Here is a 71,882-nt window from a genome sequence, read left to right as displayed (position 1 = left end):
ATTCTTGAGCACCCTTACATCATCACTGCAGAGTGCAGTTGGAAGAGCCTCTGTGTTCACTTTAAAGATGGAAATCCAGTGTTTAAAACTTCTCTTATCCACACTCACAGATCTAAATGGAAAAGAAGCCCACTCAAAGTCCACTGAAATGCTCCTCAAACTTGTGCAAATGAACCAATGGACTACAATGGAGGCAGTCACTCTGCTTAAAGCACTATCACAGAAATATGCAGATGATGATTCTATAACTCAAATCCTTACCTTGGTACAAGTGTATGACATACCACCAGATTGGATAGATGACTGTGGGCACTCTCTAATCCAGCTCCTTGAATCTGCTGCCCCTGAGCGATTTTGTCAGGATTTCCAAAAGACTCTAAGAGGAAACGATGAGAACAGTGTAACTGCAGTTCTAGCAGAAGTAAAGATGTTGTGGAATTTGGATGACTCTGTCATTGATATGATAAAAAACATTAACACTGGTGTCCTGAAATATACAGAAAATGTACCAAAAGAAGAACCTTTTATAAAAGATTCAGTTAAATGTGAATCTTTGAATGCAGACAACATACAGAAGTGTCTGTGTCAGCTCTGCAAAGCAGTGTTCAACATAAAAGGCTGGTGGCCCACGGTGAGGCAGGTGGTGCGGTGGTGTGGACTGGTGCTGACTCAGCAGAGTGGAGTGGTACAACTGGTTGGTGTGGAAGAAGACCCATGTGTTACAGCCATGTTTGCAGCTGTGCAAGTCTGCATGGGAAACAAACTAGACATTGTGCTGAGCTCTGATGTTCACTCAGAGGAGCAAACAAAGGAGTGGTCTGACTTCTACAAGCACCTTAACATTTCACTTAACACAAACATGAAGAAGACTGATCCATCATTCCGGGATGTCTATGAAGCAGACATTGTTTATGGTACAATGGATGATTTTGTGTCAGATTATGTTCAACGTGGCATAGAGGCAATGGAAACAGGAAACCCACAGTTAAATCGTGGATTCATTATTGAAAAACAAAGTCTCAGTGCTCTGCATGCTCTGGAGCTTTCAAGACTCAAAGACAATGACTCCTTGGTGTTTGCTGCAGAGGTCCTGCAGAACCTCATGACTAAAATTTGCAGTGAAGATGTGGGACTGAGACATATGTTTATCAAGATCCTTTTTCAGGTCCTCCACAGTACCCTAAACAAAAATACAACCACTGACAGTAAAATCATTACAATCACAAAGAAAATCAGTAAAAAGGAATTTCTTTCTAATGAGGTCTTCATTCTGAACTTTCTTGAGAATCTCCTGAAAAGTTTTACAAAACAAACAGAAGCTGTTAAAAACATGACAGATCCTGCAGGGAAATGGTGTTTTGAGAATTTATTTGCCTGTGTGGAACAATTCCAAGACTTAGACAAAGAAACCAAAGAAGTCTTCAAGATGGTTTCAAATCTTGGGGAACAAACACTTTGGTCACCAGTAGAGGTCTTAAACCTTCTTGAAGCATTAACTGATAACCACAATGACGACGACTGTATTCCCATCATGAAGATTTTACATTTGATGGAAACATATCAGGTTTCCTCTAAGTGGAAAGATGAAAACAATAAATCTCTCCTTGAGCTCATAGATTCATGCACAACTCAGAATCTGATCCAGCATCTAGAAAAGAGCCTTAAAGATGAGAAAACTAAAAGCATTGACAACCTTTTTGATGAAATACGGCAGATGAAAGAAATTGACAAACAAACACTGAGTAAATCATACAACATAGTAACTCATGTAACAAACTTAATCAAAACTGGTGAAATTAAAAAACTGGCAGATATTCAGCGCGCTAGGACTCTCAGTCACAGCATGGAGACAGAGGACCTTCAGGAGATCCTTGCAATCTTATGCAATGCTGTACACCTCCACAAAGCAGAAAGGAAGTGGTTTCCCAGGACAACTCAGATGATAAGCTGGTGCCTGTTGGCCTTGTCTGACACTGGGAAGCTCCTGGAGATGGGAACTGGAGAAGGGAAGTCTTGTGTCATAGCAATGTTTGCAGTGCTGCGTGTGCTTAGAGGTGAAAAGGTGGATGTGGTGTCCAGCTCCTCTGTGTTATGCCAAAGAGATGCTGAAGAATGGGCAGAATTCTACCAGTCCTTTGGCATTACAGTCGACATAAACACAAATAAAAATGAGGATAAAGATCGGAAAGAATGCTATCAGAAGGACGTGGTCTATGGAACCATTGAAGCCTTTGCTGCTGATCACCTTCGCCAAATATTTGAGATGAAGGATGTGAGGCCTGATCGTAACTTTCAGTGCATCATTATCGATGAAGTGGACTCACTGCTGCTGGATCAGGGAGTGCAGCTGACATACCTGTCCAGCCCCATGGTGTCCATGCAGCACCTGAACATTATTCTCACCATGATCTGGAGCCACGTCAGTCAGTATGGCTTCCTATCTACAGGACATCAGACATTTGTACGAGGTCCTCCTGCTTCATTCTTCAAGGCCATCTATGACTCAATGAACACAGAAGGCAGTGAAATTAGTGATCCAATGGACATTTTAACTATTGCTGAAGAATCTAACATTGTGCCAAAAGGATTTTCAGAAGATATCTACAAGAGTGAAAACCATGAACTTCTCAGTAAACTGAAAACAGTGAGTCAGGATTCTATGGTTGACTTTTTCAAAGAAATTGAGGACTATGTCCCTTACGGCTTTACTGTTTACACGCTAGATGACAAAGGACTGCTCTGTCTTCAAAAGTGCAGTCCATACAATGACCTGGACATCCCAGAGCTTTCATTTCTTGTGCTGGAGGAAGGATTGTGTTGTCCTCTCTATGAGTCAGAAGAAGTTCTCATCAAGCCCATTGCAGAATTGATCTCTGAGAGGATTCAGTACACCCCATGTGAAAACAATACAGAAAAAATCAGCATTCCTGGTTTCTTGAAGAATCTGGTGGAGAAGAAAGTCTCAGTGTGGGTTCAGAATGCCTTTCTGGCAATGTTACTGAAAGAAGGACGTGAATATGTCGTAGAAAATGACAACGTCTGTCCAGTGGACTTCAGATCCACTGGTATTGTTGAACTGAATAAGAAATGGGGTGATGGTCTGCAGCAGTTTGTGGAGATTAAACACCAAGTCAAACTGAGCACAATTTCAACAGTGACAAATTATATTTCCAACGTTTCTTTTTTTGAGAAATACCAGGGAAAAATATACGGAACAACAGGAACACTGGGGAGCAAAGCAGACATTCAGTTTTTGCAGGACCTGTATCCAAAGCTCTCTGTGTGCAAAATACCAACATTCAACAGGAAAAAGTTATTTGAGGTCAAAGGTACTCTGAAAAAAACAGCTGAAGAATGGAAATCTGAAATAAAACATGTGGTCACAGCTCAGATTTCCCCAAATTCATACAGAGATGGAAGAGCAGCGTTGGTGATCTGTGAAACTATCAACAAAGCCAAAGAGATCTACGAAGAGCTGAAGAGCTGCATCCCAAATAAAAAATTGATTCTCTACTGCCGCAGTGACAGAGACAGTTTGAGTAAAATAGACAAGGAGCTGCTTCCTGGTGATGTCATTGTACCTGGTGATGTCATTGTACCTGGTGATGTCATTGTTGCCACAAACCTTGCCGGCCGTGGCACAGACATTAAAGTGTCCCCAGAGGTGAACAATAATGGAGGGTTATTTGTGATCCTCTCTTTCCTCTCTGAGAACACAAGAGTGGAACTCCAGGCTTTTGGACGAACTGCACGCAAAGGTAAACCTGGATCTGCTCAGATAATCATTTCCACTGAACACCTGCAGCCATCTTTCAGCACAGTGTCCTCTCTGGAGGAAGCCAAGAGCACAAGAGACCGACTTGCAGCAGAAAAGATAAATCATATAATGAACGATGTTGCTGAGATGAAACTGCGGGAGGACCTTTTTTCAGAATACTGTGAAACACTTCAAGATATTTATAACACCACTGATGGAGACGAGGAAAAAGCTGTTGTTGCCATCATGAATGAGTTCTGGGGGATTTGGCTGCAAACTAAATCAGAAGAAATTGATCAGTTGAAAAGAAATGAACTGCAAGAGAGTCTGAAAGCTGATTTGTCAAAGGCAAAAAGTCAGTGTCAATGTCAGACTTCACCAAGTTCCAGCATTTATCACTACATCAAGTTTGGAAATGTTGCACTGGGTGATGGAAAGTGGGATACCGCAGCCAGACTGTTTGAAAAAGCCATGACAGAGGATAAAAGCTGGGCAGCTGTAGCATTTTACAATCATGCATACTGCACTATACAACAAAAGAAAGCAGATTACCTCACTAAGGCCATAGATGAGCTAAAGGAAGCACAGAAGTCTGTGAAGTATCTCATTGAAGAACAAATAGTTTGCCTTCAGTTTGCAAAAATGTCCTCTGCAGACTCAACCGACAGTAATGCAACCAGCCTGGGAAAACAGTTATCAACCAGGTCCACAATGTATAGTTACTTTGACAACAACATTACTGAGGCCATCCAAAAGTTGGATGAAATAAAAAAGAAAGAAAGCAATGCAGCAGCCGAAGAAACAACGATTCGTGAACTGGTGTCAGATGCTGATGAAGATCTCCAGATAGAAGCTCACAATCTCTGCAGTCGAGGTCTGAACTTTGTATTTTCTGTGAAAGAAAAGCCTCGTTTCTCATGTGAAGGTCTGCTGGTGTTCTTTCTTGGAGTTTTACAGATTGTTGGAGGAGCACTGCTCACTGTATTTACAGTTGGTACATTTGCTCAAGTTGGAATGGGACTCATTACTGAGGGAATATCAGACTGCATCACTGGCATTGAGGCCATGGTGACAGGAGAATTCAGCTGGAAGTCATGGGCTATAGAAAAAGCCATTTCTATTGGAGTCTCTCTCATTGGGTTTGGAGTTGGAAAGCTGATTTCAAAGGCTTTCAAATGCTGTAAATCCTTACTTAAATTTGGCAAACAGCTTAAGTCAATGCCAAAATTTCTCTCTATACAAGCTAAAGATGGCCTCAGTGTTGCTTTGAAGGCAAATATGAATAATGCAGTAAAATACACAGCTAAAAAATTTGCAGAAGAACTAATCGCCTATGGACTGGGAAAGGCAGAAGAGGAAATCATTAAAACAATGTTAGAAGAAATCAAAAGCAAGGTGAAAGACAGAACTGATCACGAAGTGAAATTAAAAATGGAAAAAGAGCCTCCATCTTCATTAGTAGACCTGATTATTCTTTCACACCTTGAGGACAAAAAGCAACTTCACGACCTTCTGAATGACGAGAGAAGAAAGGAAGAGCTGCTGGCCGTTTTCAGAGAGTTAAGCAGAATTGCAATAGAGCCATTCTATGCAGACCTCAGCTGGCAAAACAAACTGAATGTATCCCTCTCCAAAGTGATTGAAAAAGCTAAATCAGATAGCAAAGGAAAAATAAAAGCAATTCTGACAGTTATACAAGGTGTCCACATTGGCACACTGACAACAGAAGCCATCAGTGAAGTAGCCACCCTGTCAGACAAGTTCTTTTCAAACTTTCATAAACAGCTGAAAATATTCAAAGAAACCCAAAATTATTCAGAGAATATAAAAGTAAGTGATCTGTCTGCAGAAGACATTAAACTGCTGAAGGATTTCAAGCAGGATTTAGGCAGCACCATCAGTACTTTATTGGCTGATGCTTTGGTAGAAGTTTTCCACCAGAAGGTCTCCAGTCACATTGTTTCTATTGTTAAAGACCAAGCAAATGGTTTTATTGGTAAATATGTGAGAAAGGGCTTAAAGACTGACAGAACAGAGGAAAAGCTCAGAGCTGGACAGGACAACAGATGCATTGCATACATGCCAAAAAAACCAAATTCTAACCTAAAAGTTGAAGGCGAGGCAGATCAACACTCACAATCACATGCTAAAAAGATCAAGAACTCCACGACTGCAGGCACCATCCTTGATATCAGAGTCCTGTCAGAAGCCGCTGGCACTAAAGTTGTCATCCTAACAGAGGACAGCAATGGAAGACTTACCAAAATGCAAGAGCTGAGCCCAGACACTAGACCTGCCAATCAAACTGTGACCCTGATCTACAGACCAAAGAGTGACCAATACCCCGATGGCCATTATGATGTGCATATCAACAACCAGACAGTGAGCATAGACAACAAAGGCAAGAGCTGTCTGTTTTATGCTTTGGCACGTGGAATGAAACCACAAGCCAGTGAAGAAGAGATCACTTTGGAAGCAAATCGTCTTCGATCTGTGGAGGCTGATGCTCTCCTCAGACACCCAGGCCAATGGGAGCCTTTCATCAAGCGGAAAGAATTAACTGAAACAATCAAGGGAGGGGACTGGTACATGTTAGGAGCAGCATTAAAAGAGATGATAAATGAAAGCAAAGAGGCACTTCAAAGAGAAGTTGGAAAGGTAGGCTCCTATAAAGAGTTGCGAAAAAATACAACTAAAAATCCAGGAATTGGGCAATTCATTAACGCAGCTCACCAGCCACCAGTCAGTAGCATATTGAAGGCCAAAAAATTGAACCAGAAGAGCAGATTAGTAGAGGCCATGCTTGACGTGGCAACAAACTCATCTCCACTAAATCCAAATCAAATTTCTAAAGTGGTAGGTTCTCATGGCCATAAACTCCTGACTGCTTATGTGCCTAAAGAATTACATGAAGAATTTGGCATCACGAAAGCGCCACCCTTCAAAGACCTCTTAGCTTCAGCAATAAGTAAAGACAATGTTGTGGGTACCTTTAAGCTGATGATCCTTGACTGGATATCACGATACAGTCTGGATAGTACCAAGAATTTTCAGAACACCCCAATAAGTAAAACCAGGCTTGAATCTTTTGAAAACAGTTTTCAGAAACACAGCACAGAGATGGTAGAGACATGGTTTCCTCTACTTCAAAGTAAGGGTGTTATGACAAATGCCCATCTAACTACTATCACTGACTGGATCAACAAACAGGGCTACAATGAAAAGGTAATGCTCCTTTTAACAGACTAATGAACATCAATGCTTCTCACCAAACTTTCCATAATGTTGAGAAACTGACAAAAGTGATTTTTCTTCCAGTGCTTTGCCAACTGGGAATGTGACTGGTGAACAAGTACAAGGATCTTTCCCCCGCCTGATCACCATCAAAGACCTCACTGTATTTTGAAGATTGTGTTCCTTCCTATTTTAGTTACTCAGAAAAAAAATCAGTCTGTTGTCACCCTTAAATGCGAAAGATAAGAAAAAGCCAATACTCAGCATTACTGAATTAAGTTTAATGTTTACTGTAGTTTTCTCACCACTTTGGGCACTGGGAGTTTGCCCCAAAAGTGTAACTCTTAACTTTCCTTTTCTAAAAATTCTGCTAATAATCTCATGATTCTATTGATGGGAGTGGCAAACCACTGGCAAACAGATTATTTTATATTATTAAATGTATTTGGTTTGGATTCAAAGATAATTTTAAATGAAAAGTCAAATCTTTTTATGTTTTTAAAAAAAAATCTATACCGCCATGCTTTTCTTTTTTCAAAGTTCTTCAATACTTGTGTCTATTTCAAATTTAGGGCCAGTTTGCCATATATTCATTACTTATAATTCTACACATTAGCTATTTTTGATTTTACAAATAATATATGCACTTTTACTGTGGGATAGAGAGTATAAGTATGATGTGTGGTGTTCAAAACTTTAATATAATAATAAAGCACCACATTAGATTTGGGGGTTTTGTTTTGTTTTGTTTTAATTCATACCAATTTTGACACAATTAAAAATAAGCAAAATTCAAACAGCAAGTGGTAAATTGCTACTCAAACTGGCAAAGGATGGAAGCCTAGCCTGTTTACATGTGCTTCTATTATTAATTTTAACATTATTTTATATGGATATCTTGTGTGGAGGTCTGCTTAATCAATTTGATTGCTTGTAAAATATAATCAAACAAATATATCAGTAAATGGTGCAAGCTGCTAACATTTGTCAGCTTTCAATTTAAATATATTTTATTAATCAAGAGAATTAAACTCATTGCAGAAGAAAATAATGCTGCAAAATAAAGTGAACTAATAAAGGGAAATTATGTGATGTAGAAAAATCAAGTAATAACAGAAAACTATGTAATATTCTCCATCTGCATTAGTCCTTAAAATGTTTAAAATTTTGTTAAAAACAAGAATTTAAATTAATTGCATTACTTAAAGTGCTATAGCTACGGATGTTAAAAACTACTGATTAAATATTAGCAAACTATACACTGTTATTTTGATGATGTTCTGGAATGTATGTAACCTTAGATCTATCATAAATAAAATGAGCTTAAATCAGCAGTGTCTTATTTTAATCAATGGATACACTACTGGTCAGAAGTTTTAGAACACCCCAGTTTGTCCAGTTATTTACTGCAATTCAAGCCCTTCATTATTTAGGGTTGAGACTTAAGAGACTTTCCAGCATGAGACTGTAAACTTTAACCATCTGTGTATTTTTTGCACATATTACATTTGAACTAACTAAAGTGCTTGAAAAATTCAACCCTATTACTGGAGGATACTATTATAATTATCATCGTCATGGGTCTTCGATCGCTTTTTTGCATCAGTTAATTATGTTCTAGTTCCTGAGCAGGTTACTTTTCAGTGCCCCCGAGTTTGTATTCCTACTTCTTGATTTCGGGTCTGTTCATGTCTGTCCTATTCTCAGCTCTTTGTTTTGTTAATCCAGTCATGTCTCCATGTCTGTTTATCCCCAGTCCCAGTGTCAAGCCCACGTCTTAGTCTGAGTGTGTTTGCAAGTGCGCGTTACTTCCTGTTTTATTTTGATAGTCTCCTGTATTTTCCTGCTTCCTTGTCTGTTCAGAAGGATTACGGAGGTATGCCCACTCTACGCTAAAACCCCTCCTGTGTCTGTGTCTCCCTCTGTTCTCTGTTGTGCTTGCCACTCAAGCTGTGTATTCCTCATGAGTTCTCGCTTCTGTGTTTAGCAGTTCCCTTGTTTCTATTTTTTTCCTTTGCTTGAGTTTTTGCATTTTTGTATAATAAATACGTCATATTTTGTATTTTAAATACGTAGCGCTATATAAATGCAATCCATTATTAATAAATAAAGAAATATTATTTAAAATTATTTTGAATGCAAAGCAAATCTAGTATTCTGAAATAAGTATATCAGACCCAGTTTTACATGCCTATTTATCTTCTGCATTGTCTCAGTCAATGAACTGTCACAGACATTAGACACTAAGATTGTGTAGATGTACTTACTGAACCAAGTAACAGAATTACAATGGCTTGAATCTGTTTTGGTTGTCAGAAGAAGTCATGTAACACTCAACACATCTGACACAATTTCAAACGAGTTTTAAAAAGTAAAGCACAGAATAAGTCAGAATTTAAAAGCGGCACTGATAAAATGATGATAAATAATCAGATTTCCTCCTCTAAACTGAAAGAAACGTAAAGTCTGTGGATTGTGCAGTATTATACACAAGTTACATAAATTCATGCATATTACCAAAGAGCGGCAGTAAAGACTTTTTAATATCACAGCTTGACTTGATCTAACACTTTGAGGCCTAAAACATGAAACATTTTCCAGAAAATTCAAATTAAAAAAAAAAACCTGGAGTGGGTATTGAACAATATTGAAAAACAAAAGTTTTTCAAAATGCAATTGCATATATGAGATTTATCTTGTATAACATTTGCTACATCTGGCACACTGATGATGTAGAAGTCTCAAAAACTAAACAAAAAAAACTAAAAAAAACCTCGTGATGTGATTTCTCTCACACAGATAACCTTTAATCTTGCAACCTAAAAACTAGCTTAAAGCCATGAACTAAGAAAATTTCTCTCTGAATACCTAAAAATTTGTTGGGGTTATTTCTTCGCGTGTTTTTAGTAGCATGCAGTCGTTGTTCATACCTTGGTAAAGAGAATACCTACTTCCTTCTGTTTTCCAGACTTTCTGACAAACTAAGCTAACACTGAATTAGTCATCAATCATATTTTTCACAGAGATGGAGAGAATTGAGCCAAAGGTTTACAATAGTTAGTACGTGACAAGTGATGGAAACTGTGGCTTTGACTGTGGGTTTGTGTGAGCATATATGAGCCAAGAGATGGCTGTTTGCTTTGTCTATTGCTGTTGCGTGAACTGCTATTTCCTCATTATTGTTCTGTAGACGTGGCTTATTGTGACACCAGTTTTATTCATCAACTATGGTTGAAAGCTTACATTCACATCACAGGAATAATTTCAGGGATTTTAATGATTTATTTGAAGTGTTCTTTCTCCCGGTTAGAATGATTGCACAGAGTACATCTTTAATTCTGTGCACTGCCACAGAGAACTGTTGATGTTGTAACAGCAAACTGTACTTTGGCAAATACATGAACAGGTTAAACAGTCAGTAAGTACTGAAAGTCATTACTGCAGGCAAATCACCAGCATCAGTCAGATCAGATCAAAGCTCTGCAAATATACATTTATTACTGCAAGTCAATAAGGAAAGGTCTGATGGATCTTCCAGGAATAGTGATGTTGCTTTTAAGATTACTGATTGGTTAGTAGGCGGCAATACCTTCATCTTCATAGTACAGAAACAGTTGCATACTTTGATCTCTTCAGTTTGTTTACTTGTAAGTTTGTGAAAGTAGATGTGAAAGGATTGTGGCTGCATATTCATAGGCTTTTTACATGTTATGATACTAATTTAAAGGCTTGTAAACAGATCTTGTGATTGTTGAGATAGCATGGATAGCTGTTACGTCCTGTCTTCAGTCTTTATGCTACATAATTAAGTTTGTAAGCTGTTTTTTTTTTTTTAAATATAGTCTTCCATCTATCATCTAGGAAGAATATAAAGAAGCATAATGAAATTAAACTCAACTCAATTTTTTTCTAAACCAAGATTAAAGGAGTGGTTTTCACTGTAGTAAAACCACAGCTGTCAATGTATTTGGGTCACACCTCTTATGCACTCTTATTAATGTAAGTAAGTTTCGTGTTGATAATGACTTGCATGTTGTGGACATGACTTGCAGTTTCCTGGCAGTCTGTTATTGCCACATCTTTGTCCACAGCAGTTCTAGTGAGCATCAGCTTTCTGTTCATTTCGTTTGTCAGCCATGGACAAAACTGTGCTGCTGTTGTGCCTGCAGGTTGTTCTGCTCATCACTGCCTTTCCTTCGGACGCAGCTGGTCAAGTCGTAGTGAAAGGTCCAGATCAGTTAAAAAGATCCGCAACAGCAATCAAAAAGGTAGGGATACATACCTTTAATTATCTGTCTGAAATTACTACAAATTCCATATTATATTTTGTAGAGAGAGGAACTTAATGCAAGAAGAGAAAGCTCGCTGTTTTAGCTTGTATCAACAGACCTGGATCACGTGGCTGGCAAATGTGTTTGATTTTGAGTGTATTTCTACTTTTCCATTACAAAATTGGAACGTAGCATCATAATAGGTGTTTGTGCAGTTTTATACTCCCTTAAGTTCATTCCTTGTGTTTGGAAAGATTCATCAAAACTTGAAATTTTTTGGAAAACATGCATGGCGTATCCTCCAAACAAAAGAGGAGGGACCATCGGGCTTGTTATCAGTGCTCAGCACCAATGGAATTGACACATGTCAACACATGCACATGTCTAAAGCTGCCATTACTGCATGAATTTATATACATAAATACATGCATAAGAGCAACAGATGCTCCCAGTCATATGACATATTTTGTCAGGGGGTCCTTTGGATATTTCAGCAAGACATTGCTAAGCCACATACTGCATCTTTGCAATAGCACGGTTACGTAAAAGCAAAGTCCGGGTACCTAACTGGCCTGTCTGCAGTCCAGACCTTTCACCAACTGAAAACTAAGTGCACTGTGAAACAAGAAATACAACTGTCACGTACAGCTGTGTGGCAGGCAGAGGTGGGACCCAAAAGCAGGACTCAAAAACAGAGTTGTAAGCTAAAAGAGAAAGGTTTATTGCTGCGTAAAAATATTCAAAAATAAAAGAACTAACAACTGAAAACTCTGAAACTAGTAACAAAACAAGAAATAAACAATTAGGGAATACCAATAGAAACTAACTGATCAAACTAGGAACACACGAGAGACTACACAGCTAGCAGAGACAATGTGACAATGAGCAGAGAGCGACTGAAGATTTAAATACACACAGGATAACAAGGGGATGGGCAACAGGTGGGAACACAGGAGGAACAAATCAGAGACAAAAAGACGGGGGAAGAAAAACTGAGCAAAGTGCACAAGAGACCAGGACTACCAAAATAAAACAGGAAACACAACACAGAGCCAGACAGTGAGACAGCGATGGAGACATGATGGGGTGGGAAGAACACAGATGAGACCAGGACACAAAAGGAAACAGACTAAATGAACAAGTAACTAAGAACTCGTTACTTGTACCAAAACAGTACATTTTCTCAGTTTAAACATTTGATCTGTTGTTTTATTAGATCAAATGTGGGATTGTGAGATTTGCAATTTATTGCCTTCTGTATTTATTTACTGTTTACACAGGATCACAATTTTTCAAAGTCATTGTGGACTCTGTATATTAATCTATAAATGTCATGACCATGATTTCTTTATACAGTAACAACGTGTCTATATTTTATGTTGATTTTAATTTATCATCATTACATAAAAATGCAATGTTCATGTCATTTCATTATAGGTGGCAAAAAGGACGGTCAACCCACCAAAGCAAAGACCACAGAAGAGAAGGTGTTCCCATAGACCTGGAGCATGCAGACCATTGGTAAATTGTTTTGTTATTCACATTTTCTTTATTTCCTGCTGTTGCAGAACAGCAACTTGATAAACACTGAATCATCTTGTGAATTATCCTTCTGTTTCCAAAGCTTTCTTATTACAGAAAACAATAATGGATTGCAAAGCCCATGCAAGAAAAAGCTGGTCCTGTTACTATGATCACTATTGAATTTTTTTTTTTTTAAATTTCAAGCACATAGATATTTAAAGCTAAAGCAGAGCAAAGACTGTTTTATCAGTTATTTATTCATTTCTCTCTCTGCAGGGCCAGTAATTTACCCATCACAGATTGCTGCGGCCAGAAACTCCTTCCTGCATTTTTCCATTGACCTGGGTGCTTCAATAATCTACGCATATAAACTATCACAACAACAGATTCTCTGCAAACATGTTGCAACATTGCAGTTGGTGCAGCAGTCACCTCGCATACATCACCGAAACAGACAGATGCTAAATTTGAACCAGCTCACTGGACTCCTCTGAGAAGTCAGAAATAAAACACAAATAACATTCAACCACTAAAACTAATTTTGGAAGTAAATATAAGGCGGAGTATTAGGGCCACATTAAGAAAATAAAATATTTTTGATTAATTTGAGAATGAAGTCAAAATTTCAAGATTAAAATCAAAAATCTATTTTGAGAAAAGCATCGAAATGTGGAGATTACTTTTGTTGTTTCAAGACACACTGCCACGTTTCTTATACCTTTGTGTAGATGAGTTAGCCATTTCACATTACGTGAATGCAGCTTTCTGCACCATCTTTTCAACATCCTTTTACATTTACCATAATATGTTTGTGTGCTAAAAAAGAAATAATTTCCTTCTTTGTTACTTAAGTCGATTCTGAAGTACGATTTCACTCAGAGGGTACAGCAACCATGGCTGATTGTCTTGAAACAAAACAGAATTACAATATTATTCTCAAAATGATGAATAGTATTGTTTTTCTTAATGCGGCCCTAATACTACGTCGTATAAATAACCTCGGCATCTTAATTTTAAAAAAAAAAATCCTAAAGCACTTAACTGTTTTAAGATTTTTTTTGTAAAACTATGAATTTGAAGAATCGTGGATAACAACAATAATTGTTTTGATATTAAATAAATAATTGCATGTTGGAGGATTAACCACAGGAACATAAAAAGTGTTTTTGGTAATTACCAGTATTGTGTATTTAGGGCAGCTGTGGGTACCTTGTGTGGAACCTTGCACTGGATAGTAATAATAATTTTGTTAAGTACTGCATGTGCTGAGTATAAACTGGACTAATAAAATATTTAAAGCACTGCACATTTGCGTGAATTAGACTGATATTCTGAAAAGAAGTTGTGTAGTTAATTGTAAGATTATCCAATGATGACAAATAAAGACATGATAACATGGTGTTAAACACAGCGCCAGAAAATCAGATGTATCAGATGTATATTTGCTTCTCCTTCAAGCCCCTGACTGCCTGACTTTGAACAACTGTAAAACTTGCACATGTTTTCTGCACATTTTATTCAGTAACTTACTGACTTACCTGTGTTTGGTTTTAAGACAGTGAAAGAAGAGTTTTCAAATTTTACTAAAAAAAAAAAGTTTGATCAGACAATCTGTTCTTGCACTGAGGATGCAACATCACACAGAAGAAGCTTTTCTATATGCAAAAAAATCCCTATTTTCTTTGTAACACTTACTGAAACTGTCAAACTTTTGAGCAGAGTCAGTCACATTACACAGTATATAACTGGTGGCCACAAGCAAACACTACAAAATAAGACTTCTGTTGCCCAGAACATAAACACTTAAAAGCACTTGAGTCTTAGTTTAGTAGTTTCAGTATCAAAAACAGCAATTGTCACACTGCCAGTGTACTTCAATGTAGTTCATTTACTGGAGGTAAAAACCACTGAATGTGAAATTCCTTTGTTTAAATCATCCTTTATACAAAAAACTTAAACCGCTACACTTTAATACCATCAGTAACACAAAAATATTAGAACTGCCAGCACTAATGTATTCAGGAGACCAATGCATGAGGAGTGAGGAGTGATCAGAGGCACTAAGCGTTCTGACTTATTAGTAGGTTGGCTCCAGCTCAAAGAGTGTAAGCCTGTTTGAGGTGCACAGTGTTTGAAATAAGACAAATTTAAGTACAACTTTATCCTACTATAAAATTAGCCTGTGCAGAGGGAAAATTTACAGCTCAGCAGCATTTTAAAGGGATCACCTGATGCCTCCACTTTGCCTCCAAAGATTCAAACATGAACAAAACTTAAACTGTAACTGAACAAAAATTGTAAATGACATCAAAAAAATCAAAACAAGTTTAATAGTTCAATGACTTTGTAGGTAAGTTTGAATAATGTCTATACCTGAAAGTATGTGGAAGATGCTGTCACCTCAGTTGCCCAAATAACTATTATTATCACTTGCATGCTGATAACAGCTTGCATGTTGTGGTCATGTCTAGTAGTTTAAAAAAAAACTTCTGTGCAATCAAATAAATGCTTTGTGTCTTATCAAGCTAAAAGACTTTGTACGTCCTTCAGCACCACTTATTAGGAGATTTGAGTGAGAGCATGTAAATGTTTGAGCTTGTACTGTTGACCCTGTGTGGATCAGAAAAACCCAAAATAACTTAATATTTTTTAAAGACATTAAAGATGTCGAATCATTCACCCTGAAAAAGAACTGTTCAAAAAATCCTTAAAAAATGATGAATGTTTGTAAGCTTATGAACTCAACTGTAGTTTGTACTTAGTTACCACTAGTATTGTAATGATGACTTTCTCATTATTGTTTTATAGAAGTGGCCAATTGTGCATAAACTTTCATTTATCCACAACATGTTTCCTGTTAAAACAACTGACACTTTCCAAGAATTAAGCGATTAAGAAGGAAGGAAATGTTACATACAAAATAAATATGTTAACTTTTTTAAAATTATAATTAGATTCTGTCTGATATAAGTCATTAACAAACATCAGTACCAGCACTTACCATAACATAGAATTATGACTGGAAACAGGACGAAATCTCAAGCTTAAATGCGAAAGGTTATATAATGAAATTGTTGGTAAAGTCACACACACATTGGCGTAATTAGAAACTCTTAATGGTTCTGGTGGATGGGTTATATTTCTAGTCAAGGCTAGCTGTGCTGTAGTAATGGCTGGTCCATTGAGATAAAGTAAGTTGCACTATTTTTTAAACATGAAAGAGATGAAGATATAATTAAACTTCCATTATTTAAATTCAATTGAAATGCCTTAACAGTGCTATTAATTTCATTTTAATAAAATTTTTAACATTCTTGAAAATGTTTTTTAACGATTTCTTTATCCTGAGCTGTTATTAGCCAAGTATAAAGTATAAATTGGGGGAAGTCCAGCCAAATTTGACGGGGGAGTTCATGTGTGATGATGTATCTCATGACACACATACTATGTCACGATGAATGTCCAACGTGAAACAAATGCAAAAGCAGAGCATAAGATCACCAGTGGTTGATAAATATGAAAATCAAAACAGTTGGGATTAATAAAAAAAAATTTTTTTTAAACGTACAGACGTCATTAGTCACCTTATGTGTTGCATTTCATTGAGACTGGCTCACTGGTTAAGGGGGAGATAGGATCCATACACACGTATACATAATAAACTACAATCTTAATAGTAAGTATATAGTAACCAAAAAATAGTCCAAAATGTATTTTTCCCATTGCATTCCTGCTTTGTTTTGTTTGTTTTTTGGGTTTTTTTTAAGTTAAGCAGTGTCAGTTGCCTTAGCCAATGCTAACACTGGCTACCTTGTTGTAACAGCACTGAAGGACTGTTAAGTGATTGAAGGACAGCCGTGGGGAAATGATGAGACCTGTGCGATGATGGCACAGCATCTTACCTCTCTGTCTCAGCTGCCTGGACAGGACAGGACTTACCTGTCACTGATCGGCAGACTGCTGCACAGGCTACAACATAAAAAAGTGTTTTTATATTACAGGTAGTAACCTTCACACATGCAAATTAACTCTCGCACAGGCAAAATTTAATTTGCTAGTACTAAAGTGAATTATCTCTCATCCTCATTTTTGTTATCATTCAATGTGTTCCATACTAGCTCTAGGAGCACATAAAGGTTGGCTTTGTGTTATTTTTAGTGGGTCGGTCATGGACAGAACTTTGATGCTGATCCTGTCAGGCCTGCAGGCTTTCCTGCTCATCATTGCCTTTACTTCTTCTGCTTCTGCAGCTGCTCTGGTCACAGTGGGTAGTTTCACAACAGCATTCAAACATGAAATGACAGTCAGTCGTATTTAAAATATATAGCTGATAATGCGCTAATAACATTAAAAAAATTATATCTGCTATGTGCAATTATATATTTGTGATGAAGAGGGAAGTTTAGAAAAGCTAGTGTAAGACTGATTAGAAAAGAAGAGACAGTTCTATAGTCTAGATTGAGAGCATGTGGCTGGTAAACATGTTTGGTTTTGACAGTTTTATCATATTTCAGTAAAGACCTGAATCTATTCTTGCAAGCGTTGATATGTAACATGTTAAACCTATCTACAAGAAAATCTGTTTGCTTTGTAACACCAACAGTCAGAGCATATCCACAATATGTTACTAGTGTTCAGTAAGACTGGGGGGGTCTTTGTCAAGCAAAGATCAAAGTCATCAATAAGAACAGGATGGACAAAAGTGGTACATGTACACTACAAGACTGATAAAGTGAGGGGAACTGCAGGGGAACTAATCAGCATGTGAATGATGGTGGAATGTGGAGTGAACAACTGAGGACCTCTGGTGGGTGAAATCGGTGTTGCAAGGAAACAGTCATAAATGACCAACAAGGGTATGACAGAAATATTCAGCACAGACCAAACTGGCTTACATAATTGATGAGGCTGTGCTCATGTCATATGTGCCACCCCTACATGTCATATGTAAAGATTAAAAACTGCACTCAAAATGTAATGCAATGTACATAAAATTTGAGTTTCATACTGTAATAATACATAAATTAATAGACAACCAGCTCCAAAACTACACTTTTGATTTCAAAATTAAGGAAGAAAATATGGCAGAAGAATTGGAAAACAAACATTTTTTGGTTAACATGATTTTTAAAAAATGGACATCGTGACGTGGGCGTCGTGTAATTTTCATCAAGATTCAGAAAACAGTCTGCAAGTGAGCACAAAAGCAGAGTCAGTCTGACTTATTTTTAGTTGGTCTGTCTTTATTTTTAACTATTGTATACAAAGTGAAGCATTTTGAGGTAACATCCTTTCACATATACACATATACATTCCTCGGAGTTGTTAAATTTGTTGATATTTACTTGTCTTGCATTAGCCTAAGTCAGGGGTAGGCAACTCCAGGCCTCTAGTGCCGGTGCCATTCAGGTTTTAAATCTCACCCTGGGTCAACACACCTGAATCAAATGCTTAGTTCATTACCAGGCCTCTGGTGAACTTCATGACATGTTGAGGAGGTCATTTAGAAATTTGAATGAGCAGTGCTGGATCAAGGACATATAAAACCTGCAGGACAGCGGCATTCAAGGCCTGGAGTTGCCTACCCCTGGCCTAAGTAGATGCTGTAGTGGTCTGTCTTAGTGTATCTATGTACTATGACGAAAAGATGGAGTCAGTCCACCTTTATTTTCATTCAGTATAGTTTGTTACATGCAAAATTAAGTATTTATTTGGAGACATTGACACAGATAACAATTTACCTAAAAACTGTCTTTAATAAACATCAAAACAAAGAAGAAGCCTTGTTTATTAATTTATTTATTATCAGCTAATGAAAAATGGAAAGGAAAAATGTGGTAAATACTCTAACTTTAGTCTCACTAAACTTACTGTAACTTTCCATCTTGTTTATAGTCATATCCAGGATGTGATATAAAACATATTATCCAATATTTCTTATGCAAAAGCTACTGGAAAATTACATGTTTACCATTTACAATTTTTCTTGTAAAAACCTAAATACACTCTTACTGCTTCCAGGTGTGTCTTACACAATGCCAAGGAGGAAAAACATCAGCAATAATCCTAGAGAAGCTGCGGTTGCTTCCTATCAATCTGGGAAGGATTAAACACCATTTCTAAATAATAAGTCCATCATTTTTCCAGACGTGGCTGTCTGAATAAGTTCACTGCAAGGCCAATCATGCAGACAAACTTCAGATAAAGAAAAAAGAGCCTCAGACTCTAGAGACAAAAGTTAACATTTTAAATGTATGCTAATAAGTACAGTTTGGTTTGTTTGGAGTGGTTTCTGTCACAGTTACGTCAAAAAGGGCCCAGATGCAGAAGCCACGGACAACAAGGAAACAAAACTAAGCTTTAATTAGGTCAGGTATAGAAACAAAATAAAACAAATAAAACAAAATCCAGAGTGAAAAAGGGACTGTGAACATCCTCATGAGACCCACAGAGGAACAAACCCAGCTTATCTGACGAAGATATAATGAATGACGCCACTATACATACACACAAGGTAATCAGAGGAAGTAAACACAACTGGGGGAAACAGGGCACAGGCGAACAGGATCTAGAGAACAACAAAGGGGAGTAAGACTAAATGCAAAACACAGGATAGTGACAGCTGCCAGGAGAGAGCCGCGTCTTTCTAAAAGGAACATGGCAGCACAGGGACAATGTCCTCTAGTGAGACAAGACCAAAGTGGAGACATTTGGACATCATGCACAGCCCTGTGTTTGGCAAAATCACACACAGAATATCAACACAAGGATCTCATACCAACGTTTAAGCATGTTGATGGTGGGGTGATGGTTTGGGCTTGTTTTGTAGCCGCAGGAGCTGGGCACCTATCAGTTACTGAGTTGATTAGAACTCAAATATATGAGAAAGTGTAGAGTCAAATGTGAGGCTAACTGCGGGACAGCTAAAGCTTGGCCAAAATTGCAAAAGGCCCAGACAAAGTCCAGACCTCAACCGAATTGAAATAATTTGTCAGGACTTTAGAGAGCTGTGCAAAAGCAAATGTTCACAAATAGCACTGTTCTGCTCAGTTAAGCCCTCAACCAGCTTTCTACTGGAAGCCTCATCCAAGCACTGACACTTGCATTTCTATGCCTATGCACTTTTTAACTCTAACTTCTAAGTAATAGTAGACTAGTGTTTGCACCACAGACACTCACCTAATGCATCAGATGGATGCATTGTGAACAACTCAGGGTTCAGTATCTTGTCCAGAGGTACTTTGTGACGCAGATAAGTGCGGCAAATTCTCCCACAAACATCTACTTCAAATTATTGTTTCTAAAGGGGACTCTACAAGTTAGTCAGTTGAGTTCTAGGAAAACATTCTTCTGTGGATAACTGCATGTGCTGAAAAGTCAGAAGAGAGTCAGCATTATGAAAATATGTGCATGTGTATGGACGAATTAAATGCCTCGATTCTGCCTCTATCAGATATCGGATTTCAGAATCTTTATTGTAAACTCCCTCCTCTCTGTCCACGTAGAAATGATTATTTAGCAGGGATTATATAAATACTGGAGTGTTTCACAACTGCATTACACTCCTCAGTTCACCATGGACAGAAAAGTGCTGCTGCTCCTCTTGAGTCTGCAGGTTTTCCTGCTCATCACAGCCTTCACTTCCACAGATGCAGCCACACTGCCAGACGATCAGAAACAATCTCTGGATGTGGTAAGAAGTCATAAACTTTGGGAACTGCTGGATACATATTAATGCATGTTTCATGTTGTTGCATTAGATGCTTTATTTATTTATTATTTTTTCCTAAATTTTCTAAGACCAATAGTGAATAAAGCATTCTCTTGTTGGTGAAGGGAATAACCAGGGATGACAGACGAAAGGGAAGAGAAAGAGTCAAACGACAGTCCTGTTCCTCGAGGCCTGGTGGATGTTCCCTCCTTGGCCAAGTAAGACCAGATTTCTTTATTTTTTCATTCACGGTAAAATTAATGGATCTAATAATAAACTCACCATTAAAGAGATTGTCTTGCATATAAATGACACAAATTAATTATTTGTTGTTGTTTTGCCACAGGCCAACCCTAATATTCCTGGTAATAAGGTAAACTTACCACAGATGTCTGCAAGTAGCATAAACAAGTGAAATGAGGTGTCTAATGGGAGGCACTGTGCATTGTATGTTTGTGTGCATGCTACAGATTAAAAAAAAAAAAAAACTGATTTAGAAGTTTAGATGTTGCCAAAAGAACATCTCACTCAGGCAGCGCTGCTTTCATGTCTAACACGTGCAGCCTGTGGAAGCAGGCTGTGTTGTAATCACACTCTGTTTCTCTCTCTGGTTTTACAGAATGGTAAAACAACATCAATGCCTCCCCGGGCCGTTCTGAAGAAAACCTGAAATGTTTTTTTCGATACACAAAACAAAAAAAAGTGAGCAAAAAAGAACTCATCTATGCACTCAGGAAAACTGCTATAGTAACTGATCTATTACAACCAGTCAAATGTTAAATACGTTTTTTTCTGTATGTGTCTCAGTGATCAGAAGAAAACCAGATGACCCACCGGAGAGCTGAAAACTGAGACCTTTACCGACTACATCTTCCTTCGTTACAAGAAATGTTTTTCGTTGTTTCCATGTACTATTATGAAGGCAATAACCAGTGATGCTTTGCATGATGTAAGAAATCCCTATATTCTTCACTGATATGTATCTGCATTAAAAGAATCAATAATCCCCAGTATACATTTGCACTTATCACACCTGACTGAAGGAAAGCATGAAGCATTCAAACTTGCAGAAAGGTTTTATGGCCTTACTCATGTTCTTCATTGAAATAATAAGCTTTCTCCAAGTGCTGTTGATTTCATAACAGTTCACTTTGTGTATTCTGTGCTGCAAAATAAAGCTGACTGAAGTAGAAATTGTCATCTTTGTGCATCATCTTTAACGGTAATAGAAAGCCATGAAGCATTAAACTTTAAAAAAACTGTCATCGTGTAAGCGCTCGGCTGGGTCAGTAAATCCTGTACAGTTCTGCGTAGTTTTAAAAGCAAAGCAGTGGAGGCACTTGAGGTCTGTATAATGTTTAACTACAGTGTTATTATTTCATTTTGATGCTGCCTCTCAACTTCCTCCTCCCTGTCCACATTGAAATTATAGCTAGCAGGGAGAATACAAATATTCAAGAGTTTCACAGCTGTATCACACTCCTCAGTTTATCAAATTCAAATTTTATTTGTCACACACACACACAACCATACACAGTATGACATGGGGGTGAAATGCTTGTAGCTGTACAATGCCCGACCATTAAATGACAGAAGAAAAGTTTTACAATATTTACAATTTACAGTTTACTACAAAATTTACAAATTAACTTAGGAATTTACAGTAAAGAATGTGCAAATAGCAGAAGAGATTATAAAGATAAGGATTATAAATTATAGGAATTATAGGATTATAGGAAATGTGTGGTGGTGCGTGTGGTGACGTGTGTGAGAGTCCAGTCTTATAGTGACGTGTTTGGGAGAGTCCAGTCCTACACCTGGTTCAGGCCCCGAATAGCCTGGGGGAAGAAGCTCCTCCTCATTCTCTCTGTTTTGGCCTTAAGGGAGCGGAAGCGCTTCCCAGACCTCAACAGTGAGAAGAGTCCGTTGTTGGGATGGGAGAGGTCCATCATAATCTTCCTAGCTTTGGACTTGCACCGCTTGGTGTAGATGGACAGCAGGTCAGGGAGCTCTGATTGAATGATGCGTTCTGCCGAGCGCACCACCCTTTGCAGATCTCGTCTGTCCTGCTTGGTGCTGTTCCCAAACCAGGTGCAGATGTTTGCCGTCAGGACGCTCTCGATGGTGCAGGAGTAGAAGTTCTTGAGCACCTTCAGTGGCAGATGGAAGTCTCTAAGTCTTCTGAGGAAGAAGAGACGCTGACGGGCTTTCTTAACCAGGGTGTTGATGTGGCAGGACCATGACAGGTCCTGAGTGATGTGGACACCCAGGTATCGGAAACTGTCCACTCTCTCCACTGGCGTGCCACTGATGATGAGGGGTTTGTAATTCCTCGCCTGCTTTGTAGTGAAGTCCACGATCAGCTCCTTAGTCTTGCTGATGTTTAGGAGGAGGTTATTCTCCTGGCACCAGGTCTCCAGGTTCCTAATCTCCTCCAGGTAGGCCGTCTCGATGTTGTCGGAGATCAGGCCCACATCAGCAGTGTCGTCAGCAAACTTGACAATGGAGGTGGTGTCTGATGTGGCTACACAGTCATAAGTGTACAGTGAGTACAGCAGGGGGCTTAAAACACAGCCCTGAGGCACTCCAGTCAGTGCTGAGTGAGATGGAGGGGGAGACTTGTTTTCCCACCCTCACTGATTGGGGTCTGTCTGTGAGGAAGTTGAGGATCCACTGACACAGTGATGAGCTGAGTCCTAGATCCGTCAACTTGGTGAAAAGCTTAGAGGGAATTATTGTGTTGAATGCTGAACTGTAGTCCACGAACAGCATCCTAACATAATTCCCTCTGCCAGTGTCCAGGTGACTCAGGGATGTGTGGAGCAGGTGAGATATGGCATCGTCTGTGGAACGATTAGTCCGGTAAGCAAACTGAAGTGAGTCGATGGTGGCAGGAAGTGAAGAAGTGATGTGATCTCTCATCAGTCTTTCAAAACACTTCATCACAATTGAAGTCAGTGCTACTGGACGGTAGTCATTGTGGCAAGCGGGCTGTTGTTTCTTTGGAACAGGGACAATAATGGACTGTTTGAAGCACGTGGGAACCACAGCTTGGGCCAGGGAGAGGTTGAAGATCTCCGTGAACACCGGTGCTAGTTGATCAGCGCAGGCTCTAAGGACCCGGCCAGGGATTGCATCTGGTCCTGCTGCCTTCCTGGTGTTCACCCTCCTGAAGGTGTTCCTCACGGCATGCTCTGTGATGACGAATGCATTTTCTTCACTGGTGCACTCCGAGCGCGCGCAGCCGTTTGTTGTTTTAATTGCTGCGGCGTCGAAGCGAGCATAAAACGTGTTCAGCTCATCAGCCAGTGAAGCATCTGCATTCATCATTGAAGAAGCTGGTCGTTTATAGTCCGTTATAGTCCGCAGTCCTTTCCACAGGCTCCTAGAGTCGCACAGCCTTGTATAGGTCCATATTACCGGAGACAAGCCCTTCATTGTAGGCAGCGGTGCGTGATCTCAGAGCGTCGCGGATGTTTTTATCCACCCACGGCTTCTGGTTGGGAAACGTTCGGATGATAGTTCTTTCTGCTGTGTCGTCCGCTAGTTTCCCGATAAATCCCACAACCGCTTCCGTAAACATGTTGATGTCATCAGAGCTGCGCCGAAACATGTCCCAGATGTCATGGACAGAACTGTGCTGCTGCTCGTGTTGAGGCCCCGTGCAGGCCCCTGCATGCTATGTACCACCGGTAGCTAAATAAAAATAAAAAGTTGCTGGCATCCAGAAATCCTACCAGTAGCTGGAAAAAGGTGGACTCAAAGACAACACAGAGGCACTAATCATGGCAGCACAGCAACAAGCCCTAAGTACAAGATCCATAGAGGCTGGAGCCTACCACACCAGGCAAGACCCCAGGTGCAGGCTGTGAAAAGATGCCCCTGAGTCAATCCAGCACATAACAGCAGGATGCAAGATGCAAGCAGGCAGGGCATACATAGAATGCCATAACCGAGTGGCGGCACAGTATACAGAAACATCTGTCCCGAGGACAGATGTTTCCAGGAAGGGCCGAGGTCAAAATCGGAGGCGCCCCTAAGGATGGTTGAAAATGACCCAGCTAAGACCCTCTGGGTTTTCTAGATACAGACGGACAAACTGGTGATAGCTAACCAACTGGACATAGTAGTGGTGGACAACCAGAGGAAGACAACCGTAGCGACTGACATAGCGATACAGAATGATAGCTGCATCTGGAAAAAGGAACATGAGAAGCTGGAGAAGTACCAAGGACTCAGAGAAGAGCTGAAGAAGATGTGGAGGGTGAAGGTAACAGTGGTTCCAGCAGGAATCAGAGCACTTGGTTCAGTGACTCTGAAACTAGGCGAGTGACTCCAGCAGATCTCAGGAACAACACCTGAGATCTCTGTCCAGAAGAGCTAAGATACTGTGCAGGACTGTCTTTTTGTGAAGGTAATTATGTATGAATGTAAACTCAGAAATCAAAATATTATCTTGCACTGAAATGAATTGTCATGTGTCACATGTGCAGTTATTACACCCTCAGAGTCATAAAGAACTTGACTTAAATTTATAACCACTTTATGCAGTAAGTAAGAAACAGAAACAAGTCAAATCAGGTGTGCAATATCAGGTCGTGTGTACTGCATAAAAAAGTTCTGATGTCTGCTAAAAGAAGATCCGAGCTGGATGATGCTGCCTTCATGTTGAACACCTGCACACAGGAAACAGTGCAGGCTGTGGAAAGATCTCTTTTTACAGTTTATGGCAACAACATAACCCTCAACAGGAAGCTCTGAAAAAACAGTGAAACACATTTTGATCAAATTTTGATCACATCTGTTGTGCAGGTGAGGAAAAAGAAAACATCTGTGCATGCAAGAAAAGTGCTGCTGTTTTATTAACATCAGTCCAATGTTCATTCCTCTGCAATGAGTTTTCCTCTTTTCTGTTTGCGTGTGTGTGTGTGTGTGTGTGTGTGTGTGTGTGTGTGTGTGTGTGTGTGTGTGTGTGTGTGTGTGTGTGTGTGTGTGTGTGTTTTCAGAAGAAAACCAGATGAAACAAGACCAGAGGACTAAAGACTATCGCAAGAAATATTCATCACTGCAACTTTATATCAATGTAAATAATTTATATTGATTTGTATACTGTAGCGCCCACTATCTTCATCAAGGATCAATAATTTGCAAGTACCTGCTAGTTATGAAGTTTAACACATATGTTTTAACATAAAAAGGTCAAACTCACATCAACCGCTACAGGTCTGAGTTATAATCACACTGACAGCTGGAAAGCGTGAAGAGCATTCATTATTCTATTCAGTAAATATATCACTTGAAATAATGATTTTATTCCTAGTCTAACGAGCTTGGAAAGAAAGCGACTGGACTCGACTTTTTAGGGTTTTCCATTAGATGGAAATACACGGTACAAGATTTTTTTTTCTGGCCTGGGTTCTAAGAGTTGAGTCAATCTTAAAATGTGACATCCACAGACTGCACGCCACCAATCGGCCACTCAGTGACGAGGGCAACAGGCCGAGCAGCAGGTATACCATCACCTCGACGTCCTCTGTTTTTTTGTGTTGAGTGTGTGTGGCATACAAATGATGTCACAGACTTTTGGACGCATTACCATGACTACCGCAAGCACATTGAGGTAATGCTCAGTTGCAATGGAAATTGGAGTAACTGTATTTGTAATCGGAGTCTTTGCTTGGCCGATTCTGGCCTCCCCGCAATAAGTTTGACACCCCTGTTGTAAAAGAAAAGTCCACATGTATTACATAACAGCAGGTTTTCCTTTTCTTTACGGGGAATTACAGGACAAACACGCACTTCTCTTGTAGCTGTAATGTGGCAAACAGACACAACAGTGTGTGTCGGCTGTTGGAACGAAAACATTTAGTAAGTGCACATTTCACAATAATGAACCCACATCCACCCACTCATAAACGAAACAACATCTAAGAATGTTCATTTTCTACTGGGTTTTACGTTATACTATTTCCCTGAAGATTCCCCATCTCAACATATCACTTGTTACCGTAAAACAGAGATAAAATCCGCTTTAAACTCACACCACTTCCCTTACAGTGAAGGGCATGTTGTGGTTTTATGCATGTTAGCAACACTTTGTTATGCGACTAAGGCCACAGTGGTTAACAGCTACCAAATTATTAACTCTACTGTTTAAAACATATAGTTTAGAACATATAGAAGCAAATATCCAGGTTATCCTTAAGAAAACACCTCACGAGACTGAAATTTAAAATCTTCCTTCTCGAATGTTGCTTGTGGAAAAAGGTCTTCAATAGAAAGTGAAACTCTGACAGTCCTGTGTTTATTCATTCTTTTTTTATAATGAAGATTAAGTGTTTCATTTCTGGTCTTTGCTGAGTTCAGTGACACATTTTTTTTTAACTGTTGTGAAATACCCAAGGAGGGACTGCAGGAAGGAAACCAAGAGATCAGGTAAATAAACACAGAGTAAATGACGTGATCAAATTAAATCAAGATAAGTTAAACAACCCCCTTCAAACAGCTTTCATATATGCTGCACGTTTTTGGACAAGCTACATTTTATCTACACACACACCCTATTTTTTTCCCTCTTCAGATGGAAGTTATTTGTTGGCGAAGAGTATATAAAGGCCTATGTGTGTGTGTGTTTCACATCTTTATCAAACTCTTCAGCCACTCGTCATGAACAAAAACACATTGCTGGTCCTTTTGTGTCTGCAGGCGATCCTGCTCATCACGGCCTCATCTGAGATGACAGCTGAACAGCCGACACCGGTAAGGAGGACAACTTTACAAAACCTGTGTCTAGATTTTCATTAATTATTACAGAAACTATCAAAATGAAATGAAATAAGAAGATGTGGTGTCTAAATATTGAATACTTTTTTCCCAGACAGAGGAGATAACTTCTGTACACAACACGAAGGTGAAAAGCCCAAATGTTAAACATCTGAAAAAATGCCGCGTGACACAAGCAGGATGTCGACGACACCACACAGTAAGGCAAATTTCTGTTTAACAAGTAAAATAAATTAAGGAATAATCATAATAATTTCAGTATTTACATCTCAAAACAATTTGCAGCATATCAGCAGTTTACTCTTTCTGTTGTTTAAAAGAAAACTCAGCAGTTTGACTGCATCTCATTCATTTTACTTCTGCATGGTGTGTGAAACTAGCAGCTCCCCCTAAAACCCTTTTCTCTTTTTATTACAGAAACCACAGCAGGGATCAGACATAAAGCCACAACCCTACAGGTAACCACACAGTGCAATAAAAAAAAAATCAAGAATCAGGTCCAAGTTTCTGCTGAGCAGCAGCAACAATGAAGAAATGTGTGGCATTTTTGGTATGAAGATCAACACAGTAGGACTGGTTCATTTTTAATTTTTAATTTTTTGTTTTGTTCCTAACAGACCCAAAACTCGTAGAGGGAGTCTGGCTCCAATTCTGATACAGTAAAGGAATGAAGTGAAGGAGTGATCACGTCTAGCGCGTAAGTACATGAAAAGTGAAGACAATGGGAACGATTACTAACACATTAAATGACTCCAGTTGCTATTTTATCTGGTTGATGGATTAACATTGTTCAAACTGATGTATTTATTCCTCCACTTCTTCTCAGTGAGTCTCCTGCTTTGTTTCTTCTGAAGATGATGAAATAAAAAGAAAAACAGAAATGAAGACCGACACTATAACTATAAAAATCACAATATTTCTCAGACCAGTGGTATATAAGAAATATGTGTGTAATATAAAAAGGTTATTAAGGCACTACATAAATGAATGTATCTGATACAATTATAATTTGATGTTTATGTTCACAAGTTTTGAATGTGGCCTTGTTCATTTTACTGGTTTTGATGAAATAAAGAGTAAGTTTTCAGACTTCTGTCTGTAACTGTTATTGTTTCATGAATTTCAGTTTCAAATAAAGTCATCCAGAGTTAAAGCACAAAAAACTAGTTATTTGTCGAATGTACTACACACACACACACACACATAGAGAGAGAGAGATCCTACATCACCACCGAGTTTCTAGAGCATGTGATAGAGCCAGGTCGCAGGGCCTGAAGGATATGCTGCCGATTCACTGTTATTAGAAACTCCAGCACCAAGATTATTGAATAACCAAGGTTAAATAATGAAATACTAAAACTATATGTGAAAAAAGTTCATTTAACTAAAGATGCAAAAAAAGAAAAATTAATAAAATATTGAACAAATAAAAACTAGCTTAAAACAACCTAAAACCAAATAAAAACACATGAGGAAATCTCCTTAGTTTTAGTATTTGTTACACCAATCAAATGTGTTACAACAACTTGCCTGATGTGGCCTTAATGGACATGTTTATTGAGAATTTGGACATCTTCTGTTTTGCAACTTAGCAGGGCAACTTTGTGGTGTGGCGGGATGTAATGATGTAATTTTTGCCCCATGCAGGCCGCTTTGTAATAATTAAAAAGACAATGTCATTTTTCTGCGATAATCACTGACAGAGCAGCTCACTCAGAGAAATAACAAATGCAAAACAATTTCATTCATAAAATCAGAGCGAACTGAGTGTCTGTTGGTTTCCTGTTGATCGAACAGCTCCAACTGGCCTCAGTGGGAACGCTGAACAGAAGAGAAAAAACTCTGTTCTTCTGCCAAATGTGGATAGATGAAAAACAAATCTTCACTCTTCACTCTGCAGGCTGTTATCGCCGTGGGCGTGGGCGTACAGTGAAATACAGTACATCTCTCAGTGGCACTGGTCTACTTCCTCCTTCTTTGAACTCTCCCTGTCCAAATGTTCTTAGAGTGTCTACTCTGACTCAGTCTAAACATGTTCTGTCATGTTCAGACACAGAAACAATTCCTCAATAAACACCACAAACAAATGGTTTAGTGTGACTTGGTTTCTGTCTCCTGTCACTTGACTTCTCTCGGTCTGAGTCATCCTTCTCAGAAGTGCAATTGAACTGCACGGATACAAGATTCAGCTGGACTTGAAACTGGACAGATTTCCTCCCAGTGGTAAGAACAGTTCCTGACTCGATGACAGACAAATCCTTTAACAACTCCGTCAGTGATATATTATTGTTGGAACGTCAGAAAACGATAGAAATGGAAACAGAAATACTTTTTCTTTGTTTTATATCACATGCATTACATAAAAGGGTTTTTCATCACATTGTTAAACTTTGCAGCAACATAAAACTTGTTTTGAAATCCTGTCCCCTTTATTTTTTCTGCAAATGTGAATGCATTTGAAACCAGCGGGTGCTCCCTTCACACAGAGACAGCCCAAATATAATCAAAGTATCCGGGTGGCAGAGTATATTTGATGCAAGCTAACAAACATTAAATTTGAATTAAATCTGACAAAATATGGAGGAAACCTACTGTTAAACTCATCCGGCTGGAAAATGAGTTTCAGCTTTAAACCAAATGCTTAGAACAATTTGTGCTTTATGAGAACTGCTGCAAAGCAAGTTGGTTTTTAAGGTGTTAAAACTGTGTTCGGGTAAGTTTAGTGTAGGGTTTGGAGTTATGGATGTGGCTTAGTATTCAAATGCAGAGTAACAAGTGTGTCCGCATGTGTCATCTCCAGGCATGTGCATAGGTTTCTTCCAAGCACTGGTGGGACATCAGTGGGAGCATTTGAGCATGAAGGGTTCAGTTCCTTGATTTGTGCAGAATTTTGTGCATTTTCTCCACCGGCTTCTGCTGGAGTTTTTCATTTACGTGAAGAGAAACCCGAAAACAAAGCACCAGATGGCACAACCAGATTCCCTGAGTAAATCCTTTGCTTCTTTCTTGTTTTTACTGTGGGGCCTACATACATCTGTTTTAAATACTGGAGCGAGGTATGCCCGCTGAGCAGCCCGAAAATCTCCACATGTGCTTTCTGTTAAATCCAAAGCTTGAGTCTTTATTTTAGTATTTATGAATACAGAGTTTTATTCAATTTGCAGTGGAGAAACAAATGGAAACTTCACAATGGCAGTTTCTGTCCCTTACAATAATCCACTCCTGCACATGCATTGCAAAAAAATAGTTTAGGTAAATAAAATAAATGCAGTGGTGTTACATGCTTACCCTTTCAGATAAACAAAAACTTTAAAATAAAAAATCTGAATCGATCAAACTCACATACTGATTTGTTTTTTTGTTGTTTTTTTTACTTCCCGCCCACACGCGCTGCGCTGGTGTAAAATCAAACGTACCTCCTCAGAGCAGTCTGAAGCCGGTCAGCAGCTTGGAGCGAGCTCGCTGTGCACACGGGACCGATCGTTAATAAGACACAGTGAGTAAATATCAAACACCTTTATGTATCTATGAGACATATTCATGTTTCTATTGTATTCATGCAAGCTTCGTTTTAAAAGCTGATTGGCTGCTTAGATTTACGTTGAACACGAGAGACAGGTTTGTTGTGAGTTCGTTTTCTCCACCTGTGCTATGCAGTCACCATTCATTTATTTTTGTAATATTTTATATTACTGAGTGATTTAAGTCTGTTTGTTTGTCAGTTTTTCGTAATGTAGGTATTAAGAAGTCAGAAACATTATAACGAAGCAGTTATTGAATAAGAAGTTAGATATTTACTTGAGTCATGCATTCCAGTAAAGTTTTTAGTAAAATAAAGATTTAAATAGCTTTACATGCAAATGAATGTAAAATAATCAGCAGCAAGTACAATTTAAAGTAATATTAGAAATGTGATTTATCGTAACTGGTTCTTAGATTGTTTTGCTGAATCAATGTGGAGTGACATGCAGATATTTATTCAAGCACAGCATGTAATATGAGGTACTTTCACTTTATCATTTATACTTTAAATACACCAGATCCACTAAAAAGAAATGATAAGGTCTTTTACAAGCTTGTACGAAGATAAACATGTATTAGTGAGAGTATGGCCTTTTTCTCATTTATTTAAGTGTAGGACTTTCACATGTAAATTACTATATTTTAACATAGTACGACTGAAATTTTTGAACTTATCGACTCAGTTATTATTATTCCTTTATTACTGTTTTCTACAGTGCAGAGTAAAACTAATGAGCACTCAGTAAACATTAAACAGGAACATTATTGCACAAAAAGAAGATCATCAATTTCCTCCTTGAGCAGCACTTTGTTGGCTGGGTGTAAAAAAGTCCCTTTCCATAGCAAGACATCTTGAAGAAACCTTCAATCAAGAATCAGGCTCTCATTATGGATGGTCGTGAGCTTGGACCAACTGGGGTTGTGTAAATAACACATATGGATTCATTGTAAACCAACATATGTCTTTAATCAGAATCAGAATCAGCATACTTCATTAATTCCTGGGGAAATTATGTGGGTTACAGTTGCTCCAGTACCGTAACATCAACAAAAACAGACCAGACTATTTAACAGTAGAATATGTTAAGATATAGGGAATAGCAGAATATAATATATAATCACCAAATAATAAATCATTCCTTAACATTACGCTTTGATAAGAGTTTTACTTTAATTAGTTTTGTTAATTTTGCCTCAAGATGTTTATTCTGAAGCCATTCTCACATATGCTGAACACGTGTTGCTTTTCCTTCACTTTACAATCCAGCTCATCCCAAGCCATCTCTGTTGGGTCTACGCTGGGGGAGTAAGGAGGCCAGGTCATCTGTTATGGTGGTTTGCTCACTGTCCTGTTAAAGGACAAGTGATTCAACTTCATTTCAAGTTAGCAACGGTGGCATTGAAAAAGAACAATTTCTAGAGGAGGAAACCTGGGGCAGAACCACATTCAAGGAGGGTGGACCACAGCAATAACCAGCTGTGGTGGAGAGATAATGTTCACTATAAACTCCAAACAGATGATGATTGTTTGTCGTTCCAAGCTGTTGACTTAGGTGTTCCTTTGAATTCTGAATAAATTACAATAAATCAACCTTGTCACACAAAGATCCTCTCAAACCATCACAGTTCCTTCTCAGTGCTACACAGCAGGATCCACAAACATCCAACCAACTTTGTGTCTTGAAACAGTTAGATCTAAACTAAGACTAATCGGGCCAGAGTAAAAATTTCCACTGCTCTGATGTCATGTCTGATGTGTCTCTTGGCCAGAGTAGTTCTCCAAATCGTATCTGTCTTTCTCGATAATGCTTTATTTCATTTTGTTTATTTATTTTTTACAAATGAAAATATCAGAGGGACAGCTTATGTTGAATAGTTTTGAGATGAAGTTATAGAGGCAACACTGAAATGGTTTGAACGTTACTTGCCTGACTGCATTGTGCAAGTGTAAAGTTTAGTGGAGGGGGTGGGGGTTGTTTTTTCAGGACTTTATCTGAGGCCTGTGATTCCAGTGAAAGGACAGTTTCATTCTTCTGACTTTGTGGGAAAAGTTGGGGGATGGTCCCTGTGCATAAAGCAAGGTCTATAAAGACATGGTTGGGCAGATTTGGTGTGGAAGAACTTAAATGGCCTGCACAGAGTCCTGACCTCAACCTGACAGAACACCTTTGGGATGAATTAGAGAAATGTATTTCTGGAAGAATGGTTGAAAATTCCCATACACGCACTCCTAAACCTTGTCTAAAGCCTTCCCTGGAGAGTTAAAGCTGTTATAGATTGGGTGGGCTGATATCACATTAAACCCTATAGATTAAAAATGGGATCTCACCCAAGTTCATGTGGGTGTGAAGGCAGATGAGCAAATACCTTTGGAGCATAAGACGAGGCGAAAGACCACAGAGAAGATTCATGGATGTAGTGAAGGTGGACATGCAGGAGATTGGTGTGACAGGATGGTAGAGATAGGGTAAGATATATAGGGTAAGCTATAGTGACCATTAAGTGGGATTTATGGTCCATGACCATATTGTGCTCCTTTGTTTCCTTGGCGGTATGTTTTGGGTCATTGTCATGCTGGAAGAACCATCCACGACCCATCTTCAGTGTTTTCCTGAGGGAAGTAGGTACTTGTCCAAGAATTTGTCCTGTACCCTTGGCATAAAAACAGTCCCAGGATATTTTTCCACCTCCATGCTCCATGCTTGATTTTGGTTTCATCTGATCACAGCACTTTCTCCCAAGCCTTGTATCATTTAAATGTTCACTGGCCTGTACATGTCTGTTCTTGAGCAGGGGGACGTTGCAGGAACTGCAAGATTTCTATCTATTAATGTATAGATTGTTACGGATGGCATTTTAGTGACTGTGGTCACAAATGCCTTCAGATCATTAACAACTCTTCCTGTGTAGTTTTGGGCTGATCCACCGCCTTTCTAATGATCATTCTCACCCGTGAGAGTCATGGTCTGAATGCTGTGTTGGGTGTTGGGACAATAGTCTAGGATGAAGAACTTTGGCCACGTTTAATGTAAGAGTCCATGACTATGACACTACATACAGAAAGGATGCTTTTCTGAATATGGTTGCTCTGCAGAAAACAACCAATGGCCTTTTAATAATGCCCAACAGTTAACTGAAAAACATTCCACATGATAAACCCATATAACCAGGCAAAAGTAATGAAGATACTGCCAGTAGTGTTGTGTCTACAGTTTATTTTACAAGGGGAAAAATCATATTACAAACAACCTTGATTGGGTCAGTCTGTGCAAATGTTTGACATGGTTCTCTAAATATTTCCCGTGCCATTGCACTTTATTTGTTGATCATTTATTTGTGTGTAGAAGTGAAAAAATGTGGGCATCTCGTGCTCTGAACTTGACTCTAAAAACCTCGAAATCAAAGTCTAAAAAAGGGGAACACTTTGAAGATAATTATAAATGTAATTGTCAAATGAATGTAGTGGCAACAATAATATTCCCCTGTGAAAGTCAATGGAGAGGAGATTAATGTGCTGTAATCTTTGCAAGAGGATCTCCAGGGAAATTTGATAACATGCACTGGTAGAAACTAGTGCACTTTGGACTTATCAGTCTGCACAGAGGCTAAATGAACTTGTTTTATTTATCAAAGTGAAGGTACAAAAAGGGAGGAAGAGTTCAAGTCAGGGTATGGTGTCCAGATGTTACCACTGATAGCATCACGACAGAATAATTAACACACAATCACACAACTGTTTCCAGATTGCAGTATTTCTTCTTTACATGTATTTTCTTAAACCCAGGGAACGTGAAGTTTCTAAATGTTTCCTAATGTGGCTCCAGTTCTGCTTACAGCTTAGCAGTGTTGTATTTTACTGTTTTATTGTAATGGGAACATAAAATCCAGACATCAGATCTATAGTTGCCTGCAGCTTTACAGGAATCGTGGCGCTAAATTTTGATTTATTTTTGTCAGTTTCTAATTTGTGTTCCTTCTTGATTTAAGATAGTCCCCCTGCCAAGTAATGTGCACACTGTTGCTCAAGCAGAATGTTTAAAGACACGGTGAAATGCTTTTCAGTATTTTTACAACAAAATCCCTCTCTTCTTTTAACCAATAAGGTATATAATTTGTTCAGTATTCTTATGTTTGAGGAGTGGTTATATGAATCACCTGTGGTATACATCCTGACCTCTGTTGCACTGACTTCACTCCCTCAGAACAATCTCTCATTCAGCATTTCTCGCAATAGTGAAACTCTTGAAAATACAAAAAAACTGAAGCTGAGAAGAAAACAGAGAAAATAGAAATGAGAACTACAGCACTCGGTTTTAAAACTACAGCCATGGCAGAATGCGTCCTCTGGTTGCACCCTTCTCTATAACACTAACAGCCACTTGCCTTTAAAGTTGTTGATTAAATTTTCATGAGGAAAACTTTTTCATTGTTTTCTTGTATGCATATTCGAGGTGATCATGAACCCCAAAGCTGTATGGCTTTTGGGAATTTGTGCTAGCGTTACTGACATCCTTACCTTAAAAATTTGAAACACATCATATGACATACTAGCCATGCTGTAACTTGGGTTTTGGAATTTGGGGTTCCTGTGACATTTTCTTCTTTTTTGATCATAATCAAGCATTATTCATTTTGCAGATTAATTTCACTGTACTCATATCTATTGTTTCGATGAGAGTGGGTCAGCCTATACTTAACCATATTATTACAATAATATGGTGTGTTCATACAAAAAGCAAACCAACTTTTCCCCTCAGATATTGGTCCCCAACATTTAAAAAGAGGAGGAGCACGGCAACCAATCACGTTACAGCAACATACTTTCAGCCGTTACAGTGTAGCCTACCTTTCTCCAAACTGAGTTCATTTTCTCTGTGTTTTATCTAAAAGCAAAGTTTAACCAGACCACTCCAATCGTTATCTCTGCATCCTCCATTTCTGATTTGTCAGTGGTGTCAGGAGAACCCCAGCTGGTTCATGCTTAGGCTGTTTTTCAGCAATGTTGCAATATTTAAACTTGCACAAATGTACTATGCCCTCTTTGGTTTTGTTGAGAATGCACCATTACGCATGCAGTCATAGCTTTTACTACGAATGATCAAGAGAGACTGGAGGACAGGAAAAAAGAAAAGCTTGAAAGAGAATGAAACGTACAGTGCTCTTACAACATAAATAAAGTTTCATTTGGTTAATCTCTAAGGTTTCAGGGTTTTTGGGTTTTTTCTAAGAGGATAATCAAGGAAATTCTAAATGACTGCCCTGAATTACTGCAGTTAAGTCATATCTCAAGAACTGGATTTAAATCTGCCTCGTATATAAATCCTGCAAGTGTTTGTTGTTTGTATCACTCTGGGGATGTATATTTTTGTGAATGTTTACATCTGTATTTCCCTTGACAGTTTTATATCATCAACATGGAATTCTCAGAGGAAGACTACGACTATGAAAACACCACCTACAACTTCACCTATGATGACTATCCTGCCGTATGCGAGAAAGGGGACATCCGATCTTTCGCAGCCCTCTTCCTGCCCATCATGTACACCGTGTGTCTGGTGGTGGGACTGGCTGGAAACGTTTTAGTCGTGGCTGTCTACGCCTACCACAAACGCCTGAAGACCATGACAGATGCCTTCTTGACCCACTTGGCTGTGGCCGACTTGCTCCTGCTCCTCACGCTCCCTTTCTGGGCTGCTGATGCTGCAAGGGGCTGGGAGCTAGGGGAGGTTGTTTGTAAAATCGTGTCCGCCTGCTACACAGTGAATTTCACCTGCTGCATGTTGCTGCTGGCGTGCATCAGCTTGGATCGTTATTTATCGCTGGTCAGAGCACAGGATAGAGACCAAAGACGATGGCTACAGAGGGCGTTCACCAGGAAATGCTGTTGGAAGGTGTGTTTAGCTGTTTGGGTGACAGCTTTCCTCCTTGGCCTTCCTGATTTAATACGCTCAGAAGTGAGGCAGGCATCTGATAGAAATATCTGTCTAACCATCTATCCTTCATCTATGGCTCGAGGAGGTAAAGCTGTCCTAGAGGTGGTCGAGGTGTTGTTGGGATTCCTACTTCCTCTGCTGGTCATGGTGACCTGCTACTGGCGGGTGGGCTGTGCACTCCGGGGCCTCCCTGATGAGAGCAGAGGGAAGAAGTGGAAAGCTCTGCGTGTCCTTCTCATTGTCGTAGGGGTGTTTGTGATGACTCAGCTGCCTTACAACGTGGTTAAGGTGTATCGGGCAATGGATACAGTCTACAGTTTAGTGACCCACTGCGGGGCGAGTAAGGTGCTTGATCAGGCGGCTCAGGTGACAGAAAGCCTGGCTCTCACTCACTGCTGTCTGAACCCGATCCTCTATGCCTTTGTGGGGTCTTCCTTTAAGATGCACATGATGAGAGTGGCCAAGAAGTTTGAAGCGAAGCGAAGGAAGAGGGGAAGCAAAACAACAGAAACTAATGTGGAGGAGGGGATGGAAATGTCATTCAACTCCCACACTGCATCCCAAGAGACAAACTCATTCTCAATATGAGACATGACTAAAATGTCAGCGAGGTCTATGTGTCTATATATGCACACAAGGTCCAGCAGGAGAGCATATAAAGCTTTTGTTGATGTAGGGTGTAGCAGCAGTAGAAAAATGCTTGCAAATCATTAAACTGTTCAAAAATTCCACTAGTTTTAACAGTCTGTTCCTAAAAACAGTCTTTTTCTGCCAAAGCGAACAGTTTATGTGCTGGTTTCAAAGAGCTCCAATATATATTACTTTTGCCCTCTGTTGAAGAGAAAAAAAAATCATTTCAGCCACATATATTTTATGAAAAGACCTGCTGAGACAGTTTGTAGTTACTCTTTGCAGGAGTAGATGTATTTATTTACAGTAGTATCCATTAGTGACAATGACATCCACCACAGTGGGTTCACTGAGAACTAATTCAAGTATTGCATTAACTTTTCAAGAATTACGGACATTCTTATACACAGTGCTCCGTTTTCAAAATCTGGAAATTTTTTGATTTTATATTTAAAATAAATTTTAGATATAAGGATTCTTTTTAATAGCTGGATGAAAATCCAAGTCCACGGACATCACCAACTGCTGCATTTCATTTCTTGAGATACTCCACTTGGCTCTTACTACAGCTACTTCAGTTGCTGCTTGTTTTTTTGGATTCAAAAAGCATGCTTTTCTAAGTTGAAGTCAGGTGACCAAGTGGCAAGTTAAGAATATCCCAGCTCTCTGCCCCGAGAAACTCTTGGGTTGATTTTCCAGGATGTTTTGGGTTTTTTCCGTGTGCACTGTAAAATGCTATCTGAGCAGAGACTACAGGCCTGTACACTTCATAATTCATCCAGCTACTTCTATAAGCAGGCACATCAAACACTAGTGACCCGGTTGCACTGGCAGCCATGCCAATGCCATAACACTGCCTCCACTATGTTTGACAGATGATGTGGTTTGATTCATATCACGAGTCATTTCTCTCTTCCTCCATATGTTTCTTGTCGTATCAGTCTGATAAAAGTTCATCTTGGTTTCATTTGTAAAAAAAAAAAAAGGGAAAGTCTAATCTGTCTTTCATGTTGCTGAATGTAACCAGCGGTTTGCACCTTGTGAAACACACTGTGCTGATCATTTATCATGAGGGTGTATCTGGAGAGTAGATTTTTCCAATAATATGTCTACCTCCTCCCCAGTGTTCTTGGTTGTTTTTTTAAACCAAGGAAAGAATTCTGCAATATTCCACTTTAGTTGCTTTCTGTGGTCTTTCAGGTCTTGTTTTTGAGCTGGCCTTCTTTTAAAGAACATACTAGATTGCAGAGTTAGAGATTTATGCTCTCTTTGACAGGTTTGTTTGTTTGTTTGTTTTTTCAACCTAATGTCCTACCTCACCCTTTTTTAATATCTTGCAGGACGTAATATAAGGAGTTCAGTAGACTTGTGCTTCTCTGAAATTTCACCAGAAACTTGCACTCTGCCCACACAGTTAAGATTTATTACTAAACTCTCTCTGCATTACACACTAAAAACACCCACAAAGGAAAGAAAAACCAGACCTGCTGGAACTTCAGCTTTGTTGAAAAAGTGCTTTGTTTAATTACAATCAACCATGAATAAAAACTCCAGACCCATTTCATGTAATAATCTGCACAGCCTGTAAACCAGATATTATATCGTGCACCTATGAAAGGGTGAGCAAAGACTTTAAACCTCTGTATGTTTGCCAAATATCTGTTTTTCTCAGCTCAGGATGTATCCTGAAAACTCTTAAAAAAACAAAAACAAAAAAAACCAACAAACATTAACCATCAACAGAATTGCTGTAGTGCGCTGCTGGTGTTTCAGAATCGTGTGATATATCTACATCCACTGGGACTTTGGTTTGATGTGGGAACGCCGCATTTGTTGTTTCCTGAATTCCTAGGAACATCTGAAACACACATTTTTCCACACACAGATTCGCTCCTCTGCACTGAGAGCCGAGGCTGCACAGCGGGGTAAAAAACACTTTTTTATGAGTCAATGACGACAAGTTTGTAATCGTACTTTATCACTACATATGGGTTTACCACTGAGCTGAAATTCCTTAGAAAATGTGTAGCTGCAGACAGAGGGAGGGCTGGACACATTCAGATATTGTTACCCTTACCGTCCAGCATCGGCATCATTAACCCTGACAGATGTAAACAGGATACTGCATAGTTCAAATGTTTTTGATGTCTGTTGCAACTTGTTTTTCTTTTTTCCTTTTTTTTTTTTAAATGCTCCAATTTGACAAAATGTATACAATCGAATGTTTACTTGTGTCATTCATTTTCTATTCATTAGATGTGAGGTTTATTTATTATTCTTTGGTATTTTTTTTTCCCCTGCATCCCAGCTGGTGGAACTCAAGTATTGGTGTATACTGCAGGTCACACAATGTGGAAAGCATCTGAGAAATGTTATCCATCTGTTAAAAGAGCAAAACACTTTATTGAGCCAAAAAAGAAAAAAAAAAAAGGGGGGGGGGGGGGGTTGATCCAATTTGAATTGTTGCATACCTTCTGTGTGATTCAAGACAATTTTGAAAACAATTACTTGTTTCAGACTCAAAATTTGCATTCGAGTGATTTTTGTTCATTTTCCTTACATGAATTTCCTTTGCAAATACAACTGTGCTCATTAAACTGATTTATTGAGAACATAAACAATATATCTTACAATAAAAAATGAAGTATACAAAAAAAAAACCCAACTCTGCATTTGTACTATATTTAGAACAAAAGTGCAACAAATTAAATTAAATTATGATTAAGGCAGTCAACTAACTTCAGTTTCAAACCTGAACTACTTTTTTTTTTTAATTAAATAAGTAAAAATATTCAATTATTTAACTAATGATAGGATAAACTGAGGCCTAAAATGGCAGTATCACAATAATTTAGAAAAGAAAACTTTCTGACATTTTCACAAAAACAAGGTAAACAAAATGTAGCCAAACCATTAATTCAATAAATACAAAACGGTGGTTGAAATTTAACTGGGAAACTGAACAGATGAAGACGTACTGCATGAAGACAAAGCTTACATCTCCTGAACTGGATCATCAAAGAAGCAAATACTGAAATGTTATTGCAAAGTTCAACTTATCTACAACACTGTTACAGTCCCAAAAGTGGATAAGCTGTGCAAAGGAAAACAGTTATCAACAACTCAAGCTTTCCGCTGGATGTGGAAAAATACAGAGACACAAAAGTGCAGCAGGAATGTGAAGGATTTCTCTGTTTACTTGAGACCTCGTGGCTCATGGCTTTATAAATACCTTATGGTTCATTAAATCAGGCACTTTTTGCTGGACAGAGTCTGGATATGTTTAGCTGTGAGGTGCACATCAGTGAAGTCTTTGTTTTTTGTTTTTGTAAGATGACAGTGGTATATCAAAGTATCATCTCTGAAATTTTAACAAATAGAACAAATCTTTACAGTTTTTAAGAGGCAGAAAGTGCTTCTCAAGATTGTAAGAGTGTGCATCAGAGTCACTGTCAGACATCAGTAATTCAGGATCTGCACATCAAACAGGTCACACACTCCCTCGTTGTCATCCAGGTTGAAGCTGTAGTCTATACCTGAATTTGGAGAAAGGAATCAGTGCAAAAATGAAAAGATGGCACCCACACTGAACACACATTCCAGCTGTTGATGATTTAGGACCTAGATCAGAATGTGAAAGGCAAGGCCCAGAGTTCAGAATTGGCCCGACAAAGACATTAATCCAGCCCGCTGCACTGCTTTGGAAAATGTGAAGGAGGGCAAACATTTACACTTTCATCTGTATTTTCATAAGTTTTACAGCTCCTTTAATAGATAAACAATTAAATAACATTTTATATTCATGTTTAACATTCCTGTTTTTTTCGTAGTCTACTATAGAAATTTCCCTTTTCTTAATTAACAAAAATGTTTTGAACAATGAGCTACCAGAACTTTTTCGGTAATTTTACACTTTTATTTTTGAGTTTAAGCCCAAAGAGTTGTGCTGTCAGAGCAGCATTTCTTCTTTAGACTGTAGAAGTGGATGACTTGGGTGACTGATGAAATGTTTCTCCCACTGAAAACTAGAGATGGCACGATACCACTTTTTTATGTCCGATACCGATACCGATATCATAAATTTGGATATCTGCCGATACCGATATGAATCCGATATAGTGTTTTTTAATCAACAAAACTGTTTTTTAAAATATCTTGCTGCATTTTGCAAGTCTGCAAGTTCATACTCAAGTTTAAAACAACAACTACACTAAAGCTATTCTGTTATACCTGTATACAAAAAAAATATTTCATAGTTCAGCAATACTGATCAATCTAATAAACTTAGACCTACACCATCCTCCCTATTCTGGTATTTTAAAGAGTACTTAGTGTAAATATTAAGCAACCTAACTAATAGGGTTCCAACTCCCAGCAACAACAAAAATAAATAAATAAAAAATAGGGAACCACCCCTCACGCTCCACCTCATGATGCTTAATCAACGTAATCAACCTTAATTTGATGCAGTGTGGAAAAAAAATGCACAGAAATCAATTATTTTTCAAGAAATATTAAATAGATTCAACATCTTTCTTCAACAAAATTGCAGACTGCACAGATGGTACCTTCCCAGAGGAAAATGTACTATAGCTTACTAGGGTATATATATATATATATATTAGACTTAATAGTCACTATATACAGTAACTGACTTCTATTCATTTTACATCAAATTAAAACTTTGTGTGTCAGATAATTATTTATTAAAAGCTCGACATTTTAAATGAGAATAAGAAAGAAAAGTATGTCTTTGTGCCCCTTTTCCCTGTTAATGCCCTATCGGCCCCCCTGGCTAAACTCTGCTAGATCCGCCTCTGCACAGTTACCAGCCGTCAGCTACGTAGAAAAAGATCCTGGTGTAGAAAGTAATATTAAATAAATTCTAACAACAGCTTATCAAGCTTAAACGTGCTGCTGTTGTTCAGCCGCTGGTTTGCTCTTTCTGGCGCAAAGTGGACCAAAAACAAACAAGAGAGACTCACAACAGAAAAGCCGATCAGCTGATCATTAGCAGTTTCACGATTGAAGTAGCAGCAAGAGAGAGAGAGAGGCAGTCGCTTGTTAAGCTTAACGTGGGAATGCTTTACAAACATTCAGAGATGGACTTACACACTTGCTTTACTTCTCTCGGGGATAACTTTGTCGGAGATGAAATGCCAGGTTGCTAGCGAAGCTCCAAATGCTATCCAGACCACCGACAGGTCCCGCATGCCACAGCTGCTCTATCACGTGATGCATACTGCTCCGACGTTCTGAGGCGAGTTACGGCGTGTTGCAAGTTTTGTGAGGTGCTTTCGTGATATTTAATGGATCGGATTACAATTTTTATTTTTCTCCGATATCCGATCCAGTAATTTAGGTCAGTATCGGACCGATACCGATACGTAATATCGGATCGGTCCATCTCTACTGAAAACACTACTCCCAGGTGAACAGAAGCAACTTTTTGGGAAATGTTAATATGCCAAATTAAGATGTTAAATATGTCAAATAATAAACCTGCTAAGCATCAGGATGTTAGCATTAACTCAGGAGCATCTGTTAATCATTTGAATGTCTTCTCTTTGACCTCCAGTCGTTAAAATGGACACATTATAGTGATGCCTAAGGTCTGAAAGGTAAAACCAGAGAGCTTTATAACAGAGTTAGGGGTCTCAGTTTATCTGAAATAGGACTTTATGGAGGTCTATATGTAGGTAGACTACCTCCAGTAGTTAGGGGTAAGTGTGCCCCCAATTAGACAGCATTACAGAAAATTGGGGCGATGAATGGAAGCCAAGCAATGCACTGCTGTGGAGGGGTGAGCAGCAATATATATTTAAGCGTAGATACTGAATGTAGTTAAAACAGGTGCTGTGATGCTTACCATCAGTGGACATGAGTTCCTCAATCAGGTCAACAGCTCCTACAAAGAAAATTAAAAACATGTTTCTATTCCACTGTGGTGTTAAACGTTCACTGTTCTGGACCATTTGTAGCATATCTGTAAACAATTCATTCCTTTCCTCCCACTGAAAGAAAAAACATTAAATAAAAGCATGCTTAGACCTAAGAACGTCAACTGAATCAGAACTGAAACAAATGTGAAGTAAACATTAAAAAAAGGAAAAAGACTTATGATTCTATTCATATCCCTGGGCCTCACCCTCTCGGTTATCCTTCATGTGGTCTCCAGTGGCACTGAGCTTCAGTAGGCTGCTCACATCCAGAACAGACTGGAACTCCTGGTCCACCAAGTCCATCTCCTGCTGCTCCAACCCCATCACTGGTCGACCGTGATAGACTGCAGACAGAATGAGGAGTCGAAACAAGGTCACTTAACCTCATAATGAAGGATTAAGTTATCTGGAGGCAGAAAACAACAAATGTTGGAATGTGCACTTGTTTACTATAACCCTGGAGAACCCATGGGGTCAAATTTGACCCCATGGTTTCCTTCAAAAACCAATGGGGTCGGCTCTGACCCCATGGGTTCTCCAGGGTTAATGTAAGAGTTCGAAAAACATGATTACCACCAATCTCATTTGTCCAGTAAATAAGAAGTTAATGCCAAAAGGCTGTTAATTTATTAATGTCCACGAGGTCATGCCTGAAAAGAATCCTATACATGGCCCACTTTAAATCTGAATTATTTTTACCTAACTCATTCTTAATGTACAAAAAAAATAAACACACCCAACCCTATGCACTGGCTTCTCATCTACACACCACTGTGCAAAACATACCATAAGCTTTCATTTTACAGAATCCAAGTGTTTCCAAATGTTGAGTAAGTAAAAATCATTCAGTGAAAGGTCTTGTGATTTTGTTGGGGCAATTCCTCATTTTTTTATTTTCTGGAAGGATGGTCAGACTGGGTTTCGCTTTGACACTCTTCTACTTTTAGTGCAACTCTGACTCATCCTCTATAAAACTTAGAGCTGTCAGCTGTCGAGCTGTCAGATATACTGGAAGTCTTTTTTTAATAAAGCCACATGAACATATGCAATGATTAGCCACATTAAAACCAGTGAAGTATATGGCACCGCAATGCAATATTCTGATGGAGGGAAACTGGCATCAACGTGGATGTTACAAGCACCACCCACCTAAATACTGTTATAACCCTTAACAGGCTGCCCACAGGTTGCATGGAATCCAGTCTCAGCATTACAGAAATGTACAAAAACAAGTCAAATTAAGGGAGCGCCAACAAGACCCACTGCAGGCATCCTGGTGACGGACACCACAGGATAACTTCAGCGGTCCTGTGACCATACTCAGAGGGGCCAGAGCTGTTTTGCACAAGTGTATTTTTCCACAGTATTAGGCAGGTGGTGAGGCAACCTTTAAGCAGTGTAAACAAGTTGTCAAGTAGCTGCGATTGGGAGAAATTTGATATCTTGTGACTCATTTAGGTGGAGAATGTTATTCCAGAGAATCTGATAAATAAAAATGAAACTGTCCCATAGTAACAGCACTTTGAGGTTATTGAAGATCAAGTTTTCTGTGCAAAATTTTGTTCATACTCTCCTTGTTTATCATTTTTTCACAAGCTACAAGAGATTGAAGTAAATCTGCAAAGAAATGGGTCAAACTGTGCATACTGACGCTACAGTTTTCCTAAGACTTTAGATTCTTTTCTTACGGCCTAGATCTGGTTCATGTAACTCTGAAAGTCAGCTTGCTAAGAGAGGGAACATAGTGACAGACAGCAGTTTTATTTTTTGTTTCAAGATATTAGCACTGTATAGTATTACAGAAGAAAGTAGCAACTAATAAGTTCTGCTGTTCTTGCATGTCAAGACTCTACAACAGCTAATACTTCCAAGTCAGCTGATAAACAGCAATACTTTTAAAACAATAAATCAATCACATTTACATAATCAATTTCAGTGTTGTCCGTGGACAGTGTCTGATTAAAGTGCAGACTTTCCGGTTTCTTTAAAGGGTTTTAAGAAAAGTACTGCAGCAACCGTTTTGGAATTGCAGCTATTTTAATACACAAGCTCCACATTCAGTGACTCAGAACTCACTAGACAACTGACTGACAAGCAGCTTCCTGTCAAGTGAGGCTTGTTTCCACGTTACCTCACAATAAAACATCTATGACTTCCATGTTGATGTTGCGTACGTGGTTTACTGGAAGCTGAGTCTGTCTGGACTGTGTCTGTAGGCAAAACATTTCCCTGAAGCCATCCTGCAATACAGTTAAACAACCAGGAGATCCTCTGATATTTTTATAAGACTGACAGGCCAATCATTTTGCATTCCAGTGCTGCTGACAAACACCTTTATAACCAGATACTAAAAAGTAAATAGCAAATTGAGAATTTTACACGGTGAATTACAAGAATTACATTTACCTCTATTTACCATTAAAAATAATGATAATGCAAGTTTTTCTTCACCTTGAAAGTTATGGTGTGGATTTGGTAATTTCTGGTATTGTTAAGGAACTATTTTTGAATAAATGCCAGCAAAGGCTGCACAGTACCGGTTGCAGTAATATGCCAAGAAGTGTTGCAATGCATCCGGCCATGACCAGACATGACTATGTGAACATCAAAAATACCAGAAGTGAAATCCTTAAATGAAGAAGGAAGCACTTTTGACTGCTCCTGAGGGGTCACCACAGAGGACACATCTGCACGTTTTATTCTGACACAGATTTCACGCCGGATGCCCTTACTAACACAATCCTCCTCCCATTTATCCAGACTTGTGACTGGCACTCCCAGTACACAGGCCTGGGGCCCCCTGAGGCTTAAATACATTAAAGTGTTAAAAATCAGGACCACACATGCAGTTTATTCTGTTAAAATAGGCACTGAAGTTCAGAAACAACATGCGCAACTGTTACTTGAGGCCAGTTTATACCACCTTCACATTATATCTAAAATATTTTATCAGTTTCTTTCTTTAAGCCAACATGCATGGGATTTATAACTATAGATTTATAGTTAACATCCATAACAATCTGGCACTACAGAAAGAAGAGGAATGCAAACTCCATTGTTAAAAGCAGTTAAATGAAGGGCAGTGCTTACAAATCAAATGTAACAGCAAAAGCACCCATCACTCATAGTAGATCACTCATTGTTTAACATCGACAGTGTGTCTTTCTTAAAAGAAAACACACTATCATGTGTGTTAGGACACATTCATTCTTTTAAGAATATATGATGTTTGATACATTTATTTATTTTTATTTTTTTATAGAAACGACAGTCTTTATATAGGACCTCAAAAAAGGGGTGTACAAAACATAAACTGACCGACATCAGAACAACATATAATGGCTTCCTGAAAACTTTCTTTTCCTAGCTAAACATGAGTAACTCCCAAGTCTACAACAAAGGATAGGAAGTCTTCTAATGAAAATATGTATTAAATGCTCTTTTTTAGCAGAAAATTTAATCTATAATTAACAGCTCTCACTAAACATATGGCTAGCAATTAAATCATTTACAAAATAACCAAAATGCTGTTATCAAACAATAAACTGCAATAAAGTTACAACAATATAAAGTAATATTTATTACCCTAGTGCAGTGGTTTTCACATTTGCTCCTGTGTGTGACTCTGACACCGAAAACCTGAAACCTTATGTAGCACCACAAATTGGTTGACTATATAATTAGTAAAAACTATTCCAACGAAAACTGAACATCAGAAAGTAAACCTAGTTCTTCTGAATTGGTCACTATGTCAGAAGTTTCTTCTGAGGCCACTTTAAATTTCACAAATGACTCAGGTTGTAGAAGTTTTTCTTGACTACAAATGCAAAATTTTTATTACACATGTGTTCACCGCAGCCTCTTTAGCAGGCAGTAAAACTCTGTGGTGGTTTTGTTGAAGAACTTCAACAGCATTAAAATTCACATGCCCTAAAGCCCATCCTTACCCATCTGCACGTCAGGAGGGGTGGCCGACGGAGTCAGCACATCATCATGTTCTGGCAGCACCATCTGGTGGTCTGAGCAGAAAGACTCCTGGCTGCAGCAAGAGGTGGTGTTGGTGTTGGAAGTGGAAACTGAAAGAGGGAATCTCTGCAGGCTCGCGGGGGTGCTGGGTGGAGTTGGCATCTGACAGATGTCATCAGTGGGGGGTACAGAGAAGACCACAGGCACTCTGGAATCTGAATCTCTGTTGATAAGCATGACCTGAATGGGAGCAGAGTGGCTGCGCAGGTTCACCTGGTACTTCTTTTGACCACTCTGACCCTTAAAAACAGCAGCATGTCATTAAGTATGTCATTTAATAAAGCAGTTATATAGTTGATCTTTTTTTTAAGAATATTTAAAACTGATCACATGATCACAAGGGCATGAAATAAGATGCTTGCAGTGATAAACACAGAAAACTGTCAGATAAATGTGCAGTGTTTTTAGGTTTGCACTGTTTAGTTTCTGTGCAACTTTACAGTTTTACTGTTTACCATCACAGCAATATCTAGACGCTCATAAAGTTACAGGCTAGCTGATTGATGTTAGAGCACACATATGTACACTTATGTACAAAATAAAAAGCCAAATGTAACGAGAATCTTGCAGCTCACTCACAAGCTTTTATCCACCTGTAATAAAATCTGCTAGATAAAGCCTGTGCTGTGTCTGGCGTCTGTTCTCATTAAAGCAGAGTCAAATAAAACAGTACATTTCTATACAACCAAAGCAATACTACCATTTCTGGCAGTGGCACCTCCAGCTGAGTCCCAGCAGGAGCCACAACAGCTAGAAGTGTTTCTTCACTAAAAGCGCTGCAGATGTCTTCATGCGTCACAAATTTATATGTGTAGAAGTGTTAAAGAAGCCGGATTACTGTTTGAAGGAAATGGAGACAATAAACTTGAAAAACAAGAACTGTGAGCATTGTGCAAATCGGGATTAGCCTGGATGTCATTTCACTACTTGACAATGGCAATTATATTTATAATCCCTGCTTTATAGTGTTTTCTTTGATCAATAGGCAAACAATGTTAAAAGGATCAGAGAAGGATTTGTTGTCTCTGAACTGAGTAAATGGGGCCTCGAGGGAACTAGAATTACAAACCATGCAGACAACAGTACAAAAAAACACCTGGTGATATTTCACTGCAAAACAAAGCAAGCCCTACTAACAGATATTTTACTCATTTAATATGAAAAAAATGAGTTAAGATTTGGTTATTTTACAAAGTCTTAAGATGAAAAAGAAAATCAGAACTTCTCTTCTGCCAACATATGATAGAAAAGGCAGAGCGATGACATGAGATGCACAAAAGCAGTGTCTCCAAGTGAACTAAATAAAAACATTTATTTAAAAAATGTAGTCATAAAAAGGATATGTGTTGACAATGGGATCGTGGTTCAAGTGTTTGATGTTCTCCTCCAGCCAGGCCTTCTGGTTGTCCAGCTCTTTCTCTTGGGCTTCCAGCTCAGCAATTTGGGCCTTTAAGACATTTACCTGCTCCAAAGCCTCCTCAGTTTGGCTGGCTATGTTCTCACCCCTTAACATAACGTACAGGATAAGGATGTTTTCTCAGCATTTGCTCCATCTGCTTCATCTTCAATTAAAGTGTGTTTATCTTTAAATTAATGTAAGCACCAACTCTGCATGCATTTTTAAATCTACAGGAACATTAAAATAATAACAACTTTTTGAAATAGTAAACATTTTGTCTCACACCTCCACTGGATTACATTCTTGTTTTTCTTCTCAATTAGCCCCACCCCTTCCAGTACATTGGTGATATCATATATCCTCCTCTTCTGCTTCACTGCCAAGCTGTCTGCAGCCTGTTAATTCAGACAGACATATCAACATCACATCCATATTTCCATATCAGCTGTTCGTTTATAGCATCTTGAGATATACACTTGCAGGTCCATCATAGATACCAGGAAGTTTCTGCAGGAAATGCTTCATCGGTGAATCCAAGAAATAGGGAATTTGGCAAATTAAGCCGCACAAAATAACAAATCAAACTCCTTGGCAGAAGAAGCCAGTTATACAATACCAGAGGCAAAGGGAGGAGGGAAAGGGCTGAGTAACCTGCTGTGTAAACATTGCCCAAGTTTGGCGGGCAAGAAGAGAGGGAAAATGCTACCAATGATAAAAAATAAATAAATAAATAAACAGTTGCAGTAATTAAAGCTTCAAGTAGATCAGAGATTGACACAGGCAGTTAACATGAAACAGAAGTCTCCAAGGAGAGCACTGGAGTGTAAAAGTCATTTACAAATTTTACTAGATGCCCAATACTTAAGGACATTGCTAGTGGGGAAATTGAATAGATGAAATCAATTACATATATAAAACTGACTGGAAAAAATTTGATTTGGGTACCGCATTGTTATATGTTACTGCAGGATCCCACAGGGAGTCAATTGATATCTGCTAGGTCTCAGGAGCATAAAGACAGGTAGGCAGAAACCTTAATTTCAGGAGTTAAGTCTTAGCCTTCTCTTTTAAAAGGAGATGATTCCTATTTCATCTTATAGCCCATGGACATATGAACCTGGTGACACTGGGTCACAGGATAATGCCATGTTTAATCATAATGCAAAAAGACTGGGGATCAGGGTGCCACTCTGGCATCTCCCCGGTCGCTCATTAAAAGTAGGTTTCAAGGGAGACTGCTAAGTGTATTTTAGTGCAATTCAATTAGGCCTGATTTAGCATTAAACACACGATAAATTGATAAAGCATATGAAATACAATGATTAGCTAATTTTCTGTCAACAAACACTCTAAAAAAATTTTCTTTAATGAAGAAAAAAAAACCTTTTGAGTATCAGTGGAAGTATAAAGGAGGAGTCCGGGTAATGGCGGCTTGCTAGTCCACCTGTTAAAAAAATCAGTATACCTGACTGGACCCGTAATGACCGACAGCCCTTTGTTCGCATCTGTTGTATTAATGTTGTCAGTGGAAAACACCACTTAATGCTCCCCCCAAAACAACCCACAAAACCCGTCGTCTCCGTTTTACTGACCACTTTCAAATCAAGGACGCCGTCCTTGGCTTCTTGGAGCAGGCTGACAAACTTAATAGTGAGGAGCCCCAAACTTTTCTCATGGCGACTCGATGTCGAGGGTGCCGTCTCAGTCGTCTCAAACTCCATCTTCTTTTTATAAAAGAAACCCTTACTTGTTTTTACTCAGCCACCTACGTTTTAATGAGAATAACGATAATTTCTTTAAATAGCAAATAACGCCGGATCCCTTAACGGGACGATAGCAGCACCTGAAGGGTTTTTAAATGAACGGACGTTACGTTAGGGTCCTGTTGCTATGGCAACCCATTTGCGGCTCGTGCCACGGTCGACCCCCACCGCCGAGCTCGTGCCAACTAAGTCCCGCCTCCCCGCACATCAAACATCACTGACCAATCGGTACGATTAGTATTAGTATGGAAGCCCATAGCAGCCAAAAATATAGGTTAGCATTTTTTTAACTAATTAAAAAAAACATATAACATTTTATTGAGCTATTCTACTTATTTAAATTATTTTGTTATAGGTCGTGTTTAAATTTAGCTTTCCTAACAAGGATTTCATACCATCTAAGTATATCTTATCATATTTTGGTAAAATTCCCAAACACTATATTCAAATTAACTTTTTTTTTTATCTTTACTTGATAAGTCATAGTAACTTAACATTCTTGTCATTTTTATTTTTTAAAATGGGGAAAAATCAACTAATCCTAACAACTAATCCTATATACAGGATTATATATAGCACCTATTTAACACAAATTACAAAAATGTTTGGACATCTGTAAAATCACAGTGAAGTGACTTTTAAATCTCATGATCCCATGGGGTGTTTTGTTATTCACAACTGAGACATTTTGTTTTATAATGACAAGTTCTAGCTTATTTTGAGTTTGATGGATGGCAGCAACATATCCCAAAAAGGACAGCACTGGGACAATGAAAGCCTGAAAAAAAATGATTTAAAAGAGAGAGAAAGAGAGAGAGAGAGAGAGAGAGAGAGAGAGAGAGAGAGAGAGGCCAAAGGACTATTTTACTAATTAACTAGCAACAGGTCAGTAATGTGACTGGTTATAAAAAGAGAGGTGTATCATAGAGGCAGATTTTCTCAGAAGTAAAGATAAGCAGAGGAAGAACAGGTTCACAAATATGAAAAAAAAGACCTGCACTACAAATTGCATTATAAATGACAATTTCAGAAAACTGTTCATCAGCGTGAAATTGTGAATACTTTGAATATCTCATCATCTACAGTATGTGATAGCATCAAAAGATTCTGGGACAAGGCCAAAATTAAATATTATATGCCTGTCATCTCTGATGATATAGGGGTCCATTAGCATCAATGGCAAATTGGCAGCCTGCACCTCTGGAAATGCACTATGTTGCAGGGTCTACAGGTTGTAGGGCAATATACCGTAATTCCCGAACTACAGAGCGCACCTGATTAAAAGCCGCATGCTCTAATTGTAGAAAGAAAATCAATTTTGTACTTGTACAGGCCGCACCGGATTTTAAGCCGTATGCATTTCACCTGTAATATGAGATATTTACACAGAAATATTACACGTGAGGATTTTTAACGTTTAATATAAGGTAACATAAACATGGTAACATAAACGTTATGGTAACATACAAAAATACATACTGCAAATGCTTTTTTTCCTCGAACAGCGCCTGTAACACGGCTACCTTTAAGTCTACGTACGTATCGTAACACACAAATTACGTTGCTTATGGTTTTTTTACGGAACAGTGCACAAACAACATTACAACGTCTCTTAACAACTGATAAAAATATATACCGTGTATATATACAATACTTGTCATTTTGATTGGTCTACTGTTACCAGGCAAAATGTTTTTGGCCGCATGAAAAAAGAAATGCATTAGCCGCACGTCAGTATAAGTCGCAGTGTTCACAGTGTGGGAAAAAAGTAGCGGCTTATGACCCGAAAACTACGGTATATGCTCCCATCAACATCTTTTTCTGGGAAGGCCTTGCATGTTTCAGCAAGACAATGCTAAACCAAATACTGTAGCTATTACAACAGCAGGACTTCACAGTAGAGGTGTCCATGTGCCAAACCGGCCTCCAACAGTCCAGACCTTTCATTGCAGTTAGAATCAGACAAGAATGGAACACCATTCTCCCAAAAGTCCAAGAACTGATCTCCTCAGTTCCCAGATATTTACAGACTGTTGCTTAAAGTAGAACGGATGCCACACAGTGGTAAACATGGCCCTAGCCCATCTTTTTTGAGATGTGTGACAATCATCAAATTGAAAATTATCCTATTTTTTTATTTCTTAAAATATTATATCTATTCACTTAAAACAATTAATGTATTTTATTTTTTCTATTATGACTACAATATGGCTTTATGAGATGTGCAAAAAATTGCATTCTGTTTTTGTTTACATTCATCACAGCACCCAAACTTTTTGGAATTAAGGTTGTATTTCTTCATTTTAAATGAAAGGAAAACCTTCTGAATTAATTTCTGTTTACCTGCCTATCTTGGAGCAGTTAGACCACAAAGCTGTAATTTAATAACCATTTCAGCCTTAAATAAAACTGCAGGTTTGCATAACGTAGTGACATAACATTAAAGCAGTCAGTTTTGTGCTTTCCTGTGTTTACTCGGAACTGGAGTAGTTATGATTGTTCTTAATGTAACTCTGTATTTAAGAACACAATTTAGCTTCTTTCTATCTGAACTAACCACAAACTGTTAAATCATTTTGTCTCATTAGCCTTTTGTGGTCTCTGGTTAGAAACAGAAAACAAAAATAAGATCAAAGAAGAATTTATTGAATAAATAATACAGTACTAAAATAGAACTTATTCTAAAACAAAAATACAAAAACAACCCCGTTATTTGTTAAAAGTCTTTTAGTACACTGCTGAGACGTTTCATTTTCTCTTCCATGATTCTCTTGTTAGTTTCTGTCTCCTCCAGGAGCTGCCGCATCTCCTCCTCCACTTCAAATACCTGAGGAAGAAGCACAGACAGACAACATCAGCAGCAGAAACACAAACTGCTTTTCAAAACATTTGTATGTTAACTAGCATTTTATTAACCATGTCTTGATGGGTAAAATGCAATTAAAACCAGGCAATGACCAGAGCACACATTGGCAACATATGACCAGAGGGCCAGAACCGGTCGCTGAACCATCTCAACCCAGCCCTGGGTGTCTTAAAAGGACAAATAAACAATCCAACAAAAAAAGGAAATGGCATATTTTATGTATCAATTTTATCTATTATGTATATTTTATGTTGAGATGATTAAGTCTAATACATCTGTAAATGGTAAATGGCCTGTATTTGTATAGTGCTTTACTTAGTCCCTATGGACCCCAAAGTGCTTTACACTATATTCAGTGATCGACCCATTCACACACACATTCACACACTGGTGATGGCAAGCTACATTGCAGCCACATCCCAAGGACACAACGACCGAGACTGTCCGGGGCTCGAAACGGCAACCTTCCGATTACAAGATGAACTGCCAACTCTTGAGCCACAATTGCCCCCAATAATACCATTCAGTAAGACTCCAAATGAATGTGTGCCACACAAACAAAGCTTTTCTGTGCACTACAGCACTTTTTACTCATATTTTTCTGGGGGGGTGTCAAGATTTACTTTATTGTCATTCAGCACTACTTCAAAGATGTAATGCAGAACAAAACTATGTTGCACAAGCTCACTTCTTGGTTTTTGGACTGAGGTCCCATTCTTATTTGTAATGTGTACAAAAATCTGTGGACTATCATTCAATGCTGTGTGTACCACGTTTACATCAAAGTGCAGCACTTTACTTACTTTATGTTAGACAACATAGCCCTCTGAAGAAAACCCACCCCTTGACTGGAGGTATGACAAAAGAAAACATGCTTTACTTTAAAACATTTTCCTCATCATTATTTTTTAATCTAACGTTGTCACAGTGACTTTTATTTTGACCAGAAAAAGTGATGAATGTCATCAACTGTTGCATAACAACAAACCGTTACAGTATGAGAAGAATTTCAGTTTTTCAGTGACTGAATCTTCCCCATAATTTATAATGAATTATGAATCCAACAGTGAAGCAAGCGACTAAAGTCTGTTACGAAATGCTTCCGTTGCAGCCTCTCTTACACCTTATTTTTGAACTGTCACAGAGGAGGCAAACCAACGCTTGCGTTCCCCTTTCTCATACCAAGACATACCAGTTTCTTTCTTCCACTTTGGAGAAAAAAACATTTGTGGGAAAGCTGCCCACATTTTACCTTCTGATTGGCCTCTTCTATCTTTTGGTGTTTTTCATTAGCAAGTCCCAGAAGCTCAGCTTGATGGGCAGCCTGGACGGACTCCAGCTGTCGACGGAAAGCATCGTCCACGCAGTGTAATTTCTCTAGTGCAGCTCTGCGGAACAGACCAACACAAACGTGACAGGTTGCGTAAGGAGTGGTACTTTGGATGCTCTCCAAATGCTGCCTTGGGAAAAATACATGTCTGCGTTTTTGATGGTGAAAGGCCACAGGTATAAAGTACTAACACAGGAAGTGCAGCCTTATGTGATCATTTATTTACAACAAAAGCATTCACCTTGCCTTGCTTTATGGGGAAAAGACTCAAACACTTTCCTAATCCTGATATGACATCTGAGACTTTTTAAGTACCATAACATTACAGTTTCATAAGGGCTTTGTTAAAAACTACTTCTTACTGGTGCAAAATCTACAAAGCTATATATCATCTTTCTTCTGAGTTCTTCCCAGCAGGCAGGCAAACATCAAACACACAACAATCAATGATAGAAACCAAACAACAGCACTCTAGACACAAAGAAAGGCAAATAAAATGCATTTCAACATGCCTGACCCAAGAGAGTGAACCAGCAGCAGTGCAAAAGTATCACTGAAAGTCCCTGATAAGGGCAGTCTCTGAACAACCGGGAGAGAATAACTTGATATTTAACATACCTGTGTGCTTCTGTTGCCTTTTCTCTTTCTTCCAGCAGCAAGCACTCCCTGGAATCAAAGTTCTCCTTCATACGCTTCACCTGGCTCTCCAGCCGAGTGAGCAAGTCTGCCTTCTCCTGCCACTTCTTAGTGGATTCACTAAAAAGATGAAAGACACAAAGCATAAAACATACTGGTTTAGAAACAGCTTAAAGCTTTAATGTCTGATCATCTTCGGGTCAGTAGCACCACTAACATTGGAACTTGTTTGATTTAAACACAATTGTTACCCTAAAATGTCAGAAAGTACTCTGCCTAAAGCAGGCCCTTTTCCTTTTTGTGGTTATGCTGGGGTACTTGCCTGTAAACTCTTTTGACCTGCTCGAGCTCTGCCTCCTTGTCTTCCAGCTGCTGCTTCAGTTCCTCCTTGCGCAGGCTCAGATGTTCCACTCGCTCTTTCAGTTCAGCCTGCTGGGTTGTTTCCTCCTCCAGCTGCTCTTGAAGCCTCTTCTGAGCCTTTGCTGCCTCCTCCTTCAGCCTTCGGATCTGATCATCACGCTCCTGCAAGGACTACAAAGCAGTGACTGATAATGAGAAACTGCATGATAATATGAATAAATGCATAAATGATTACAAAGCACAACAATGACGGTTAAAACACAAAAGTTTTGTTTTGTTGTTGTTTAGCTTGGAGTTTGAGCCCTCTGGCTTGAGTAAAACAAGTTCTCAACCTACCTCTTTGAGTCTGCGAATGGTTTCTGTCTGGTCGTCCATGATTTTGGCTTTGATTCTAAGAGTATCATTGTCCTTCTCATTCTGTTTCCTTTGAGCCTCCAACTCAGCACTCAGCACCTCTATCCTGGCCTCTAAACGACCACGGTCCTGAGCCAAAGACGCTCCTGGAAAAGAATAACCCATCAAAATGTCGCTTTAACTCTCTATGTAAACACATGTGGAAGACAAACGTTAAGAGGGATATAAAAAAGAAAGCTGGCCCGGTGTTTTCTAATTGTGCATCTGGGCTATAACCACTAGATGGCAGACTTTTACCTGATAAAAATGTAAATCAGCACGTACTGTATTGAGCCTCTTTTTAAATTACCTCTAAGGTGGAAATCTCCAAAATTTTACGAGTTAAGCACAAGTCAGTGCATTAGATTGGCTCCAGGGAGGACCCGCACCACTGATTGCCAATAAACAGCTAAAACTGCATTATCAGCTTTTTCTGTGCACTGCAGGGCAGACTCAAGGTGCAAAACAAGTACTCTCCTGAATTTTTCCCACCTTGCTGAGCGAGCTCCTGGCCCCAAATCTTCCTCTCTACCTTGAGGCCGTCTATCACCGACTCCTGAGCCATGAGCTGAGACAACACTCTAGCCTTATCTTTCTTAAGCAACTCTAGCTGCAGGCCAAGATGCCGGTCCTGTCCTACCTCTGCTTCCAAGGAATGCAGACGGCTCTGGCAGAGAGAGACAGACAGTATTAATGATCAATGGCCATCTGTCATGGATGGCAGATGGGAAGGCAGCTGGACCATTCAGTATTCATGATGTCTCAAAGTAGTCAGTCTCCTACAGGACCAGGGTTAACATGTTTTTGAAAAGGCAGTGACTGATGAATCTGTGCCCATGCTATCTCACATGAAGTCATATTTCAATATTTTAAATCCTGCAATCTGGGCTCAAATCCAGTTGAAATGCTGGAATAAAAATCACCCACATCTCCCTCTCTTACTGCAATGCTGCACACCTTTAGATCAGTGACAGCATCTCTCTTGGCTTTGATGAGCTCAGAGATGCGGCTCTTCTGTTCTTTGACCATAGCAGTGAGCTCCTGCACTAGAGAGCCTGATTTCCTCTCCCTCTCTTGGGACTGGGCCAGGGTTGCCTTGAGTTCCATCAGCTCTGCAGTCATCTGATCACACGCCTCCTTTACCTACAGAAAAAAGTGAGAGTGTGGAACTGAATGTTAATAAGAAATCTTGGGAGTTAACCAAAGCGTAGGTCCGAGCATTACCTGACACTTTAATCGGTCAGAACAGTTTCAGAGCCATGGCTTTACAGAAACACGTGCCCCACAATAGCTTTTTCACACTTTTCTCAAAGGTCACAAGTTTGGGTGACTAAGAGCAGAAATTTGTGCAAGCAGTAGCAATCAAAAATGAGATTACATTTTTGAACATTCTGAATTGATTCGAGCCCAATCCTTTTGTAAGCTTCTGTCCATGTGACAATCAAAGACTACTTGTCCAGAGGCAAAAGATCCTAATTCAATACCAGTTTTCCCCATCGTGCTGAAAAAAAAACCCATCAGCCAAGTCTCTCCCAACTGGGTGAAATCAAGTTCAATCATTTCACTTTTTAGTGTTCAAAGTAATCATTTATCAGCTGGACTGCTCAGAGATTGTAGTGTAAAATTCAGGGCAACATTACAGTGATTATAGGCCATCTGGATGGCAGGGGTCCATCTTTTAGCAGACCTCAGAGAAGCGAGCAGCCTCAATGGTTAGCGCCATGCGGAACTCGTCCTCCAGAGCAGTGTACTGTTTCCTGCCCTCTGCCAGCTTCTCCTGCAGCTCCGCCTCCCTGTGGCTGTGCCTTTCTTCCACTGATGCCACTTCCTTCGCCACAGCATCATGAAAATCTGCCCCACCGGGTTGTAACCGCAACTCTAGTTGTTTTCTGTAGGAAGAATGACGCAAACGAGGATAAACGCCTCTTTAAATGGAGACTGTGTCGTCAACAGAAACTCTAAAGGCATGTAACTGCTTTTTGTAATCTGTTTTTGCATTTGTATCTTTTTTTGCATTTGCATCCAATATTTAATTTAGATGCAAATTTCTAAATTAAACAACATTAGATATTAGAACCCCTTGAAACTTGGCATTCAATCGGGTACCTTGGGGGATTCATGACAAATAAGCAATAATAAAACTTTTCCAGATTTCTAAGCATTTTATAATATTTCAAAATTTATGAGAAAATGTTGCATTTATCTAGGATCACACTGCTCATGAGAAGCAACTCTTTTACAGAAATGGTTTCCATGGCATCTAAAGATGAACTTTATATTTAGCAGGGGTTCTTCTTCTTAGATGTACCTGTGCTCTTGTTCCCTGGCTGCCAGCAGTTCATGCAGCTGCTGCAGTTTGTCTTTGTGCTGTCGTACTGACGCTCTCTGGATGTCCAACTCTCTCTTCAGAGCTGCTGCCTTGTTCTGCAGTTCCTGTTGCCTTTTTATCTGAGGAAGGTCAGCACATGTTTTATACCAGCCTGTCAGAGCTGAATGACCTCTCTGTACTGAATCCTTTTATCTATCTGAATGTATTCACTCCAGGCTGGATCAGTGAACTAATGCGTCGTTACAATCAAAAATTAGAGCGATAAGGGGAGCTCAGCGGCAGGTAATCGAATGTAGCAGAAGCAGTGTGATAAACTTGCTTTGATGGGAGAAAAACTGTATGTCGAGCATCGATTAGCACCGCCTGACTGAATATACCTTATCTTTATCAACATGATTTGTTCTAGGGGAAATAAGCGAACATCTGTACCTCTTCAGCCTGCTGGTGAGCCCTAAGCGCCTCTCCGTGGGAAACGCTTTCCTCCAGTCTATGCAGTGCAGTTTTGTGCTGCTCCTCACAGCTGCGGGCCTGCTCCAGCTGCTGGGTTAGGGATCGACACCTCCCCTCCAGCTCCTCAACACGAGCCTGCAGCTCAGAGTGCCCCGATCGCTCTTTCAGCAGCAATTCTTTCAGTCTGGACGGGGAGAAAAATACGATAAGGGTGTCCAAGGGAAGCCGCGGTACTACTCTGAATTTCTCTTTTCACTTTATATAGAAATTGGTACCAGAAAGCACTCCCCAATTCTGTGATGCCCTTGGCTGTCCTTCCATAGTGTCAAATATGTGATAGCTTTTGAAATTGAAGAACTCTAACGCTATAGTATAGTCAAAATCTTATCTCATGGGAGAGACAATGGAAGTAGAAATGGAAATGAGGCACACAGGGGACAACTAAGAAACTATAAAACAGTAGAAGCAGCTCACGCACAGTAGTCCACTATTAAAATGTGCTTTGATGAGTCACTGTAATCTGTCTCTCGCTGAGCATGGACGGCAACAGTAACAGCCGTGTTCAGTGTCATTAGAAAGTGACAGTTAAGATTGATTTGTGTAATACTGCTGACATATGCGCGTCATCGGGCCTCTAATTACAACCATAATGCAGATTTATCTAAGCAGGATGTGGTGCCAGCGAAGACCGTACAGAGCAGAAGTAAAATGGCCTTGTGGCAGCAGAGATAGGAATATTTAATCAAAGCCTCTGGAAATTTAAACGTTAGGTATATAATCAGGATGGCTGCGTCGCTTAATGATCTTTATACTAAATAGCTTTATTATCGCAGACAACTGCAGGCATACTTGAAAGGTTTTTGGTGTAATGGAGCCAAAATGTGAGCATGATTTCTAAAGAGACTATGGCACCGTGATAGTGAGACATTTTAATGGTGGGATAGATACTCATTGTTGAACAATGAGACACGCAGCAGGCCTTGGTCTCAAGAGAGCCAATACAAAAGATGAAGAGAGTAGAAACAGATGAGGATCCATTATGAAGCTGACAACTAAAATCCACAGAGAAGAGTTCAATTATTGCTTTTTTTTCCAGCATGATATCTGCTTTAGAGCTGCCTAACAGATTCAAGTGGAGGTTTGTGATGAGAGGCGTCCACGGTAAATGTGCCTCCCTCTTACCTGTCTGTAGTGTGCAGGGCCATGCTCTGAAGGTCCTTTTCCTCGCTGACCTTGGTCTGCAGGCACTTGAGCTCCTCTGTTAGCTTTCTCACAGCTTGTTCTGCTTTCCAGCGTCTTTCCCGTTCCTGGTCACGCTCCTCCACAATCGTCTGAGCAGAACACATACACAAAGTATGAATTCCCAGAGTAAACACACGCTGAACGCTTAAAAAAAAAAAAAAAAAAAAAGTCATTTTTTCTGTAAGTTGAAATACCAATTTATTCTTACAGCTCAAGTGTTTTTTACAGTTTTATTTAAAGCATCTCGTTGTTTTTGTAGGAACAATGAAAGCAACATTGAGGATTTTTACCCCCCTGTATAAACAAGTGAGTACCCCTCAAAAAATATTGTTAGGAATAAAAGATATTTCCACCATTTTTCTCTCGTGTTACATCTGCTTTGAGGATAAATCCAATATTAGAAATTACTGCATGGGATACGTGCCAGAAACAAAAGCCTGTGCTGTCCAAAAAAACATTAAAGAACAACTACCATCTGCCAATAAACATGGAGGACATGACACTGCTTTTTTTTTTTTTTTTGCTTTTTTTTAAAATAATATGCTCTGAACGGGCAGATCAAATAAAAGAGTTGTTTGGCCACAGTGGCAGCAGATATTATCGATGCATATGAATCACAGTTTTTCAGGAAGAGACCCTGAAAGAGTCTGTGAATTATGACTGTAGAAATATTATGACTGGTGTTGCTTTGTTGCCTCAGGATTGGGGAGTTTGCAGGAATTGATTGAACTGTGAATTCTGCTTGAAGATAACAGACGAGCGTTTGTCCAAACGTTGAAGTAAAAGTGGACCCGTCAGCAGGATAAAGAATGGCAGACAAAGAACAAGAAGCACAGATTTAAATCATTTCAGATGTTGGGGGCATTTGAAGCACACAGTATAAGTATGAAAAATCATTAATCTCTTGCAATAGAATGAATTTTACATGGAGGTTGTCAAATAATATCAGCAAACTAATGTAAGAGACTTGTAGAGAACTACATGAAATGCCTACAAGAAGTTTGTTCTGTTACTTTGACAGAAGAATGTTGGATCTGTTGATATTTTTGTTGAATAAATGATTGAAAAAATAGAAACTTTCTTTGTGGAAAGGAATCGAATGTTTTCTTATCACAACAAAAAGCCAAGAGTTTCATTAAATGTACTGAAATTAAATAACCAAACAGATGATGGACTACTGGCTTGAACTCTATTTTGCGCATAATTTAACAAAGTTACCACAAAGAAGTTATTGACATCACAAAGATAAAGTCAATGTTACTGAAACAAAGCTCTCAGAAACAAAGAGCAAAACATGAAAAACCTTCTGTTTACTGTGGTCCTATTTCTGCTGTCACCTTCTAAAAGCATTATCCATTTATTCTATTCCTGCATTTTTTTTTTTTGTTTACACAAATGTTTCTGCAAACACACCAATTTACTCTCTTTTTGAATGGGGACAGAACCGTTTCTATTTTACAGTCACTCAATAAAAACAGAAGCAGCTAGGTGACCCGTCCATCGTGTACCCTGTAGGTTTCCTCCTCTTCAGTGGATCTGGTTTTCATATCGCCTGAGGCCTTAGCTGCTCTTAAAGGTCCTTTCCTTGTTGGCCTCACTGCCTCTGCACTCCCTGTGCTACCAGCCTTCGTCCTGGATCCAACGGCAGACTTTGAAGCCCTCCGTTTATGATTCTCCTGATCGCTGCACATAAAACAAATCACAAGTATTAAACTGGCTGTAAAATAGATTCTAAACAACCCTCCAGCTAATGTCTGGCTAAACAAAGGTCAAAGCAGAAGATTTACTGAGTTTTATAGGGAAGCAAAGTCTGAACAACTTTGAATTTTGAAGTAATATTTCAAAGTAACCTTTTTTTGATGAGGGCTATTGTGAGATTACTTAAGTTAAATTTCTGAATCTTAAGCACATGTCATTAGTGGATGATGAAGTAAGATGAGGGGGTTGACCAGAGAAGCGTGGCCATTAATCATGCGAGTGAGCTGCCGGCGGTAATTTCTAACAGAGAGGAGAAACGTCTATAACATATCATCTCTCTGAGGAAAATTTATCACCCCCTCTCAAGTGGGAGGTAAAAGGAATTTCCCTAATCAAGATACCTGATAATATTAAGTTGATGCATGATGAACAATATGGAAAAACCCATTGCTGCATATTGTTTGGTGAATGTATGAATGTGATTATCATTGCTTAGAGGTACACTCTCTGATTTTGATGTAGTGCCCACCAGTGCTGAAAATGTCTTCACATAGTTTAGGTTCATCAAGTTTTAGGCTTTGCTAAGTTGGATCTCAGCTGCTATAACAAAATCAGGGAGTCCAAATATAAACATGATGGCATTTCAAAGCAGCTAACATGACACCAGAAATCTCTTTTAGTGCAGAATCACCTCTCTGATCTCTTGGTCTCTTTGGTGGTTGTCGACGATGTTACGCTGTCATGGTATTTGGGAATTCTCGTTTGCCTCCTGTTTTCCTTCCCGCTGTCACATTCACTTTCTGAAGTGCGGTCTGTGTCCCGCTTGGCTTTCCGTACCATCACCACAGAATGGGCAGATCTTCTGGATTTATTATCTGCAGGGTTCTGGGTAAATAACAAAGAAATACTTAAAGGGTTTTTTTGTCACCCCCCGGTTCCTTATATTTTTCTAGGAAATATAAAAAAGTGGGAAATAGGTACACCAACATCAGTTAACACAAATGGCACATAAGGCAAAAACAGAGTTTTTACAGTTTGAAGCTGTGATCAGACTCTTTTCAGATGGTGGGTCAAATATGAACATCAGTGGCTGAAATCCTGCCCGAAACCATGATAGAGCCTCCACTGTGTTCAACAGATAGGCTACTTACAGCTGGGAGGGGTAAAAATGACAAGAAAGCCTGGCTCATTATAAGCAAAATATAAAGAGCAGAGGGGTGATTTAGGAGTTTTGCACACTACTTTATTTGGGGATAAATCACCATTTAAGAGCCAAATGTGCAAAAATTAATTTATGTAAAGATGACTTCAAAATATCGCCATGAATAATTTATATTGAACAAATAACTTCAAAGTGCAGTAGATTAAGAGAACATCAATTACATTAACATTTAGTACAACTTTTTCTTTCCCACCTTTTCCTACTATCATTATTTTAAAAAAAGCCAAAAAACAAAAGAAAAAAAACAACAAGGCACATATGCGTAAAAAATTGATCTTCAAAAAGGTGTACACCTGCTGGATGAGCTGGGACATCTGGTGCTCCAGTTTCCTGATGCGCTCTTCATTAACGGGGTCTCCTTTATCAGTCACAGTGGAGCGAACCGGCTGTGTGCGCGGAGGTTCTGGTTGTGTGACTGGGTCTGTGATTACCTCTGAGGTAGCACCTCTCTGACGAAACTGGGTCAGCAGCTGGTCAATGCGGGGTGTGGTGAGAGGAGCATCGCCTCTGACCTGCAACGGAAACTTTCACTTTTATTTCAGAGTTTCCAAATGCAAAAGTGTGGTTTCGAATTATAATGTATTTACAGGACTTCATTGCAGAGACAGAAAAGAGTTAATAACGGCAAGAAAAATGGCTTCTACTGCAGTTTGTTTTCCTGTAGAAAAACAGACAGAAACTGCCATCTGGTGCAATGAATATGCAAAGTAGTATATTGTAAAGCAACCAAACTTTCATCATCCCAGTATACATAAATTCATTATGTTCCAATAATTCAGTGACAACCGGGAAATCTATTTGGCTCGATGATATTCCTCGTTGCAGCGAAGCAGACCTACATAATTAGGTCTTCTATAAGCAAAGCTGTGTAATTATGATATTTTGTCTTAGGTTAATACAAAGTGTTTGTGTGAGGTTTCTCCGGGTGAACCGATTTCCTCCGACGGTACAAAGAGGTGCATTAATTGTTGACTTTAAATTGGACAAAGGTAAAGATGTGAATGGTTGTCTGTCTGTTCTCTGATGGACTGGTGACCTGTACACTGCATCCTGCCCTACGACAGCTGATGGGATAGATGGAATTTGTGTTTTTGCATAACTAACCACCCTCTACTCTTCTGTAAATAGTACGTGCTTTATTTATTAAATTTTTTCTGTGCTAATTAATCTATTATTATATTTTATTTATTTATTTGTGTGTAGTGAACCCGAAAAGTAAGAACCTCATTGCTCAACATACCCACAGTTATTTGTGGTGTGTATGACAATAAAATTCTCGGTTCTTCTTTCTTTTGTATCAGGAGCGCAGGATTTTGATATGCTGCCTATCAGGCAGTTGAGCATCACTCATACAATAAGTGGAAACTGTTCTACAACTTTCTTGTTCTCATGCGTCTCACATTCTGTTGCGTTATGAAAGCTGTAAATTAATTGTTGGGAAATAACTTTATGTTTGTGTCAGTTGCAAAAAAGCAAACACATGGCGAGAGACTTTCCGGTCAAATAAAACAGGATTTAATAACAAAAGTCCCTAAAGCATGGTGAGTATATCTAAACAAATAAAAGAACTACACTGGAATTGATAGTAGCTTAGCATAAAAAATTACCGGTTCATTGTGACTTGTGTCAGATGAGAGTAGAAGGTCCACGTAATCTTCTAGACCGGGGATATCACAGAGACTACTGAGACTTTGAGGTGATCGGTTTCCCAGTCGGTTTAGGCCATCCAGAACAGAGACCTGCGGCAGTGACCGCAAAACAATCTCCCTGTAACCTGCAGTAAGATAGGAACGCAGGTGTATCAGAGAAACCTGTCGAGGCCTGATTGCCATGAGTCTCTTATTCAGTAATGTCACATCAGTGGTGCATATGACCTTCATGAAAGATCAAATAATTCATTCTGAATGAATAACCTTTGTGTGTCACCTTCATATGCACTACTGATGTACCCTATTTAATAGGTAGTGAGCACAACTTATGCAAGTATATCTACACATACAGACAGCAAGAGTTGCAAGAGTGCCTTCTCGTATTTAACAACATGAAAAGAGACGCCTTCAACAACTAGTGCTGTGAATTAATCATTAACTGGAAGATATGGATAATGGGTGCAAAGGATCACTGAAAAGCTTTTTACATTAATTTAACTGCAGCCAATCCAATTAATGAAGAAGCCAAATATAAGATAAACAAAGAGATTAAAAGATCACAGTCATTACTAATAGCGGCTGTCAGTTTGACTGATATTCACTGGACTTTCATTACAGGGGGAGTTTTAAATCAGTTATTCTGCAAAATTGGAAAAAATATCCTCTAAAACTGCTGTTCATAGCTGATATGCTGGGTGCTATTATTAAAGTTTGATCCAACTGCAGTTGGAAAATATGAATTAAATTGTTTATCTTTTTCATATATATATAATTTATGTATCGACCTATTTTTTTCTGTAATTGGATAACGTACAACAAACTTTTGCTTTTTGCAAATTCAGCGAACTGACATACTCGCATTTGATGCGGAAATGCTCAAAATAAAGTGTAATCCAAAGAAGCGATCCTGGAAGACCTGGAACAAAGTTACAATTCCAACTTTTCATCTTTTCATCTCCTCTCACCCCTGCCATCAGAGACCCTGGCCTTGTTACCACAGCCAGTCTGCAGTAAACATCACATCATAGTCTTTGGTTCACCACAACAGGAAACCTCATTAGTGCTTATCTCCATCAATAAAGCCAAAATATCATACCCCCTGGAGTCCCATCTGCACTCTAGTCTTCCTTCTTACAAAACTACGCACAATTCTGAAGTTAGCCTAACTCTGCCCAGGAGCACACAACAGAGACACAACCATAAAGCACAACTAACAGAGTATTATTACAAAATGAACATCTTACAATAATAATAATAACAATAATAATCTTTCATAGTAGCTGATGTGATGATTTCTCACTGACTTCTGAGATTAGATGGTTGACATTCCATTTAAGTGCCCTCCATTATGTTTCCTGGGATTTTTCCATTCCTTCAGTGTGTTATAGGACTTTGTTGGTACATGTTAAATGTCTGCAAAGTGTCAAAGGGAGTTTTTCTTCCCCTATTCTTCTGAATTTATATCCATTCTTTGCTACTTAGCAAACACCTTGTTGACAGTCCAGTCTTTCATCTACATCATTATGTGATACATGCAAAATGCCTGACAAAAGGTGAATTTGGGATGTTCTTAAACAAAGAATGAACAGCTACCAAGCAGCTTGCCAGATGCTTTTCTTACTCAAAACAATGACCTAAGGCGTTAGGAGAGACTGGACTTCTTTGTCCAAGGTGTATTTGATGTCCTATCCACTCTAGAAAACCTCGTCACAGAGAGACACCTCCCTGCCCTCTTTGCTCTGGAAGGTGTTCCAACGAGCATCTTTTCAATAGCTGTCCAAAAGCCTTTAGAGGCAAGCACTATTGCTGGTGCCATGACCAGGTCTTCAAGGTAAATGCTGTTAGAAACACCAGATGCAACCATCTGGCAATGACTATCACCTTTATAAGAATTGGAGAGAAATCTCGCCCCTAAGCTGAAACTACCGCCTTGGTTAAGCAGCCGAAGTTCTCAGTTCAGATTATAATATCAAAACTGCAGCCAGACGTGACCACTGTGTCCACATTCACCAAGGAAGTGATTATGCTGGAAATAATAGTACTCTGGGAACATCATATGGATGAGGAAATTGAAAGCATGTCAAGTGAATTCGTGCTGAAGAAAAGGCAGGTGATCCCGCTGACAAAAGGAGGACCATTAAATCAGCTGCCAAAACCACAGAGAGAGCAACTATGTGGCTTTCAATTACGAGGGTGGATTTATGGACAATTCCTTCTGGGACACAAGCTGGGATCAGACCAACCTCAACTAGCTCACCCCACTGTTGTAACACCTGAAAAAGCACCTAAAAAAGCTTCCACAAGATATGTTTCATCTAGCTAACTAACATACACTTGGACAACAATGACAACACAGCATTTGTAGATATTTAAAACTTTAAATTTGACACTGAATGTATGCAATATGAGTAAGCTAATTTAGTCTGAATTACAGACTACAGTTTTATCACTACTTAAGGGACAAATTTACTTTGCAACAGTGAGCTCCTATTGGCAAAATAAGTCATTTCCTGTATACTGCTGGTTCCATTAAAAAACACATACACACACGCAAACATTTTTTTTAAATGCAAAAAAGACTGAACAAATTGCGTAAAAAATAAATATATGGAAGACTGGTATATTTTTCCGCTTGAGGAGCAAGTCTCACACGCACCATTAGGGCGCTGCTCTAATATAGCCATTTACATTGATGTCAGTGAAAACGTATTGCTGCACTTGCTGGGCGTATGTTATTACACATTCAGTATAGCTACAGGTTCGTACTAAAAATGAAAGGAACAGAAACAAATGAATTCAGAGGGAAACAGCTCAAATATACAAGTACAATGACTTTCAATGCTGAGCTAATGCCCTTTTAGATAAACCATGTTTTCAATGCATTGTGTTTTAATGAAAATTCCATCCCAACAAACATAAGCCTTCTTGTTTGGTTCTCCTACATCAGGCCAGTGCATTTACACATCTGATAGGTCAACATGTACAGCTATCACATCAATCAGCTGCTTGATACAACTGCACTCCAATACAGAAGTGGTCACAGGCTCTATCAGCTGAAGTGTCTGCTGGCCTTGTGGTTCAGATAAGATATTGAATACATATCACAAAGCTTCTGGCTTGTTTGTTGCTTCCGTTCTCTCTGCATTTTAAATCTGTATTTCTACAATCACTGTTCACCCTCTGAATATCGTTAAGTACCAGTTTTTTGTTATAGATGTGAACAGGGCTCCTGTCTATGAGTGTTAAGGTTTCCTACCTGGTGACCTACAGACAGGGTTGTCTCTGCCATCCTGACTTAAAATCACCTCTCTTAACCCTTGTATTCCCAGAAGGCACTGCAGGAGGTGATCAATGCTGTCCAGGTAGTTGCTATGGAGACTGAGGTGTTTCAGCTTGTACTCCGTGCCATGGAGATACAACAAGCCTAATGAAGGCATGAAGAATTGACAGCATTGAAGCATCATTCACTTGTTAGCATTCTCATTTGGGTGCAGAAAAAGAAAACACTGTTCAGGCAAAATTCAACTCACCGCTGAGATCATTTATCTGATTGTAGGACAAGTTTAATCTCGTTAAATTCACAAGCCCATTCAGTGCTGGAGTGAAGGGAGAGGACATTAACAACTGAGTGATTTTACAGCTCATAGAGCAGTGACAGCAATGTCAGGGTAAACACAAGATCCACTAATAAAGAATTATTACTTGGAGAACTCACAGAGAGCAGAGGCATTTATTATCTCTGTTAAATGGTGACTAAAGACTCACCTTCAACCTTGGTGATTAAGTTGCAGGATAAATTTAAAGTCCTCAGGGAAGTGAGGGAACTCAGACCCTCAATCTTAGAAATGCAATTGGAGGAAAGGTCTAAGTGTCGCAGATGCCAAGCTGAGGTCAGGCCCTCGATCCTCGGGATGTGATTGCAGTGCAGATTAAGTGACGCTACAGTGGGTATCAGGGGAATATCTAGCAAGCTAGAAAGAGGGCAACAAGGTCAGATTCACAGCGGAAGGTAAAACTTTGTGCAAATAAGTACATGTTCTGAAGGTAAATGTGTACCAACTAATGACTATTATAACAATAACAATAAATTTGTTAATTTATTTAATCAATTGCTTAACAGTTTACTTTAAATGATGTAAAATCTCCTCTGAAAATTCTAAAAACTCAATCCAAGTGTTTAAAACTTAGAGGGTATTCAGTTTTCAATGACATTAAAGACAATTCTCATATTTTACTACAAAGAAAATATTCCAGATAAGCAACCTCTTGTGGACTACTAAAAACATGGCATTTATGCAAATACAGTTTCAGTTGCCTAAGTGTCTCTCAGTTGACTGATGATTCTACTTGTACTTCTATTCTCTCCATATTCGCGAGTTATAGTCTTTACACAAACTGTGAGAACTGAAAAAGCAATCAAACATGAAATCAAACAGAATAACTGGCAAGTCCTGACGGCGAATAAATTAAGAAAAGTCAAGCCCTCTGGTTACAGCTTTTCAGCTAAGAGAATAGGTTTCTGTTATTAAAATATTTTTGGGTTTGGATTTTCAGTCTGTCATACACCCATCAGTCACTGTATTAGTTACACCTGTCCTACTGCTATTAAACACAAATATTTACTCAGCCAATCACATTCCAGCAGGGCTCGAGGAAATTGAGGATAGAGTTCATACAGGGTCACCAGACCTGAACAACAGAATATTGGAGAAATGATGTGGATCTGTACATCTGCAACATTTCAATATGGACCAAAATATTAACAATGAATTGCCACAATGAATTAGGAGAAAATGCATCTTACCCTGCAATGAAAAGGTGTGCCTATTACAGTGACTAGAAAGTTCAAATTATATACAGAACATGGGAATTTAGAACTAATTTAAAACTGACAACCACATAGCCCTTTTTTATTTGCACTTGTTTGTCTGCATATTGCAAGACAGTAATATTGAATTCTTGGTAGTAAAGCTTTTGTCCACCTAACATACAGTCTTTTTAAAATCTGTATTCACTAGATAATGAAGTAGATGACGCTAATAACCTATATAGGCCTTTTCCCCACAGTGCTTAACTTATCTAGGCTTTACTTTAAAGAAATAAAATATTTGTGTTACTTCATTTCGCAATTCAACATTATTTACAGCATTCTTTGTCTGCACTCGCAGGAATGTATCATCTTATTTTATCTTATCTAGAATCAGATCTATACAATTGAAGAATGGTACTGATGTCAACAAAATGTTATTCATATGTTATTCACACGTGTCATTCTCATACAGCAATGAGTTATAGTTCACATTGTATGGGGTCTTATTGTTCCTTATAAATATCACGTTTATCATCAGATTAAAATTGTAACGTAAAGCTCGTCATGAAGTAAGTAAATATTCATGCCAGACTTAATCGGTTCGTCAGTGGTACATAGTAGTCCCTTATTAGCTGATGTAATGTAAATTTTGATACGTTAGTTGTGAATAGGTAACTTTACCTTGTTATGTTCTTGTCAATAAGACTCAGCTCCTTGCCTGCCATAACGACGACATGTAGCTGTCCCACCGCTACGCGTAAAGTCTGCTAACTAACAAAATAAACCAAGGAACCGCTACCGACATCAGGCTAAACACGTAGAAAACTCGCTAAAAAAAGTCGGCGAACACATCCTCTGAACAATCCTGCTAAGTTACCCAGCAGGCTAGCCAAAGTTTAGCGACTACCGAGCGGCCTCAAAGGAGCCAAACTTATTATAGGCCATCAACAGAGAACAACTGCAACTTCTGGGAGAGCCCAAAAGCCTTTCGTACTTCATTTTCTAACAAAGTGTTGTAAATTTATTGTTCGTTGGAGTTCAGTTGAACTAACCGCTTCTCGTATCATACTTCCTGTTTACTAGACGTCGCTAACGGGCACATCCGGGACAGATTCTTTGCTCCGCCCACCTCTAGAAACGTAACATGTTCTCTTCACTCATTAGTACATTTCAATTTCAATTTTTAATCATCTTAACCTGCTGCACATCCTTTCAGCTTGATCCCTCTTCCTACCCAATCAATACAAGTCCTTTTGTCATTCCTTAGTGTCCTGTCTCAAATACAACTCGCTATATGCCTTTTCCTTTGCCTTCACCTCCTCGTTCTTTACCTACTTGACAATCCCACTTTTCCTTTGCTGACTTATTCTACCTTTGCCTTTGAATGCTTTACTGCACTTCCTGATTTCATCACCCAGTATGCATTAGAGTCACATCTTTAAATATTTCTGAAGTTTTATCAAAGAAGGAAAGCAAAGCTAAACTAAACTAAATCTGAAGCACTGGTGTTTGGCATGTCAGGGAATTAATCAGGAATGGTTCATAATATCACTGTGATATTTGTAATACACTCAGTTAAAAGTGTAAATGAATAAAATTAATACACGTGTGAGAAATTTCATACGCTTAATTATGTGAAAGTGATAAATGACAGCCAGAGTGAAATACACCAACTCTGACCATGTAAAACAAATAGAAGAACATAAAGCTGATGACAGTTGACAGTTTTTGCAGTTCTGGAATTATTCATGGAGCAATAATTTAAATACAGATTTCTCCTTTCATGCTTGCATCCCCAAAGTTATAATTAATAAAACTTCCTACATTAGCACCGTCCTTGACTTATAGCCCTGTGAAACAATGCTTTCTCTAAGTTGAGTATCTTCGCTCAACTATGGCTAATCACAGATGTATTATAAAGATCCTGACCCCTATTATAGTCATAATTTATCCAGCAGCTCTGCAGGCCGGTGATTGATTCAGTTCATCTCACAGTGAGCATTGTCCATATTAGAGACGCTGCATGACTGATCACTGTACTCACTGGCTGCTCGCCAGCAACGATAGAACCAATTATACCTGCAACCCAGCCAATGGCCCTCCTTAACCTGTGAAAATGATGATCTGGTGCAAATGAAGTGAGTGAATTAGAAATCCCATCTGTTGATGCTTCGGCACCTTATCTCTCATTGGTTGCAGTTTTCAAGGTCACTGTAATAAAAAATTTCAAAAGACAGAGGGGAGGAATAATCTCAAAGCCAATTAGGAATCAGTACTAATGCACAAGGGTGCTGTAATTAAAGCCAACTGGAGAATTTTAGCATCATTCTGCACCTTTGTTTTCATCTTATTACTCCCATTTGTTTTGAAAATTGTTTGAGGCTGGCGTGAAAGGTTACAGA

At 38.9% G+C, this 71,882-nt stretch overlaps 4 protein-coding genes across 7 annotated transcripts; 2 read left to right on the top strand and 2 right to left on the bottom strand.

Moving 5' to 3' along the window:
* Window positions 1-1,843: 1,843 nt before the first annotated feature.
* On the top strand, window positions 1,844-4,232 carry LOC113010772 (protein translocase subunit SecA-like). Its single transcript, XM_026149978.1, is given in 2 exon segments — window positions 1,844-4,126; window positions 4,128-4,232. Coding segments are annotated over 2 exon segments (2,388 nt in total).
* A 25,229-nt stretch (window positions 4,233-29,461) lies between these two features.
* ackr4a (atypical chemokine receptor 4a) lies at window positions 29,462-38,924 on the top strand. Of its 3 annotated transcripts, XM_026150046.1 has the most exons (3): window positions 29,462-29,503; window positions 30,705-30,776; window positions 36,202-38,924. In XM_026150046.1, exon 3 carries the CDS (start codon window positions 36,217-36,219, stop codon window positions 37,321-37,323), a length of 1,107 nt encoding a protein of 368 aa, XP_026005831.1. In that variant the 5' UTR covers window positions 29,462-29,503; window positions 30,705-30,776; window positions 36,202-36,216; the 3' UTR covers window positions 37,324-38,924. The 3 variants fall into 3 exon arrangements, with proteins under 3 accessions (XP_026005831.1, XP_026005833.1, XP_026005832.1); XM_026150048.1 differs by lacking the exons at window positions 29,462-29,503; window positions 30,705-30,776 and adding an exon at window positions 32,641-35,952; XM_026150047.1 differs by lacking the exons at window positions 29,462-29,503; window positions 30,705-30,776 and adding an exon at window positions 35,977-36,074.
* An 879-nt stretch (window positions 38,925-39,803) lies between these two features.
* Window positions 39,804-50,681, bottom strand: e2f5 (E2F transcription factor 5). 2 transcript variants are annotated; one of them, XM_026150049.1, is made up of 8 exons: window positions 50,325-50,681; window positions 49,018-49,127; window positions 48,677-48,838; window positions 48,034-48,142; window positions 47,255-47,573; window positions 43,514-43,651; window positions 43,235-43,273; window positions 39,804-40,901 (listed from the first exon to the last, which is right to left on the bottom strand). In XM_026150049.1, the coding sequence occupies exons 1-8, from the start codon at window positions 50,451-50,453 to the stop codon at window positions 40,825-40,827; spliced, it is 1,083 nt and encodes a 360-aa protein (XP_026005834.1). In that variant the 5' UTR covers window positions 50,454-50,681; the 3' UTR covers window positions 39,804-40,824. The 2 variants fall into 2 exon arrangements, with proteins under 2 accessions (XP_026005834.1, XP_026005835.1); XM_026150050.1 differs by having other exon boundaries at window positions 47,255-47,567.
* Window positions 50,682-53,120: 2,439 nt separating this feature from the next.
* On the bottom strand, window positions 53,121-70,581 carry lrrcc1 (leucine rich repeat and coiled-coil centrosomal protein 1). The gene is made up of 19 exons (XM_026150214.1): window positions 70,162-70,581; window positions 68,436-68,641; window positions 68,201-68,266; window positions 67,927-68,094; window positions 64,629-64,795; window positions 63,315-63,533; window positions 62,491-62,684; window positions 61,610-61,784; window positions 60,042-60,190; window positions 58,839-59,043; window positions 58,389-58,528; window positions 57,768-57,969; window positions 57,038-57,223; window positions 56,573-56,747; window positions 56,024-56,187; window positions 55,650-55,858; window positions 55,310-55,447; window positions 54,614-54,749; window positions 53,121-53,322 (listed from the first exon to the last, which is right to left on the bottom strand). Exons 1-19 carry the CDS (start codon window positions 70,203-70,205, stop codon window positions 53,212-53,214), a joined length of 3,054 nt encoding a protein of 1,017 aa, XP_026005999.1. The 5' UTR covers window positions 70,206-70,581; the 3' UTR covers window positions 53,121-53,211.
* Between the last annotated feature and the right edge of the window lie 1,301 nt (window positions 70,582-71,882).

The sequence above is a fragment of the Astatotilapia calliptera genome, chromosome 18 (assembly GCF_900246225.1).
Source record: "Astatotilapia calliptera chromosome 18, fAstCal1.2, whole genome shotgun sequence".
Lineage (NCBI taxonomy): Eukaryota > Metazoa > Chordata > Actinopteri > Cichliformes > Cichlidae > Astatotilapia > Astatotilapia calliptera.
Note: the sequence above shows the minus strand (reverse complement) of the source record. Positions and strands in the feature narration are given on the sequence as shown.

What these genes read in the sequence shown, in the direction of transcription:
- e2f5 (XM_026150049.1), bottom strand. Translation starts at nt 50,453, where the DNA reads ATGGAGTTTGAGACGACTGAGACGGCACCCTCGACATCGAGTCGCCAT. An exon ending in GCGTCCTTGATTTGAAAGTG is followed by an intron (nt 49,128 to 50,324) that starts GTCAGTAAAACG and finishes CTGAATTAACAG; the next exon opens with GCTGCAGACAGCTTGGCAGT. An exon ending in CATGAAGGATAACCGAGAGG is followed by an intron (nt 43,274 to 43,513) that starts GTGAGGCCCAGG and finishes TTTTCTTTGTAG; the next exon opens with GAGCTGTTGACCTGATTGAG.
- ackr4a (XM_026150046.1), top strand. Translation starts at nt 36,217, where the DNA reads ATGGAATTCTCAGAGGAAGACTACGACTATGAAAACACCACCTACAAC.
- lrrcc1 (XM_026150214.1), bottom strand. Translation starts at nt 70,205, where the DNA reads ATGGCAGGCAAGGAGCTGAGTCTTATTGACAAGAACATAACAAG. An exon ending in TCAGATAAATGATCTCAGCG is followed by an intron (nt 68,095 to 68,200) that starts GTGAGTTGAATT and finishes TGCCTTCATTAG; the next exon opens with GCTTGTTGTATCTCCATGGC. An exon ending in CAGGTCAAAAGAGTTTACAG is followed by an intron (nt 55,448 to 55,649) that starts GCAAGTACCCCA and finishes TCATCTTTTTAG; the next exon opens with TGAATCCACTAAGAAGTGGC.